The sequence below is a fragment of the Pleurodeles waltl genome, chromosome 6, assembly GCF_031143425.1.
Source record: "Pleurodeles waltl isolate 20211129_DDA chromosome 6, aPleWal1.hap1.20221129, whole genome shotgun sequence".
In the NCBI taxonomy this organism is placed as follows: domain Eukaryota; kingdom Metazoa; phylum Chordata; class Amphibia; order Caudata; family Salamandridae; genus Pleurodeles; species Pleurodeles waltl.
Window position 1 is genome coordinate 492,877,431 of NC_090445.1, and position 72,089 is coordinate 492,949,519.

At 44.6% G+C, this 72,089-nt stretch overlaps 1 protein-coding gene across 1 annotated transcript; it reads right to left on the reverse strand.

Annotated features, from left to right (window-relative positions):
• Nucleotides 1-14,728: 14,728 nt before the first annotated feature.
• On the reverse strand, nt 14,729-50,296 carry LOC138299931 (adenosine receptor A3-like). Its single transcript, XM_069238653.1, has 2 exons — nt 49,335-50,296; nt 14,729-15,555 (listed from the first exon to the last, which is right to left on the reverse strand). The coding sequence occupies exons 1-2, from the start codon at nt 49,682-49,684 to the stop codon at nt 14,934-14,936; spliced, it is 972 nt and encodes a 323-aa protein (XP_069094754.1). The 5' UTR covers nt 49,685-50,296; the 3' UTR covers nt 14,729-14,933.
• Between the last annotated feature and the right edge of the window lie 21,793 nt (nt 50,297-72,089).

Genomic DNA, 72,089 nt, shown 5'->3' on the forward strand with positions numbered 1-72,089 from the left:
CTCATGAGGCACATGCAGTTAATGTGTCCTCATTGAGGGTGGACATGTGCAGCCCCTTACCAACAGTTCAGTTCGTTAGTTATTAGGTTCACTTATTAAAATGTTTTTTTGATCCACTTCACAACTGGGCTCTTTGTGTGTGACATTCGTGTGTGTGGTGACAGTTACCACGAACCTTCCAAAGTATTGGTTTACAATGTGGTCCCGTCTCTGTCTGCCTTGATTTGCAATGCTTCTATCTCCAGGCTGGCGATGTGGTAGCTCCTGCTCGTCATCCTCCGAATCTGTGTCTTCAGGGGTGAGATGTAGCCCACGTCTGGTGACAATGTTGTGCAGTATAGCGCATGTGCCAACTATCTTGAAAGCTGTGATTGGGGCATACTGGAGCGCACCTCCACTTCTGTGGAGGCATCGGAATCTTGCCTTTAACAGTCCAAAGGTCCTCTCTATGACATTTCTGGTCCACCTATGTGCACTGTTATATCGCCTCTCATTCTCATTGCTGGGTGTTAGGTACAGGGTAAGTATCCATGGTCGTAGCGCATATGCACTGTCACCTGTTTGGCAAAAATTAACAATGTTAGCAGGGCATGGATGGTTTCTACAATGACCTGTGTATATGGCTTCAGGGTGTCTGCAGCAATACCTAATAGATATCCATCTCCAAACTCCCCACGTTCTAGGTGTTGGTGTATCCCACTGTGCCTGAAAATGTAAGAGTCATTTGTATTCCCTGGAAATTTGGCTACCATGTCAGTGATGACATAATGGGCGTCACATACCACCTGGATGTTCAGTGAGTGGGTACACTTCCTATTGCGGAACAGATATTCCAGATTTGCAGGAGGGCATATTTGTATATGTGTCCCGTCTACACACCCAATTACATGTGGGAAGTTGGCAATTCTGTAGAATTACAACTTGGTGCTGTTGATTTCTGCCTCATTCCTGGGTAGGTATATGTATCTGGATATGTGTGTGAGTATGGCATCTAGGAAACATCTCAAGAACCATGAGAGTGCGCTTTGGGATACCCCACCTGCCACTGCAATCACCCCCTGATAGCTACCCGAGGCCAAGAGGTGCAGTGAGCATAGCACTTGCACATGTGTGGGGATGGCGCTGCCGCGCACAGTCTGGCGTTGAAGCTGCGGATTGAGTAGATCAATTAATTCTAATATTGCTGCACTGCTGAGTCTGTATTTGTCATAAATCTCCTCCTCAGTTTGTTGGAAAAGTGTCTGCCTGGTTCTGTATATCCTCTCCTGTCTCTGGCTCCTCCTCCTCCTCTGCTGTGCGGCGTGGACTCTCCTCATCCTTGCTAGCACATATATTTCAGCCATTTTGAGCAACCCAGGTGCCTTCTGGGTCTCTTTTTATACTTTGGTTCTGGTTACACCTGCTCTGAGTTAGTGGTAATTTGGGTGTGGAAAATGGGCTTTTTGCGACTAGTCACAATTTGCGACTGGCTTTTTCATATGGTTTGCGACTCGCAAATTGCGTCTACCTATTTGCGGGTCGCACAATGGGGTCGCAATTTTTGCGAGTCGGTACTGGCTCGCATTGCAATTTGCACTACGGAAATGGAATTTCTGCATCCCATTTCTGATTTTGCGGGGTCGCAAATTGCGATTCGGGCTATTTGCGACTCGCAAATTTTTGCTACATCTGGCCCACAGTAACTTAATGAAAACACTACAAAATGACACAACACAGGTGTAGAAAAATATATAATATTTATCTAAACAAAACAAGACCAAAACGACAAAAATCCACCATCCACAAGTCAAAAATGCAAAGAGAGTCTTCATGTAATTTTAAACACAATGTACCTTGGGTGCATCATAAATAACCCCGCACAGGCGAGTATGCGTCAAAAAGGGCTTGGGATGTTTCAATTTCACTTACAAGCGAGACCTTGAATTGTTTCTCCTTTAGTCGGGTTGCCGTGCGTCATTTCTTCTCTCCGCAGGAGAGCGATGCGTCTATCCGGTCAGAACTCTCAGATCCGGTCAGGCCTTGCGTCATTTTTACACACCCAGCGGTGTTTGTGTCGGAAATCCAGCTGCACGATGATCCAAAAACCACACACCATGGGTTGCGATCTCACCAGCCTCCATCAGCGATGCTGTGCGTCGTTTCGCCAGCCCCGGGTGTCGATCTTCGGGTCGCTTTGCAGACGAGGGTCGGTTTTTAGCCGCAAAGCCGGCAGCGCGTCGATATTTCAGCCGCAGATCGGAGTCGCGTTGATCTTTTCCCCGCACTGCATTCTGCGAGGGAATTTCTCATTCTTGGGCTGCCAGCTTCTCCTTTCAGGGTCCCAGGAACTGGATGGGCACCACTTGGCAGAGTAGGAGCCTCTCCAGAGACTCCAGGTCCTGGCAGAGAGAAATCTTTGCTGTCCCTGAGACTTCAAACAACAGGAGACAAGCCCTTGGAGATCTTCACTGGAAGGAAGGCAACAAAAAGTCCAGTCTTTGTCCTCTAGCACAGGCAAAAGCAGCAACTGCAGGATAGCTCCCCAAAGCACAGTCACAGGCAGGACAGCTCTTCTTCCTCAGCTCTTCAGCTCTTCTCCAGGAAGAAGTTCCTCCTGATTTCTAGAAGTGTTCTAAAGTCTGTGGTTTTGGGTGCCCTTTTTATACCCATTTTCTCCTTTGAAGTAGACCTACTTCAAAGCAAAGTCTCTAATGATTGTGAAATCCTGCCTTGCCCAGGACAGGCCCCAGACACTCACCAGGGGGTTGGAGACTGCATTGAGTAAGGGCAGGCACAGCCCTTTCAGGTGTAAGTGACCACTCCTCCCCTCCCTCCTAGCACAGATGGCTCATCAGGAAAATGCAGACTACACCCTAGCTCCCTTTGTGTCACTGTCTAGTGAGAGGTGCAACCAGTCCAACTGTCAAACTGACCCAGACAGGAAATCCACAAACAGGCACAATCACAGAAATGGTTTAAGCAAGAAAATGCCCACTTTCTAAAAGTGCCATTTTCAAACACACAATCTTAAAATCAACTTTACTAAAAAATTGTGAGCCCAGAGATCCCAAACTCCACATGTCTATCTGCTCCCAAAGGGAAGCTACACTTTAATCATATTAAAAGGCAGCCGCTATGTTAACCTATGAGAGGGACAGGCCTTGCAGCAGTGAAAAACGAATGTAGCAATATTTCACTGTCAGGACATTTAAAACACATTGCTATATGTCCTACCCTAACCATGCACTGCACCCTGCCCTTGGGGCTACCTAGGGCCTACCTTAGGGGTATCTTACATGTAAGAAAAGGGAAGGTTTAGGCCTGGCAAGTGGGTACACTTGCCAAGTCGAATTGACAGTTAAAACTGCACCCACAGACACAGCAGTGGCAGGTCTGAGACATGATTACAGGGCTACTTAGGTGTGTGGCACAACCAGTGCTGCAGGCCCATTAGTAGCATTTGATTTATAGGCCCTGGGCACCTCCAGTGCACTTTACTAGGGACTTACTAGTAAATCAAAAATGCCAACCATGGATAAGCCAATTACATACACATTTTGTAAAGGAGCACTTGCACTTTAGCACTGGTTAGCAGTGGTAACGTGTCCAGAGTAACAAAACAGCAAAAACAGAGTCCAGCACACATCAACAAGCTGAGAAACAGAGGCAAAAATTTAAGGCAGACCACGCCAACGATGCAAAGTCTAACAATATTGGACAAAGAAAGGAAGTTCCTAGGTGGTGAAGAACGTTAGTTTACAAGTCCACTCATTTTAGTACTTGTATAAAAAGGATTTGTGTGGCACAGACTTTAATGTACCCTCCATAGTTTAACTTTAAAAAAAAAAAAAATTCTAGTATCCCAAATGTAATGTACAATGTTGCCCATGTCCTTCAAAAGAAGGGACATGCATGATTTTAAATCTAGGCATATGTCTACTAAAATCCACAGCAAGTGGTGACAAATTATACAGCATTGTAATCACTATGAGTTAAGGGCAATGATGTCATTGTAACGCTTAAGTAGGCAAGTCTTAGCTGTTTTGGGAAGTCAGGCATAGTGCTCCACCTATTATCACTAGGAAGGGCAATGACTCACTTGCATTGATATGAGCGATGTCTTGAACAAGCGCTGGCCTCCGATGCGGCTTTGGTACTATAGTGGGTACCTACTTTGGCCCCGGGGGATTGGTGAGTGTGGGTTCCCCCTGTGGGACTGGTGAGTGCCTTTGTGATGGGAGTATTGACTTCCCACAAAGCAGGCATAACTGTGATCACAAGGTCTCTACTGAGACCAGCACAGCTCGCTGAGCCCACGGCACTCTAACAGCAACGTTGCTTCAAAGGACGCAGATTTTGTATTGATAGCAGTGGTGCTGACAAGCCTAAAAGAAGTTTCACCAAAGCAGATGAAAACATACTTGGGCCTCATGACACAAATAGGAGCAAACATACAAGGAACAAGAATTGGTAAATACAGGAAATATGCTTCAGCTAATAGAAATGGAGGAAAAATATGTGGCAAGCACAGGAACCAATGAAAAGCAAGGGAGAGATGTAACCCCCTTTTAGGATTTATATTGAATGCGATAGATTTCACAAGCACTGGGCAAGCGCTGTGCAGGTGAAACGTAAAAAGATATGGGGAGATGCACACTTTACATGCCCCCTCTATAGTTGAAAAATATATTTGTAGTTGCGAGGCACCAGATGTACAGTGGTGGATCATCTCATGAATAGGATGGCTTGGCTTACTCTGTTTACCTCCTGCAGATTTTTTGGCGGTCATATGGGTCCACCAGTTGATACCATTACATTACACCGACAAGCCAGTACTGTGGTTTATAGAGCTGGTGCTTAACACATTTTCAGATTTGGATTTCCACAGACCTGTACAAGCCACATCCAACTATGTTCTATCTCTCTCAGATGGATGTAGAATGGTCTCCTTGACTAGACTTGCTGATGTACATCTGTCTACAAACATTTTGACTGTAATATTACAGCTCAGCAGTTTCCCACAGATGGTAGGAGTAGTACCATCTACGAGATAAGTGGTAATTTTTCTGTGGTAATTTCATCAAGTCCAGTTTACTTGGCAACAATCTTTCCGGGACTGCAGAAAAGATGGAACATTTTCAAAAGAGTCTTTCCTGCCTCCACAATATCAGGGTAACTTTTCAAATGACTTTAGAGACCTCTGCTGTAAAACACTCCCAGGCACTACAGACCTAAAACTCAACTGGACCTGGGATTCACGTTGTGAGCCTATATTATTAGCATGTCTTTAGGACTTAAGAGTCCTAGGTGAAATTCAGTATACTCTCCTTGATTTCCATCAGAAGGGGTAGAAGACTCTTCTTCTTTCCCCTTAAAGAATAGTGACTCTGGCATAGATTAATAAAGGTTCAAGCTAGGTTATCAATGGAGGTTACCCTACACCAGTGAATTCTTGCTGCCCCAATGTGTTCCCATGAGCCTATTTATTACATTATTAAGTAAGGAAAACCATGTGAGAGTTAACGAAAAGCCTACGATTTTGCACTGGCTCTATCCTATGTCAACAACCCCTATTGTTCGAGGCTCATTACGAACTGCTGCAGTGAACAACAGTGATTGATTACTTATTTTGTAAATCTTCTAACATTCATATCTATTTGTTCCAAATTATAGATTTTTGTTGTTTTTGGTGTCTACTTAAAGATCATATATAAGCTATTTTTAAAAATTGGGATGGGACTTTTATTGTGTTGTGTTTCTTACTTATTGACTGTTTAGGTTTTGTTAAACACTTTACAAGTGTTTTTCACCTATGTTAAGCCTGAATACCATGGGTTGAGGTAGGGTTTCATTTATTGGAACCTAACTGGACCTTATGGTGAATTGTGCCATTATTACTTGATGAGGTCTCAAAGCTCCATCAACTAATAACCCAGTTTCCTAAAGAAGAAAAATAACAAGCTAAGGTTTGTGCACTAAACAGGTATTTACAAAAAAAGAAAGACTGGTCATTTGAGACAAATAATGTTTTGTTCAGAAATGATCATCATAATCCAACCACTTTGGGATGGACTGTTTCTATAGGAGCAGGGTCAAGATTGATTTGCACATGGATGGGTCCAAATTGAGCTGGCATGGTGGGCAAAAGAACAATGGGTTGGAATGCTACCCCAAGTGATTGCCAATGAGCAAACAAATTCCAAGCATTGCTCCCAGCATTTTGTGAGTTTGAGGGACATGCTACATACATATATGTCCAGATGATTTTAACTGCGTGTAGTTTCTGCAGCTCTGCATTAATTGTTTAGGTAAGTTGTGCTAAGTAATCTACTATTTAGCCATAAATGTTTAAATGTTGTCTTGGGAATTGTAAACCCTCAATGTCCCAGAGAAATTAACACCATGAAAATATAGGCATGTGTAATTTGTGCCCTTTCAGAACCTCTGGATTTATAGTCATTTTAAAAAAATTGTGCTGTAGGATGTTGGCCTGTTTTCGTCTAAACTTTCCTAGGAAAAGGGAGTGTGGGAGGTAATACTTTCCAAAAGGCAGTTTGTGAGGGGGGCAGCTGAAAATTAAACTCACCAACTTTAACAATTTCCTCAGTTCCTATTCATTTTGCGACTTCAGGGAAAGTAGAAAAGCAAATGTGAAATGAATATAGTTGAATGTGACGGACTCATGTACAACAATTGTTTGAATGTGACCTAGTAGTAAGTTTTGTGTCAATTAAGACTTGAAAGTCACTCAGTGCTTTGACTTTACAATGCACTGGTGGGGGGCACGGGGAGTAGTAAAAAAGACTTGGAACCTCAATTCCGTGTCAATGTCTGTTTAAAAATATTGTGAGCCGAAGGTGGTGATTACTGCACCTGTGTTAGATGCCAGTGGAAGAATTTTCCAGATATCAAATATTCTTAAGAATTGTATCTATGTTGGGTGAAGGGATATTCTCTTTTTTCTGCCCTTTTTCAATAGAATGAGGAAAGTGTGTTGTAATCTCAGGTTGTGTGCGTGAGTCTGTGTGCGTCAGGCATGTGTGAGTACTAAAACTTACTGCATTGTGGTGTATGTTTGTGTGCCCATGCGCATGTTCGTCTGGATATCAGCATGTGTGGGATTGTCTGTGTGTATATATATTTATGTATATGAGAGAAAGGTGAAAGCAAGACATAGAGAGAAAGAGAGGGAGAGAGACAGAGAGAGAGAGAGAGAGAGAGAGAGAGAGAGAGAGAGAGAGAGAGCAAATGTGTGCTTTTTTTAGGTTGATGTCTACCAGACAGCTACAACGACTTATTGTGAAAATTCTGAAAGCTTAGCTGGAAATGCTTTTCACCTATTGCTGACCATTGGCTTTGCGGTTTGTAACTCATATTTGCTTGCTTTCTATTTGCCAACTTTATTTGTTTTAAGGCTGTCCAGCTTGAGTTTGTCTGTCCGGTGCAGCATTGCTAGTTTGCTATTGTATCCTTCCGAGATATCATTATCTGTAAACATGCCTTTAAATCATGTTCTTAGTTTTTTTGCAAATATTTTTGTTGCCATTTAAAATAGAACATACACAGTACAACTGCCACAACAATGTCAGGTGAAGAAGAAAGGAAAAAAGAGGAGTGGGGATGTGGGGCAAAAGATAAAACTGTGGGCGAAAAAGCACTGTATCACAATGATACTTGATTCATTGACATTGAACTATGGCATCCCATTCACATACTGCTAAAATCCCACACCACCGGCAGAGTGTACCCACCCTAACACAACAAATGAGCAAGTTACAGAGAAAAATTAGGAAGTAGTGGCGGAATAATTGGAAAGGTGTAACTGCATCAGATAGAGCACAGTACCTGGTGCCCTGTAAACAATCGGGGATAGGAGTCGTGTTTGATTCACAGGGCGAAGTGCGGTCCACGGTACCTTTTCCTCATGCAGAGGTTGAAGGGGAGTCCCTGTGGTGCAGATAAGGGAGAAGTGGTTCCCATATGTCCTTGACGTGGGATTGCAATGGCATCAGTTGCCAGTAGTTAGTCAGTTTCACTTGGCAATATGCAGCGTCTCACAGCCAGGCCACCACATTAGTAATGGGCTGCCGACCCCTATGTGTCTGGCCACTCTACAATTGGCTAGAAGGAGGAGCAGTGCTAGGAGTCTGAGGTGACAGGCTGGGGTATCGTTAACATTGCCTAGGAGTCCCACCAGGGGAGTACAATGTAAAAAGTGGCTGGTGATTGCGTGTATAGTGGTGAACACACCCTCCCAGAACTCCACCACCTGTGTACAGTCCCACGCTTAATTCCTAAAAGTGGCCTGTGGAAAGGCGCATCTCACCCTCAGTTTAAAGAGTTATGTCAGGGTGTGGTACAGTCGATGTAGTAACTTGAAATATATCAATCACAATCACTAGTTAGGTTATAGAGTAGTCACTTGGCCACAGCAGTAGGACCTTTGGGCATCTGTGAGAGGAGGTTCTAAGACTACTGTCCAGGTGGTGCGAGCCGCAGGTGTGGCAATCAGTGCAGTAGCCTGCATTATGGAGCATAGACAGCTGACTAGCTTACGTGGTGATGGAGTTGTTAGCATGTGCTCCAGAGCTGGAAGCATGGGGTCAGGGGCAGGAACGGTGTTGTGCAATGTGCGACAGGCAACCTGAAATCGGTGATATAGGAGAATCTCTAAAACTGTGGGTTGTAAGGTAGCTCCTAACGGTGGTATAAATTGATTATCCGGGGTCTGAGAAGTTCCTGAGGCCACATCCACGGGCCTGCATTCTATCGCCTGCATCCTGCAGGAGTAGCAGCTGGGGGTTATATCAGAGCAGGATACATGGGGCATACAGATGGGGAGTTTGGCACACCCCCTCATACAATCCCAGGCCCATCTTAAACACTCCATGTGTCTATTTCTGTCCTTGGTGCCTTGTAGGGTAAATAAAGGGCTGGGTGAGGGGCCACAGTGCTGCCTGATCTATTTCATTGGCCATCTGTGGCTGAAAAGGCATTGGGTAGAGCCAAAAATGCAGATACTGCATCTGAACACAGAGCACATATAACAACATTTCTGGCACACCATGGCCCTGCATAAGGGAGCAGTAAGGCTGGGATCTCCCATGAAATATGGATCTGTTTTCCAGCCCAAGCCAGTGCTATGAGGTTGGAGTCTAGATGGTGCAAAAAGTGAGCTGTGAGTGGGAGGGACAGATTTGGGGAAAAATATGAAGATAGGGACTACAACCATTTTTGCTATCGCTATCTGCCCAGAGACAGACATCGGTAGGCACAACCAAATTGGAATTCTGTCCTCGATCGATGGCATGACCCGGCAATAGTTGGCCTTCCAGAGTTCCTCTGGATTTCAATGGAGCTAGATCCCAGATACCGGACTGGGTCGGACACCCATTTGAATGGGTATTCCATAGGGAAGGGTGGGGTTTTATCAGTAAGAGTAAACAATACAGACTTGGACCAGTTGACCAGTATGCCCGAAAAACTGCCTAATCTGATGACCTTGTGGGTTGGTGGGGCAAGGATTTCCTCTGGGTCACTTACAGAAAGGGTGATGTCTGCATATAATGAGACAATTAGGATCCTGGTTGCAGAGCACAGGCCCCCATGGGCATGATGTTGCTCGAGTTGAGTCACCAATGGCTCCATTGCAATAGCAAAAAGAATGGATGAAAGGGGACAACCTTGCATTGTTCCATGGGTGATCAGGAGCAAATCTGATATCATACCATTAAGCCAAATGAGGGCAGTGGGAAAAGTGTTTTTTCTGGTGCTCAGACCTAAGCGTGTCAGCAGTGGGAAGAGATATGGCCACTCAAGAGAATCAAATGCCTTAGTAACGTTGAGTAAGGCAGCAACATCTGGAACTAAGGGATCCAAATGGTGCATGACCACAAACATAGTGTGCAAATTGTGAGATGTGGAGTGGCCGGGGATAAACCCAGATTGGTCCAGCTGTACGATCTTAGGTCAAAGAATGAAAAGACAGTTGGCCAGGATTGGCAAAAATCTTGTTATCAATGTTAATCATGAATAGTACTCAGTAAGGTTTGTAAAAAGGGGTGGTCAGACCATCTAGGCCGTACGCCTTATCCCCTAGGATGCTACGGATGGTCTGCATAAGTTCTTCCATTGTTATGGGTGAATCTACTGTAAGCCTGATTGGCCCGATCTAGCAAGATGAGCTGTATATCATCCAAGAATGTGAGTAAATCATTCTTTGAGTGGACCATGTTTGCGGTGTACTGTTGGGCATAGAATGTGTTTCTGGTTTCTAGAAGTTCCTTCTGGGCAGAGTGGAGAAACTGTTGGTTGTCCAAAAGCTCCACCACAGCGGTTAATGAAGTCCAAGTAGTGGGTTTCACGGATGACCTATTCAGAATGTCTGCATGTCTGGACCAAAGTATTCCTGCTCAAAGGTGTGGATGTGGTGGTCAAGCATGGCAAGTCTCCTCCTTTATGACCTCATATTGTTTGGCAATACACACACCACAGAAAACCACTTTATAGGTTTCCAAAGTGTGGATGGGGATTTCACTGAACCCTCATTATGGGTGAAGTACTCTGGAATCTCTGTATGAATCTCTTCACGGAATGCTGCGTTATGTAGTGCACCGGGGGGCAGGCACCATTTGAAGGGCTCTGGGTGAATGGGGGATTAACAGGACAGGAGCATGGTCAGAGATGGTGTGGGAGAGGTGTGCTACTATCATGACCCAGATCTGGACACCCAAGAGATCAGCCAGTAGTCTATTCTGGACCATGCAGTGACAAAGGTACCTTCCACATGTGTGACATGTGTATTGCCATATGTCTTGCAGGTTATTATCTTGTATGTTAGTGTTAAGTGTCGATGCTGCATGCAGTTGTGGGCGTCTAGATGCTCTTGACAAGTCCAGCAGGTTGTCCAGTAAAACATTGAAATCACCTTAATATGGCCCCAGGACCTTGGCTAGATATAAGCCTCCATAGCGCGAGAAGAAATCTGGGCCATGGTTGTTAGGGCTGTAGATAGAGGCTAAAATCACACATTGTCTGTTGAGGGGGCCAGCTAGCAGGCGATATCAGCCATTCTTATCACAGAGTACACATAGTGCAGTACTATAGCAACTCCCCTGGCATAGTTTGAAGAGGTGTATGTCTCTCCACACCAACATGAGTGCAGCCCAGGTTCAGAGGGTTAGGTAAGGTGTAACTCCTGGAGGAAGCAAATATCTACATGATGTCTAGTGAGGTATGCATGCGCTAAGAAAGCTTTCCTATGATCACTGAGCCCAGGGATTTTCCAGGTTGGGCATTTGATCAATGTCATGGTGTCAAGGAGGTGAAGTTCTGGGATCAGACAGGGTAGTGTCGGAAAGTAAACTGCGGCTGAATAGGTGTAAGTGGATTGACTGAAAAAATCAGAAAAAACAACAGCCCAAATCCACCTACTTCCCACTTCAACCCAGAAACATAGTTGAGTAAAAGATTCCCTCTGTGTAAAATCAGGATAGAAGGAGAATTTGTATCCGTGACAGTCAATCAACCTTTGGTCTTGTGCAAGTCTCAGAATGGTGTTGCAATCCCTGTAGTTTAAAAGTGTTGTGACAATAGGTGGGGCCGGTGCCCCTGGAGTGGGATGGGGCCCCCGTGAGCTGTGTGCTCACTCCACAATGAAAACCGAAGAGCGGGCCTCACCAAAGAGCTCACAGAGCAGGGACTCCACAAAGTCCTCCATTTTGCTAATGGCGGTGGATTCAGGGAGGCCAGTGATCCTAAGATTGTTCAGTCATGACCTAGCATCTAAATCCTCATTTTTGGCTTTTATAAAGTCAGAGACCTTATACATGGGCAAGAAGTGCTCCTTGGAGTAGGCATGAGCATGGCCTGCGTCTGAGACCCGGTTTTCTAAATGGTTTAGTCTGGTTTTGTGCTTATCATGTGCTCCAGACAGGTAGTGAGAATGTCTAATTTTGCATCAATGACTTTGAGACTGGTCTTCACGTCGACCAAAAGTTCCTTGTGGTCTATGTCTGTGTGGGCATCACCTCCCAAGCAGCTGGGAGAATCCTTTGTTAATGGTTCTTGCTCAGTCTGGCGTGTGTGATGCCTACTCTCAAAGGAGAGTTTCTGCTTTTGTACATCATGCTTGCCCATGATGGTTTTAAGGATGAACTGGATCCCAGGGCTGTGGTGCAGATAGAAGCTAGCTGGACATGATTGTGTGCCGTAAAGCTGGCCCATGAAGACACGAGGTCTACAATATAGAGCAATAGCCAAGTGAAGAGTGATGATGGACCGGTAGCCCCGCACACCCCAGACAACCTCCATTTCCAGGGGCACGAGCAGGCTCACAGCCCAGTGCTGCTGCCCAGGACAATGAGGTCAGCAAATGAGCAATGCTGTCACCAAGAGGCCCAGAAGTAAACAGCGGGCCAGATTAGCACAGGTACTGAGAGGGATCTCCAACTATTACAAATAAGCGAGTGGGGGAAAATGCGCTGTGGCTCAGTATGTAGTATTTTTCATGGCCCCTTGCACCTGGAAAGGTGTACAGTAAGTATTACGGACAGCTTGTGCCAAACATTTACTAAGGAGTAGGCTAGTTTAAAGAGAATGCATTCGGCACTCACCATTGACTCAAGAACATTAGGGCTGTGCATTTGAGAAACACATGTTTCCCCAGACGGGCCCGTAGCTGTCCCTCAGGCGACCTCGCATCAGGAAGTCCAAAGGGACCAGCGCACAGCAGTCTGCCTTACGGCCACCACCACATGCCTCTGCGGTGAAGCAAGGCCCAACCACGGCACCAGCGGCCGCAGAAGAGATCCGATCCTCCAGGCTGCGCAGCCATGCAGCAGGAGGCCATGAGCACTGGAGGGGCAGTGGCGTGCCGGTGGAAGCAAAGACTGGAGGCCATGCACTCCTCAAGCCCTATGCTCTAAACCAGGTGGGCCAAGCCACAGGATTCCGTCGGGCCAAACAGGGCAATCACTACACCCGGACTGGGACAGCAGCGTGGGCAGGCTGCATTCAGGATCTTCTCACCTCTGGGCCAGGAGGCCACTCAGAGTCACCCAAACCATGCCACAAGTTGCGTCATTCTTCCAGAGGGACCATCGCATTACGTCATGGCCTCAGTCAGTCTGCGGCTGAGCAGATCCATAACGGATATTGTTGTCAGTTAGCTAAGCTCTCTTAACGAATGGCCATCCTGCCGCCCAATCTGGTTATGCCCAAATCTTGTTGTTATCTTGTCACATCTGCTGTGCATACAAAGACAGAGATCAAATGTCAGGCTCCGTCTTCTAAGGGAGCTTGGTGTTTTTTTTTCTTTCTCTGAATTCGAAGTGAGAGAATTCAGATAACAATCTTGCTGGGAAATTACCATTTGTGCACAGTAAAAATACATCTCTGTGCAGATGTAAAGGTCATTTCAGTAATAATTTGATGTCTGTAATGACAGTGTGCTACCACACCATGAATACTCCACACTATGTTGCTCCACTCTACACCACTCCACCACACAACACCCTTCTCCACTTTATGCCCGAACTCTTCACCAATACCACTACATTCTATGACTCGATACTTCACTCTGTGACATGCCACTCCACTCTATGCCCCTTCACTCTAAAGACACTTTACGTGACTCTACTCCACCCCCCTTCACTATACTTCCTTCAGTCTACTCCACCCCACTCTACCCCAATGTACCTCACTCCACTCAAATCTACCCCACTCCACTTCACTCAAGTCTACCGTACTCCACTCTACTCAAATCTACCCCACTACACCCCATGCCACTACCTTTCAGCCGTGCTGAACAGCAGCAACACTGATGTACAACATGGCTAAAACAGATAGCCAAAGGCAATAGCTTTCACAATAGTGAGAACTGTCGCATTTGCCAATGCTTGTTTCTGTAACTGTTACAGTGATGCAAAAGAGCTGATGGCCTTTGGAAGATGATCCTAGCAGCTGCTTTTGTCCCAGTGAGGGGACCTCTAACTACCTGCTCTGCAATAATCGTCTAATCATTTCTTGAAGTTGTCTTGGTAATTTAATGACCATTTCTAATAAGAATAGGCAGTTGTTTTAGTAACTAAAGTGTTACTTATACTAAAAGATGGGAAATGTGTGAGCATTTGTCACAGTTGTTAACTATAGGCTCTAGCAAAGTAAAACTGGTAAGTGTGCAAGGTTGCCTGCACGTGTTTGTATGCATGAGTGTCTGCATCTCTGTTATCTGTATGATTGTGTTGATTGTGTGTTGTCTATGGGCATGGTTACCTCCATGTATGTTTATTAGATGTGCATGGACGTTTTCAACAGTCCTGTTTTGTCTCCGTGCGTGTGTCACTGTAGGTTGAATGCTCTTTTGTTCATACACAATGCATCAGCTACATCCATTGACTTTATCAATACTTGCTCACGAATGTGTCCAATGTTTTTGCCTGTCATTTGCAACAATTCCTTTAAAGACCGTGACATAGTAGCGGGCATCCAGCCAGTGTTTGCAATCTTGTACACATGTTTTTATCCTGTTCATGATGTTTCCTTGTAGGCAATCTCTTGCAGTATTTCTAACAGTACTCTGCACCTTGCACTACACCTTGAAACAAAACAAAAGTTTATTTTACTATTTCTGAAAAATATTGCTCACACGTTGCTTTATGATGGGTCAAATTCCACTGCCCTTTTATCCTGTAAGGTTTGAATGTAAGTGCCAATTTCTAAGGATAATATCTAAGCTGTGAACCGAAGTAGCTTTTTAAGGGTTTACTTTTATTTTTATTGAATTTGTTATTTATGTATGCTGCTCACACTGTCTTACGTTACAGCAGAGGCGATTGACAAAACTGCTGTCAATGGTAAGTTAATGGAGGAAGCAGCGCATAATACAGAGCCTCGTGCATCATCCACTGTCCATGTGACGTGGTCACCACCGAAAGTCCGTCGAAAGTTCACAACTAAGATATGGGGTCTAACGAGTTCTCTTCACTAAAACTCATGGGTTCGCCAACCCTCCTAAAGACTCTCTTGCAGACAATGTCCTTGTAGGTTTCTCGGAACTTCTGTATTCTGAAAGCATACACAACAGGGTTCATGGCCGAATGGGCGTGAGACAGGAGGATGCTGCAATAAAGCGCAGAAATGTAAGCATTACCCTGACAAATATGTGGCCAAAAGAACAATAAACTATTGGTAAACGACAATGGCAGCCAACACAGAGCAAAGAGGAACAGGACCAATGCTAGAGATTTCGCAGTTTTATATTCCCTGCCATAAAAAGTGCCACCGCTCCTTGATGTTCTGTTTTGCTTTAAGTGCTTTCGAAGCAGGTAGAATATTTGAAGGTACAGGCCAGAAATCAGAAGCAAAGGCAGGAGGACACAGCCAAAGAAATTGAAGAACACCATATAGTCCATGCGCATCACAGTGGTGAAGCTGCATTGAATGAAGGAGTTGTTTGCTTGTTCTGTTGCTTTTTTGTTCCAGCCGAACATCGGTACGAGTCCTAGGACGAACGATACTAGCCAACAGACCAAGAGGCAGAACCAAATATTTTTCTTAGTTGTCAACGTCTTGTACCTGTTGGAAAAAATAGTTACAATAAATACTACAAATTCAAAAATGTTGTTCAAGAGTAGTCAGCGTTAGTTAAAAATAAGAACCATACAGAATTAATAAAAGTACAATGAGGTAGTAAAAGGAAGACACTATTGGGATGGTGGTCCCTTCAGGCCCCTTTGTCTCACTGCGACTGCACCCGTTGGCGTGATGATGGCTATGCGCATGGAAAATTGACATGATATTATATCTGATTTTCTCTCCGTTTTTGACCGTGATAAAGGGTTACTTATGTTTGAACAATATCGGTGGGGCTTTTGTATGCTAACGAACAGGCAAGATTAATATACAAACGGTAAAACTGGACAGAAACCCGATTTACCGCTATGAAGCTCTCATTACGAATTGTGATATCCTACCTGGAGCGTTACCTTTGTGGGGGGTGGGAGGCTGAGGGCCATTATAGGTAACCTAACCCTACCTGACCCTGGCCAGACCTGTTTCCCCCACCAATCCCAGCATGACAACAACCTTCTCACTGATATCATCCATTTGCCCTTAACAGTTGGAAAATGTGGCTGTTTTTTTCCTGGAATTGTAGAAAACGACCGAAACAGGACCAGTTGTTCCCAGCTCTTCTTGACTATTCCCAATTTTGAGGACAACGCTCGTAATTATTGGATTTTGGTCAGCGGTGGCTTCATCCCTATGGCGGAGGAGCGTCACTCCCCCAGCAGCAGCTGCAACCCTTTTAGAATAAAACAATAATAAACTATGTTTATTATCTTTCTATTGTATAATAATTAAGGGGCCATGGGGCGTGACAGGGTTGGAGGGGGAGTACAGAGCACCCCCCTCAGTGTGCATGTGTGTTTGGCTGGCCATCTCGGGCTGGCCAAACACACATGCGCTCTGGGCTCTCTCCAACCTGGCACTGTGCTGCTGAGTTCGAGACAGCAGACAGAGGCTCCCACTCCTACTCGGAGGGCCAAGCCAGGGCCCTACAGCCAATCCTAATGCTGCTTTCAAGCTGCCAGCAGCATGAAAGCAGCATTAGGATTGGTCACAGGGCAGGCTGGGAGCCTGTGCCCTCTGTGAGGACCGAGGAGCGGTGCGTCAGAGGCAGCGAGGAAGGTAAGCTTTTTAAAATGATATATATATTTTTTTGTCCACCCCCCTCCGCCACATGCCACGTGGCACGAGGAAGACAAACAGAAAAATAATAATAATAAAAACTTACATTCCTCGCCACCTCTGCTACACCTCTTTTCCCCCTGTTAGCTGTGATAGATTTTGGTGTTATGATACTGGCCAGAATTGGACATTACATCCCACAGTATCCATGCACCGTAATCCATCAAACTTGTAATGAGTGCATTAGTTTTTGTACTGATTTCCCATGTGTGGAAGAAATGTCGGTTTAGGATCACACATACATGTTAAAGGTTTTTCTGTGTTACTGACCCATTGTACTGTATTGAACTGCAACATTTATACAGTGCTAAATCACCTGTGCTCAACCCTGTGGTAGCTTAGCACAGAGTAGCCAGCCGCAAACTTTCAAACAGTAATAAAGTGAAAGCACCACAAAAAACGATCCAAGTTAGAAAAAAATAGTAACTTTTAATAAAATACAAAAAGACTAAAACAACAAAAACTCAGTAAGTGGAACTGGAGATATGCAGTTTTGAGATTTCAGTGGAAATAGCTCCAAAAAGCACAAAGTGCCAACTGTGGATCTCTGACGATACCAGACTGGGATAAAGTCACGAGTTTCAGCCTACCGTGATAGATGCGGGCTGGGTACAGTGATCCACTTAGGCCCACTGAACAAAGTACCTTGAAACCTTGTTTGCATAGCATTACGAGGGTCTGCATCAAAGATGCGTCTAGCAGCTGAAGCGATGCGTCGAATCTGAGGTGCAGTGAGGCTGTGATGCAAGGCCCTGCCTCATCATCGAGGATCCCTTCAGCGAGGACTTGCAATGAGAAGTCCTGCGTCCGGGATGTGTCACACAGTCAAGGCAACACGTGGGATTCGAGGAGTTGCGAGGCTGCGATGCAGAGTCTGGCATCATCGTTGAGGCTATTGTTAACAAGGGAAGCAAGGGACTGTGCTGTGGATGCATCGCACAGTGATGATTCTGATGAGGTTGAGGACTGCAATACAATGCGAATCTTTGCTATGGGGAAGATCACACAGCGGTGATGATACATCGGTTCTGTTTGGGCTTCCTCTGCACAGCAGTTAGGATGTGTTGCTTCTGCGGGATCCAGGACAGGGTCAGTGCCGTGGGACAGCACCCCAGAACAAGGGATGACATCAGGAAGAGGTGGAACGACCTACGGGGGAAGGTACATTCCATAGCAGCAAGACACCAGCTCACTATCCAGCGGCCTGGCAGTGGACCCCGCCCACAACTCACAGCATGGGAGGAGCAAGTCTTGGCAATACTGCATCCTGAGGGCCTGGCTGGAGTCAAAGGAGGACTGTACTCTGGTCAACTCTCTACTATTATCACCCCCCCATACCTGCATGCCATTACATACTCTCACCCTCACTCCCATCACTCCACTCCATCTCACACACTCCCCCATCACATCTCACTAATCCCAATGCCAAGCCCTGCATGCTGTAACAATGCATGGACACCCCTCACAGCCCTGCATGGACACAGCCCTGCATATCACTAAAGCATGCATAGCATAGAGAACTAACAATCCCACCATACACTACCATACAAAAGTGAAAGCTGGCAGGGCAAAACCAATGATAGATGGGAAGCCAGGGATGTACAATATGTCATACACATCAATCCTAACACATCATTTACATCCCCACATGTACCCCAGACAATGTCACCGGAGAGGAGGTGCCAGCACTATCCAGTCCCCCAACTGAAGAAGCCCACATTGATGACAGTAACTCTAGTCTTCAGGATCTGGACGATAAACCTTGCCCATCAGGAACCACTGGACAGCTGGTTACCCCAGCCCAGTCACAGACCACCACAGAGCCTCCCCCTTCAGGAAACACCACCACAGCACCCACCCAGTGTACCCACACCTCTGTTCCCAGGACACATCAATCAGCAGTGTGTCCCCCTGTACGGGGACCCCAGGCCACACCTCTCACAAAGACAATCAGGGACCTGGGGTCAGTGGCAGTGGGCACACAGGGAAATTGGGAGGAGTGCTGTGCACCAGGGGTAGGATAGGCCCAGGGAACCGACTCTCCAGGAGGCACTCTACGAGATCCTGGGAGCCTACCAACATTCCCAGGACATGACATTCCAGATCCTGGACAACGTGCAGGAGAACAGGAGGCTGCAGGAGGCACAGGACCAGGAGATCAGGTAGGACTTGTAGGCCATCAATAACACCGTGATTCCTATAGCAGGGGTGCTGGCAGACATGGGCAACATTATGAGGGAGGCAGTCTCACACCAGCGTGCCCCTGCCACTAGCCAGTCATCGGTACAGCCATCCACTTCTGCTGCCGTTAGTGGCCAGGAGGCCCCGCCACAGGACTCACAGGCTACCAGCACCCCTCCCCCTGCAGAAGGTGAACTAACCCGCAAAAGTTCCCTGCCATCCAGACAGAAGCTAGAGACACTTGCCAAGACCCCCACCAGGAAATGAGACTCTCCTGATTGTCCCTCTTGTATCCCACTCAGTCACCCTGTCCACCTCGAACTGTCATTGCCCCTCTTCCTATGTCCCCTTGGACAATGCACCTGTGCTACAAACAGACTGGAACAATACCCTGGACTTTCCTCCATCATCACCCCATCCCATTGCACTTTCCCTCTATATGTTAGCACTTCAATAAACACCCTTTGACAAAAATCGATTTCCAGTATGTCATGTATAACAAATATGTATTGTTTGAAACAGGTACAACCATTGCAAATGAACTGTACATAGAATGAGCATAGATTTAATGACCTATAGCTGGCTGTAGTGATCATACCAGGAGTATTTGTCATATCACCAACATCTGCAAAATGAATATCCAGAGTGAGCAGTAAGTGGGCATTGAATTGGGAATTACCAGCATGCCAATGCCACACAGAATACAACTAAAGTCATTGAAATGTAAAGTTACACTGTCTTACCTGTGTGTCATTGGAAGTGCTGGTGGATCACAGATGTTCTGTTGTCCTCATCTTCATCCTCTTCCTCCTCATCCTCACTGTCCACAGGGTCCACTTCTGCCACATGGACATCTCCAGTATCCTCCTCCTGCAGAAAAAGGATATGGTGTTTGAGGGTCAGGTTGTGCAACATGAGGCATGCCACCACTATCTGGCAGACCTTCTTAGGTGAGTAGCACAGGGATCCACCTGTTAGTTGAAGGCACCGAAACCTAGCCTTCAGGAGGCCAAAGGTTCTCTCAATTATCATCCTGTTTGCCCATGTGCCTCATTATAACGTTCTTCTGCCCTTGTCCTGGAATTCCTTACAGGGGTCAGCAGGCATGATAGGTTTGGGTAACCAGAGTCACCTGCAATTATTAAGGGACAACATTTAACCACACACTATCCTCTATGGCCCACACCACACCCATACACCAACATACTGGGTGGGAACCAGGGTTCATCTATCCTATAAGCCACACCCTGTGCCTCTGTAGTTGGGCCATCACATTTGGGATGCTGCTATTCCTTAGGACAAAGGCATCATGTACTGACCCAGGATACTTAGCATTGACATGGGAGATGTACTGGTCCGCCAAGCACACCATCTGCACATTCATGGAGTGGAAACTCTTACGATTCCTGAACACCTGTTCATTCTGGCGGGGGTGGACAAATGGAATATGTGTTCCATCAATCCCCCCAATTATATTGGGGATATGTCCCATTGCATAAAACTCGGCTTCACAGTGACCAAATCCTCAACCTGGGGAAATGCATTGTAGCTGCACATGTGTTTTATCAGGCCAGACAACACTCTTGTTAGCACATTTGAGAACATTGGCTGTGACATTCCTGCTGCCAAGCACACTGCCACTTGGAAAGAACCAGTTGCCAAGAAATGGAGAACTGATAAAACTTGCACATGAGGTGGGATCCCTGTAGGGTGACGGATATCAGATATCAGGTCAGGCTCCAATTGTGCACACAGCTCTGTGATTGTGGCCCTGTCCAGTCTATTGGTGAGTATTATGTACCTGTCCTCCAGTGTAGCCAAGTCCACCAGAGGTCTGTACACGGGGGTATGTCTCCATCTCCTATTCATCAGCAGCGCTAGGAATCTATGGGACAAAAGAGTGAGGAGCCTGTCGCAAACTGAACAATGGAGCCCCAACAGAAGTTAATATTGGGCCCTATGGGTTACAGTGGCCAATATTGGGTCCTATGGGTTACAGTGGCCAATGGTGATCTACGCCGGCAGTGATGGTATGCACTGCTGGGGACGTGACCGCCATTTTCTATCATGTTCCTCACTTGTTATATGACCTTCCATAGGAGAGGACCTACACTGCATGTGCTGCTGTGACCTGCGTCTGGAACCTACCATGGCCCGTGTGACCGGGGAAAGGGCCCCAGCCTTCACTTCGGAGGAGTTGGAGCAACTAATGGATGGGGTCCTACCCCAGTATGGGCTGCTGTATGGGCCTCCAGACCAACAGGTGAGTACACTGTGGGAACGATGTATGTGGAATGGATGCATGGAGATGGGTGTGAAGGCATTGTGTAAAGGGGGGATTATCTGTTAGCGGTGTACATGTTGTGAGCTGGCGTATGTATGTGCCAATGGTGATGTAAAGGGGTATGGTGGGCCATGTGTATGACAGGCTGGACTGTTTGTCTAATGGTGTTCTCCTGTCTGTATCACCTCTGCAGGTCAGCGCTCATCAAAAGAAGGATATATGGCATGCCATCGCCAAGGAGATGCGGACCCTGGGGGTCCATGGCAGGCGGAGCACCCACTGTCGCAAACAGTGGAAGGACCTGAGACGCTGGGCACGGAAGACCGAGCTAGGGATGACCTCCCAACGAGGAAGGGGTGCTGTCAAACCCTGACCCCCCCGATGGCCCGCATACTGGCAGTGACGTATCCAGAGCTGGATGGGCGCTTGAGGGCAACACAGCAGCCTGAAGGGGGTAAGTACAGTGGTTATCATTACAGCTTAGGCCTTGTGGGGTGGTATCCGGGTGGTGGGTGGGTGACTTTGGGTGCCCCTAGGCCAGGCCAGACATAGCAGCGTAGGTCCTCTGATGGCTAGGGGTCTGAATGGAAAATGATGGCTACCTAGCTTGTTAACATCCACTATTGGTCAGGGCTGCGTGGGTCCCAGGTGTGCTGCAGTTGGTGATGTCTGCTCCTCCTCATGCCTTGGTGGCTAGCAATATCACTAGTAGTGCAATGCATTGTGTGCAGGCCTGTTCCCTGTGTGTGAGGGTGCTGTGTACGCCAACGGTGGTGTTGGTGCAGTCATTGAGCCAGTGAATTCTTTGTCTCTCTCCCCCCCTTTCTTGTTTTGTCATCCTGTCCTTATGTGCATTGGCATCCAATGGCGGAGGAGCAGAGGCACCAGTGACGGAGGGAGCTGCATCCCACAGGACCCAGGAGGCAGAGTCCACCGACGGTGAGGGCACCAGTGGGACGGAGGGTGAGGGGAGCACCACGGCGGAGACTGGAGGGGACAATACAGACACTGATACCTCCTTCGATGGGAGCTCCCTGGTGGTGGCGGACACCCCAGCTACAGGTACCAGCACCGCACTCCCAGCAGTCCCTCAGGGAGTTTCCCGTGCCCGCTCATCCAGGAGGGTGGGCATCTCCTTCGTCCCAGGCACCTCAGGCCCTGCCCCAGTGAGTTCTGCTGCCCTGAGTGAGGAGGCTATTGACCTCCTGAGATCCATCTCTGTAGGGTAGTCAACCATTGTGAATGCCATCCAGGGGCTGCAGCCCAGATGCAACAATCTAATGCATTCCTAGAGGGCGTTCATACTGGATTGGCAGCCCAACAGAGATCGATCCAGGCTCTGGCCTCCTCTCTGATGGCAGCCATTGTCCCTGTTTCTACCACCCCCCTCCAACTTCCACTTACCAGTCCCATTCTCCCTAACCCCAACCCATCCCAAGCACACAGTCAGATGAGCAGGCGCACAAGACAACACCCAAGAGTGTCACAGGCAAACACGAGCACCACACCATAACCCACAGGCACTAACACAAACACCATCCAGTTGCAGACACAACAACATCCACTATTTCCACTGTCTCCCCCTCTTCCTCCTCCCACCCAGTTACGTCCACACTCACACCTGCATGCACTACATCATCATCCACTTCCTGCATCATCACCACACCAAGCAGAAGACACACCTCACTGGCCGACACCTCCACAACAGCCATGCACACGTCCCCTGTGTTCTCTCCCACCGTGTCTGTCCCCCCTCTTCTAAGGTACACAAACGCAAGCACTCAGACACCCAACAGCCATCCACCTCACAACAGTATAAAGCCCATGCACCCGTACCCAAATCCAACAGACAAACACCTCCAACAACCACTCCCTCATCCTCCACTCCCTTTTTTTTCTCCCTCTTCCCAACCCAATGTCCCTAAAAAGCTTTTCCTTTCCACCATTGACCTCTTCCCTACCCCTCCCACCCCTGTCCTGCATGTATGGGCAGGGTATCAAGAACCCAGCCAAGCACCTCAGACACACAGTCCACTTCCATCTGCATGTACTCGTGGTGGAAAGGACCCCAGGCCACAAATCCTAGAGGGAAAGGAGCCTGCACCAGCCAGCGGAAAGGGGAAGGAGCCTGTACCAGTCAGCAGAAAGGGGAAGGAGCCTGCACCAGCCAGCAGAAAGGGGAAGCAGCCTGGACCAACCAGCAGAAAGAGGAAGTAGCCTTCACCAGCTAGCAGAAAGGGGAAGGAGCCTGCATCAGCAAGCAGGAAGGGGAAGAAGCCTCCAACAACAAGGAGAGGAGCCTGCACCAGCAGCTGTCACAGAGCCCCTACCACCAGCCATGGTTGTGCAGCCATCTGTGAGTGCAGGGGCTGAGCAGGAGCCTCCCACTACCTCCACCACCGCCACAGTGCAGGCATCGCAGGGTTTAGGGCTGAGCAGGAGCCTCCCACTACCTCCACCACCTCCAGCACCACAGTGCAGGCATCGCAGGGCCCAGGGGCTGAGCAGGAGCCTCCCAATACCATCACCACCACCCACCACCACCACCACAGTGCAGCCGTCACCACCGGCGGACGCAATGTGATCCATCCTACATAGGCTGGTGTGCGGTCTGCCCCTCCTGAACCAGTGGGCAAGTCACCCACTAGAGAGACAGTGGCCTTGCATGTCCCAGGACAAAGCAATGGGCATGTTGCCCCCTTCAGAACCAGTGGGCAAGTCACCCACTCAAGAGACTGTGGCCTTGCACTCCCCAGGACCAAGCACAGGGCATGCTGCCCCCTCCAGAACCAGTAAGCAAGTCACCCAACCGAGAGACTGTGGCCTTGCACTCCCCAGGACCAAGCCCAGGGCATGTTGCCCCCTCCAGAACCAGTGAGCAAGTCACCCACTCGAAAGACTGTGGCCTTGCACTCCCTAGGACAAAGCAATGGGCATGTTGCCCCCTCCAGAACCAGTAGTCTTGTTTCTGCATCCGGCTGAGGTGCCCTGAGGTCCCTGCCTATTTTCCAACTGATGCCCCTGCAGTGTTCTCTCAGTATTGATGCAGGTAACAAGTGGGGCATTGGACTTTGCCCTGTGGCCATGTGGCCCACGCGAACTGAGGACTGGGCAGTGTCCCTTTTTTGTACATTTGTATATATCTGTTGCATTGGCAAAATTTTTATTTATACTGTGTTAATCTTATTACAATCACTTTAGTCAATTCCTGTTGTCCGTGCATTATTCAGCCAATTTACGGTGATGAACTTGTTTTCTTGGGCAGCTGTTTGTGTGTATGGTGTGTGTGTCTGCGGTGTGTATGGTGCGTGTGTACGTCACTCTCGTTCCCCCTCCCGTTGTGTGCTAGGCGGCTGTACTCACCATCGTCGTCTTCGCTGGCGTTGGTGTTCGTCGTGGAGCAGGACGTAGAATATCACGCGAACACTTGCAGGTCTGGTTTCATGGCGCTGTGGTTCTTCCCTGTGTCTCCAATGGTGAGTCCTTTCACTTCTGTGCAGTGTTTCTGCCAGGCTTTTGATGTTGTTGGTACTGCCCCAGAAAAGGTGGCGGATTGTCTTGTCATAATATGGTGGGCGAAACTTTGACTTCCGCCTGGCTGTAGGCGCCTACTGCTGTGGTGCCTGTTGTTTCATTGAGGTACATTGGCTGTCCTTCGGAGATCTTTCCGCCATGGTCATAATTTGGCGATAATTACCTCCAGCCTGTTGGTGGTATTACCACCACTTTATCACCGGCCTCCAGGGTCGTAATGAGAGCCATAGTTTTTTAAGTTTTTTTATTTTAAAGTTTTTGCACATGGTCTGTACGTTTATATATTGCAGTCTCTAGGGAAATCATTGGTGTTTTGTGTCTATTAGATCTGTCTGTTTGTTTTGGAGGGGTCCCTCTCTCTTTTGTGTCTTACACTGAAAAGATGCCATTATTGCTAAAAACTAAAAATATAACATTTAAACAAGTACTGTGTTGTGCAATTTCTATTTGTACAGTCTAGTTTTCACTCAAGTAAACTCACACTTTCGCCCACCCTCACCGGAGCTTCATGTAACATAAACAGTACAACTTTATTTCTAAGCAATATGAGCACAATCATAATTTACCAGTATTTCACTAATTCACAAAGCTAACTGGTTTTTAAATATTTTACATGTGATAAATCATCCATGTAGTTTCACGGAGAAAATGACATTTGTCTCCAATGTGTTTTACTAAACCTAGAAGTGTGTGTACCCTAAGCACTTTGCCGGCTGCACATGATTAATGATCAAAAATAAACCTAATTTTGACAATCATTTGGTGTTCACAATAGCAGGTCCTTTGTAAATACTATTCTTCAACAATACCTAACTGTCCATAGGCTGTTTCACACTTGATTCTACCTAATTGGCGCTCTTTTTTCTCATGAGATAGTCTTACAAAGGCTGGAAATAGCTCAGGTTTCATCTGTAATTGAATATAAACATGAACAAAGACCTGGTTGCTTTTTACCTGCAGGGTGACTGTGTCAGATGGTCTGATGACCAGTAACAATCAAGGCTGTCCTGTTAGTACAAGAGAGCCCACCTAGGATACTCAAAATCCCATTTGTGTGTATAACCCATTTTTTTCAGCATTGGCTGCACCACTGATAGTTCATTTTGTATTGTTTATTGACGGTTCGAAACATTGTTTTCATCCTCAAAAATACTTAAAAGCCAGGAAATTTTTAAAATACTAAAACACAGAAATACACACAATTAAGACAGCATATACACAGAGATGAATAACAATAAAAAGATGTTTGTGCAAAATTCAGCAAGTGGTGATCAAATGGTCACTATGAGGCTCACGCTTACACAGTAACTAGTAATTTTTTGCCTCAATTTCCATGCTATATACAAGCATTTCGAAACCGCCTCCAACACAATTGAAGAAGTGTCACTTTTACATAGCCTAATAGCTTCTCCTCATTCTACCAAACTAAGGAATCTGCACGGGAGACTATCCATTTGCTTCTAGACATAAGAACAAAAAATACTTGTCAGTTTTTCCTTGTGGTTTTACAATGAAAACAATAGTCAGACCCCTGATTTGTATTCCTCCAGGGGGCAGTGAAAGCTGCTACTGGGAGTATCCCTTACCTGAACTGGAGGTACACTGAACATGCGTGTAGCAGCCGAATGAGAGCCAGGGACCCCTCAGCTTGCTTACAGAATTATGAAGTACAAAAGCACTTGTTAGGCTACCTGTGGAGCTTTGGTGCTCCCTGCGACTAATGGCTTTTTCTTGTACCAATTTTTTTGTGCCACCTGGGCAAATTGAACAAGGCTCTTTCCAGAATTTCTCCAGGCACAGCTTGATCCAGACACTTTTGACAAATCCTCACCATTTTATTTTGCTCACTGGATTGGCGTCTATAATATCCTGCAAGCCCTCTCTGAAGTGGGACAGTTTATGGGTGCTCCTGATGCAGATCCAACATCACAGGGGTCTCAGCACTACCCACATTGCTATAACGTGGATGCCAATGTCCAGGCACAGCGGAATAGGTGGCGTCCCTTCCCCAGTCCAACAAGGGCTATGAGAAAGTTATTTTCCACTGTGCTCAGGGATGTCACAGTGGCCCCATAGTTCCATGCCACAAAGTTCTGCCCTCCAGCTTGAGCCTTGTAGATTTCAACTGCTGGTAATATGGGGGTCCAATTAGCTTTTTTGGAAAATTCATATATGGCCCCAGCCCTATGCTTGACTAATACAGTGCTCGTCCAGTTTCAGCTAGTCTAATGCCCAGATAATAAAACTCCCTAACTCTTTCCAATATTTCAGTTCCTGCCTTGACGACCCCTCTCACCCTCCCTTTCGGAGTAAGTCATGTATTTGGTTTTAGAGGTGTCTATTTCGAGACTATACTCTCCACAAAACTGATTAAATCTACTAATCAAGTTTTGCAGGCGTCTCTAGTTTTAGACCGCAAAAATGTGCCATTCTAAAAAGGAGCGCCAGGTTTTTTTTCCTGGCCAAAGTGGGAGAATTGTTAACACAATTCTGTAGGTAGGAGATTCAGTTGTTAAAGTATAAAAGAAAGAGAGTTGGGGCACGAAAGCCACCTTGATGCACACCTTGGTCTACCCGGAATGCCTTGCTTAGTTCCAAATTCGTTCCACGTCTACTTTTGGTGTAATTCCCCTCATGGAGTAGTTGAATTAAGTGCAAGATGCTTAGGGGGATCCCCATCCCTTGAAATACGTCCCACAGTTTACCTCTGGGCACTAGGTCCAATGTGACACAAAGGTTGATGAATGCCACAAAAGGTTTTCCCTTGGCCATATTCACTGTCTTCCATTTAACAAAGAGAAAACAGAATGCCTGGTCAACAACACTAGTCTTGTGCCTGAACCCTCCTTGTAGGTTTGAGAGGATGTGATTTTCCTCTCACCAATCCAGCAACCCGCTCAAGAACCTGCTTGCCAAAAACCTTTTGAAAATTATCCATTAAGCTTATTGGCTGGTAATTGGAGGGGATGCTAGTATCCATCTTTTTTAAATTTGGTACAATCTCTGCGCCCCTCCAAGATGTTGGAATGGCTCCTTCCATCTAGATAGCGTTTGAGACAACATTGATGTAGGGTGCCCAAACCGCAATACCCAAAGTAAAGACATCTGTGGGAATTTTCCATGCTTGAGCGAAGCCACAGTACATTCAGTTTCCTCCAAGGAGAAGACTACTGGGGGGAGGTTAGGGTCCGACAGACAGGTATAATCCCCAGGCACGAAGGCCTTCTCTGTGACACTTGGTGTAAAATACAATCTCCCCCTAAATGGGCAACATATTTGCAGGGTAAGATTGATGTTTCTGATGGTTTACCTGATCTATCATCACCCTCAATGACCAAGGATCAAAATTTCGTTTGGTTAATGGCTGCAGCAGTGGCCAGGAGATCTGACCAGATGCCATCTTCTCAAGGTGCTTTAGCTTCCCTTAGAGTGGCCCGGAAAATAGCCTCACTTTCTCTGATGTCTTGTGTGATCCAATTTTTTTATAGTCTTTAGCAGGTTAACCTTTACATTGTTACAGGGGCTGTGAATCCACCTCCTTGGAGACATTGGTTTTGGGCGCCCCAGGGCTTACTTGGTAAAAAGGTCCCTTAATTTGGAGAATACCATTTTGTGCTCGGCTAAGATTAATTCTTTTTCCACCAGTTTGTAAACATATTATCCATAAGGGTAGAAATAATTGAATATAGAACCTTTACTCCCTCAGGTGAAGGGCTCACTGATTCTTCCTGTTGTGTATGGCTACTAGCTGATTCTGGGCACATTTTGCATTCGCCACATGAGGCAAGGTCATTCATTCTTTCAATTTAAGTATAAGAGGATTATGGTCACTTTCCTCACGTTCCAGATCTTCGACTTTGCTCCAAAATCTTACATCCAGGAGGATATAATCAACAGTACTATAGTACAGCCCTCTCCTGAATGTGGGAGCAAGTGTTTTATTGGATGGAGTTCACCCTTTGCAGGCCCATATCCCATGAGTCAAGGTAAGTTCCACAACCTGGAGTGCTGGAACGGTTCCTTTTTGTAGGGAGAACAAGGTCCAGAACACCCCAAGTTTAGTCCTCTACACCTGACAAAGCGCGAGTCAACCCACTTGGTTCAAAGGAAAGGTTGAAATCCACTGCAACAAGGACATGTTAGGTGCCTGAATGGGCAGTTAATACTCTGCCCAAGGGTAAGAGGGAAATGCTAAATCCTGGCAGTTTTCAGGGCATGCAGTTGTTAAGGAGGTTGTGGACAATAGCTGGATGCTTAAAGTTCAGAACAATACACTCATACGTAAAGAGCTTAGGCAGAGGCCCTAAACAGCCCACCCTCTTAACTTTCAATGTGTGGCGAGCATCAAAACAGGTCAACCCAGCGTGAGTACAGAGCCTTTGCAGAGTCTTGTTTTTATTTGGGAGAAAGACTCCTCAGTGCTGTTTGCTAAATGAGTCAGATTAGACAGCATAGTTACAGGCGGGCAAGTTCAGTTATGTAGGTTTGTGCCCCCTAAGCTTGGTCCTTGTTTAGGCAGGGTTGCTCCCCTCCCATCCCTCCACTAGCCCTCTCTACCCCTTCAACTGGCCCCAATAAACTGGGCTCCTCTCCCTCTGTTGTGCAAGTGGGCAGGCTTTTTTGGTGGGTAGGGCTCTGACTAGGCGCTGCAACTGTGGTCTCAATGGGACAAATCTAGGGGACAGTGGCTGAGGGCAAATAGCCTTGCTAGCATGGGGCGTGGTGCAAGGTCCAGCCACCTGGCGCTTGGTGGTTCTTGGGACATTAAGCTTCTGAATCTCAGATTTTATGACAAACAAGAGCTGATATATGGGCTACAACTTGTCCATCTTAGCAGAAATAAATTTATCATACAGGTCCTTTACCGCTTCATACATCTTGGCCTTTTGCCTAGCTTCAGGAACACCCACTGCCAAATTTGCTGGAACACACACCCTCTTAGATGTAGTGTTTAGTGCTTGTCTCTTCCTTTTGCCCACTGCTCCCTTAGGTGCCTTGCAGTAAGAATGGTAAGGTGAAGGTTGTGGCATCTCTGCTCAGACCCCTTCTGACCCTTTGATGGAGCTGAGGCCACACAATCAATTGAGCCCTCCTCCATACTCGATTTGGTGATGGTTTGTAGGGTAACAGGGAGTATCGTGTCCTGGGTATGCTATGGAGGGAAAAAAACAGGAGGGAGAGAGATCATCAGCATTCGGTCAGCTCTATTTCTTTGCTGATTACTCCCACTGCTCTCTGTAGAGAGCCACCAGGAGTGGAGCCGAGGAAAGGCCTTGTGACCCCTCTCCTGGGCTTTCTGTTTCCCCATTGTGACCCAGGTAGCAGATAAATATATTTGTGTGGAAGAGGTAAGGGGAAAGAAACACACAGTACCTGCTTTGTAGCATATTTATGGGGAGTGGCCAGGCCTAGCCTCTTCCAGGTGGACGAAGACAGGCTGCTCTTGGCCCGGTATTACCCCAGACATGCGTCCGGGTAGGTCCTGTGCTCATCTCTCACCACTGGTGATGGAGTGCACTTTATAGAGTGGCAGCAGTAGTGGTGGGAAGTGGGAGACAGCCCCTGCTCCTCCGGGGATCTCCTGGATTGTTGGGCAGTGAGTTCCTGGTGCTGCAACCAGAAGGAAACAACAACCAGTGTGACCCGCGCCATGGATGATGGAGTGGCGCATTTTAGCACTGCAGCAGTAGTGACAGAAAGTGGCAGGCAGCACCTCCTTCTTCAGGAAGTTCCTGGATTGTGGACAGTGAGTCTCTGTTGCTGCCACTAGAAGTAAACAACAACCAGCATGTCCTGCATCATGTGTGATGCAGTTTTACTTTATAGCCCTGCAGCAGTAGTGGTGGGAAGTGGCTGTTGGTCCTTCCTCTTCCAGGGGCTCTGGGACTGTGGGCCAGTGAGCCCCTGATGCTGCCATCAGAAGGAAACACCAACCAGTGAGACCCACACTGTGGGTGATGGAGTGGTGTTTTATAGTGGTGTAGCAGTAGTGGCAGAAAGCAGCAGGTGGTCCCACCTCCTCTTCCAGGAGGCTCCTGGATTGTGAGACAGCTAGTCCCTGATACTGCCACCAGAAGGAAACAACAGGCATGACCCGCACTGCAGGTGATGGAGTGCTGCTTTATAGCACTGTAGCAGTAGTGGCAGGAAGCGGCAGACAGCCCCTTCTCCTCATGGGGGCTCCTGGATTGTGGGACAGCATGTCCCTGATGCTGCCACCAGAAGGCCACAACTACCACTGACAGTTATTCCCAAAAGATGGTTGAATAATAAAAACTGGAGAACAGATGGAAAAGTTGCTGCATGGACCGGGTTGTGACAGGCCACAAAAGTTCCTCGCAAATTGTTTCAGAATGTTGTCCCAGGAAGATCAAACCTTTCAGGCTGCAGAATAAATTACACATGTCACTCATAGATATTAGGATATTGGAACCGATTCTCTCTCAACTGCCATAACTCCGCACACCATTCACCTTAATGAAACACAATGTTTTACTGTGAGTGCATATAAACAAGTAAGCAGCCCTGATGCTTCTGAGGTGTGGCCTGGAGAATGTATCACAGCTATTCAAGATTGGACCACTCCATTAATCAATTCCAGGAGACTCCTAGAGAAGCAGCAAATTATCTGGTTTCACTATACCTGTTTCACAAACTACTATTTGCTATTAAGCATATTTCTGCCATCAGTGAGTGGACCCATAGGTGTACCTAATCAGGCATGTTTACCAGTAAACAACGTCTCTTTATGGATAGCCATAACTATGATTATAGAGCCCGGTATTGCAATGTGGCTTATCCCAACAGAGCCCAGGGAACTACTGAGTTTTCCTTTGCATATCTTTCAACAACCTTTCCACTAGCATGAACTATTGTTACCATATGCTTGGCTCCAAACTTTTCCCACTGATCAATTATCTCTCCTCTAGGGACTCCAACACATGGGATCATCACCAATGTCCCAAACAATGGAGAGCAGTGTGTTCTCCAGAGGTTGGAACTAGGGGCCTGATTCACAAAGGTAAACTTAGACATTTGGTCTACAGTTTGACCAAACGTCTAAGTTTACGACTGTGGAATTCACAGAGAGCATTTAAGAGTACTATCTTCAGGTCTGCCTTTGGGGTGGATCTTTGCCCCAAGTGTGGACGTAAATATAGTACTCATAAATGCTCTTCATGAATTCACAAAATCAGAAACTTCACTTTTTGGTCTAAGTTTACCTTTGTGAATCGGGCCCTAGGTATTTTGGGCACTGTGTTGTGAATGCGTGTAACTGAACTGTTTTCTGTTCCACCAATGTGTACATTTTTATGCATGTTTCAAGCGAAGATAAAAAAATACAAATATTAGCTTTATGTTCAGTTGTGTTAGCTGCCTTTAACAGTATGTACTGTGTAAGGCCTGCATGGGTCTGCTGTTTGCTAACACTGGGGCCCCAGCTGCTCTTTCCTTCCTCCTTAAGTCTCATTAATAGGCTAATCTTGATTGATAAGCTTACATTAAGTGTAAGGGCTCAAAAACGTTTGAGGCGGTACATTTACATTACCTTATTGTGGCATCACCCTCACACATGGTGGAATTGGTGACTTATTGAGCTTGGTTAACAAAGGGAGATCATTATATGACTTTTCAACTGTTTCACTGTTTATCCTTTTTCACTTGTCATCGCCTTAGCAAGGGTTGTAACAGGATGCTATACATAAACCAACGTTATAGGCAACTAAGATTTTTTGAGCCTTGAAAAGGTCTTAACCAGATGAAACATGTGTTGGCTGCCAGATGCATAAGGACTTGTTGTTTCTCAATCATGATTAGCTGTAATACTTGATGTGTTAAAAATGAGGGGAGCAAAAGAATGCATTGATTGATTCTTTGTAACTATAAAAAAAATGGACAATACTTTTTGAAAAATGTGTGCTCCAGTGTTATAGAGTGCCTATTGGTTTGACTGTAGCTCTCCTCGAGTTACAATTAATTGTACACCTCATTGGTAGCGGGTGTTAAGAAACTTTTGAAAGCACCTTAACATGCTTTTGCATTTAACTTCTATAATGGTGCCAGTGTACAGAACTGTTACTATATGTTTCTAGGTGGATGTGTGATTCCTGAATGCCCTCAAATCTGGGGCATTTTCCACAGACATATTCCAGTAGATTTTATCTCGCAAAGTGTTCTGGGAAAGAAAACAGCAAGGCTGAAATATTACTAGTTTGAATACTGGTTCGGCTGGTAACTTTTGTTACTGGCCGAATCGTGAGATATATGATTCTCAATATGAGGAACTTTGAAGGGTTCCTGTGGTGATGAGGCACTTTTTTTTACTCATCCAGCATTAGGGCAGGGATACTTAGGGCTTTATATTTCCTATTTCCTCCTTTAAGTTCTCAGGACACGACTGTTCACCTGAGCACCCAAAACCTTAGGAAATCCCTGCTACACATTAACTAATGAACTTGACAGATTTGTATATGGAAAGCTGGTTGGGTTGCTCAATTTGTTGGTAAATGTGCTCTTTGATGACTTGATCTAACAGCCCCAGTATTCTACCTTCCTGGCCTTTTTCTAATTTCCATTGTGTTGGTCTTTCAAAGTGTCTGCCCAAATACCTGATTGTATTATTTTGTATTATGCTCATGCAGTTATTATCTACAAGGAAGTCAACATAATCAACCCATCATACGCACCATAGAACATTAAAAATATCTGTGGCATTGAGCAATATTGACAGGCTTGAGACCATGAAGTGCAGAAAGAAGAAGGCAGGATGTCTGCCTCATTGTTGCATACCTTCCAGATCTGGATCCCTTTCCTTGCCCAGATTACAGACCCCCTTCCTTTCTTTACTTTAGGAAAGAGCTAAAGACCCACCACTTCAACGTGTCACACTGTGAACCCAGCTCAAAAAACTCACTCCGAAAACTATACTCCCCATGCCCCATCTAAGGCAGCCGTACCTCAATACTTCTCTCTTACACTATCCAGCCCATACATTAACCCCACTCCCACTTCTCTGTCAGCTGCCTATTACTCCTCTCTTTCATAAACCTCTATGACTGTTTTTTTCTATAGTCATAGTCACTATATTGGAAACCACCTCCTCTTGTACAACACTCTGTTGCAATGTAGCTAGGTTCCAGCAGCATACACACATAGATTCAAGCATACAATCCACTATGTCAGACTTTTAAGTAGAGTAAGTAGCACACCTAAGTATCTCATCCATGGGTACAATAATCATGAAGAGCCAGTGTTAAATCTTAATTCAAAGAATCAGGATTTAGTAGAATTTTATAAACATATATTTTACATTGAATGACAGCAAATGTGAGAGTATCACGGATTTTCCTTCATCAAAGGTTTAGGGATTTATTCTCCTCTCTGTGTTCTAACTATGAAGGATTGCAAGATCGGCCAATACACATCAGCTTACTCAGCATATGGCCAAAACACTGCAACAAAAACAAAGATTCGTAAAGATGCAGCGCCTTGGCTTCTGACATGACGTTGATCCTGCCTTAGGAAGCCAAGGATATTACCTCCAATTCAGGGCAGACCTTAAAATCTTCCTTTTCAGAGACACTTATAAGGTTTTCTCTTTGCCACTGCAGATAGTTCAACGACTACATAAAGTACTTCTAGTTTTCCGATAGCTAAGCACAAATGCTGAATGGAATATGATCAAGTTTGTTTTCACTTAGTTGATTTTTAGCACTCCCAGTTATTGTTTTTAAGTTTAGCCTATGGGACAGCACCCCTGTCTGGTTGCAAAATAACTATTTTGGTCTTACTAATAACCTAGAGGGGCTTATGGCACACCCACCGCTTACCATTGGTTGGCTTTATTGTCACTCTTGTTTGCTTGCTTCTTATTCAATGGCATGTCTTTTAAAAGCTTGTCCATTCTCCGTTTGTCCCTCTCCTGAAGCATAGACATAAGTGCAAATAGACCCAATTCAGGTGGGTGATTCGTGATTTTTTTAAGCAAAAAATAGCTTTATTATAGTTGTCTCCCACCTGAAATTGCCTCTGCTTCATTAGACTTCAGTGGGGAAAATACACTATCCTGATTATTTTTTTACTCTCCCACTTTCCTCTTGTACGGTGTTGGCATGTATGCATAGGTTGACTAAACTTTTGTGCTCCTTACATTCACTCTGAAATTTTTAGTAGTTCTCCTTACATCTCTAATTAGCTACGGTAATACTAACCCTTTGTCCACTTAATTGACTTCCACAGGCTAGTTCCTAGCAAGTTAGCATCCTGCAACCATTTCAAGATGTCCGCATATGTTTACTCAACGTGATATGTGATTCATGTTGTTGAGGTTCTTTAATATACACCCTTCATAGGAAACTTCATTTTACTCCATATACAAACATCTATTTTTGTAAAACAGGCATTATTAGTTTAATACATATAGGCATCTTAAGTTGACTTAATGGTTGCACTATCATGTGATTTTTCCAACATGTCGAAGTTTGTTTACCCCACGTGACAAATGGCATGCACTTATCCGCAACTTTGATTAACCTCAAATGCGGTGGTCTATTTTTGCAATGCACACCTTATCAATTTGAGACATATAGGCTACTTTCCTGTAAACTGATCTATTGTTTGCATCAACATCAGCACTGGAGCATTCCAATATGTTTGTCTTTAAGACACGACTTATGCAGATAAGGATCACAATTGTGTACACATTTAAAAGCAAGGTGTTTTTGACTACAACGTTTCTAACCACCTTCACATGCCTTCACGCTAGGTAAAATTAAAAATTTTCAGGCAAATTAACACATATGTCCAACGTTGTTTTCATAGATTTGGTATGTTCGCTATTGATTTCTCATTAATTACATGCTGTTTTGCAATCCTTTTCATTCATATAAAATTAAAGGTAATGTTTAGCATGTTAATACAACAGTTTTGTGAAACTGCTTTTTGCCACTGTTTTTCAATGCAATTATTTACTGCTTAAATCAATGCATAGTGCATTTATTTTTATGTAGTTTCCTCATGTGATTTAGGGCCCGATTACAAGTTTGACGGTCTGAGGACTGCAAAACTCGCGGTGGCAGTCGGACTGCCGCACTCCTGTCGGTCTGACCGCCAGATTACAATCCTGGTGTTCGGACCACCAGGACACCGCTGCCACTGCCAGGATCATGGATCCCAAAGGGTTTGCGACCGTCGGACTCGCAGTCAGCCACGGCAGTGTTGAGTTCAGCACTTCCATGCTGATCACGACTCTCCTTTCCACCAGCTTAGGCTAGCGGAAAGGCAGTGCTGGGGCAACAGCGGCCCCCCTGCACTACCCACAACCATGTCGTAGACAGTGCAGGGGCCCACCTGCCAGCATCCTTGGAAAGCGCCTTGTCTGCTGTGCAGACAGTGCACATTTCAAAGGTGTTTGTTTGCGACGGCAACCTTAGGCTCCCTTAGGGAGCTGAGGCCAATGCAGTCACACTGTTTCCACCGGGTTGACCGGGGTAAACCTAATATGATATTAATCCTGGTCAGCCAGGTGGAAACATCATAATGCGACGGGGGTGAGGCTGCCACCTTGAAGACAGCCTCACCCCCGCCATATTGGCAATCTCTGCGGCAGTGCCGCCAGGATTATAATAAGGCCCTTAATCTCCAATTTTTGTTGATAGTGAGATTTTGATTATGTCAAGATTAAAAACTCCCCTAGATGAAGGACAATTCTTGTCTGAAGTGAATTGATGTTTGATACACAAAATTGGAGGTTAACTTTTCAAGGGATTTTAAATGAATACAGCCTAATAGGCACATTATGCAATTTTCAATGAACTCTTGCTTGAATTGCTTGAAGAAAAAAGCACATTCCGTAAATTCTACAAGATGTACTATTTATTGTGAAACAGTTTTTGCAATACATAGAAGTGTGGATTGAGACTTCTAAGAAATTGTTTTTTTGGTCAAGGCCAGTTCTAGGGCGGTGCAACCAGTGCAGCTGCACCAGGCGCTGACCTTAGGGGACCTAAGTGGGGCGCTGTATTCAGAAATAGTATGAGTTTTAAAATGCACCAGCTGCTGAATTCTTGGTGTGTCCAGCAACCTCAGGCAACAACAGAATTGTCAAGAACATTCTGGTTATTAATGTTCCTGCTGGAGAGAGCCTGAAGTTGTTAAGTGTCAGTTTCCACTCACCATAGAGTACCTCAGAGGGTTAATGTGCCTGCTGCAAAGAACGTGTACCACGCAAATCACAGAAGTGTGCTTAATGTGGATCACTCAGTGGCTTTCTGTGTTTTGTCACAGAGATCGTTTTTTCACTTGCAGTTTATAGGTTACAGTCCTAATATAACACAGTAAGCTATGAACTGTCATCAAAGAGCTGCAGGCAAACCACCTGGTATGTTCCCCCCCAGTCTTTCATTATCCTACTGGTGCTGAAAAGGCTTTGTTTGGGTAGAAAAACATTCCTAACAGTAAAACCAACCACTGTTGTATGTTTTAAATCCTGTCTGTGCTTCTCCCGACCAAAAACTTGAAATAGTCTGCCTACTAGAATCTGTGACATGTGTCTCCTACACTTTGCAATCTTCATTGTCTTATGTGACATTTCCTATAGACTGAATTACACATGTATCATTCATTCGCTCTTTATAATGTGTGTGCAATGTACACGGCTCTGCTACCCTACACTGTTATGAGTAGCCCTATAAAACAAATAAAATGCATGCAGGGAGCTATGGAGAGATGAAGGGCACTGGCAGAAGATGATATTGAGGGAATTTGTGGAGAAGTTTTATTTGGGGGGGCTTTGTTTCTGGACTAGTGGTGCAAACAGAAATTGTTGGCCCTGTTGTTGGTTGACTGGGGTGTGAGCTCTGATAAAGCAGCAACCACAATCATTTTCAGTGTGAGGCACAAGATAACCCTAAATTAACTTGTGCTCAGCCTTCTGGTAGCTTGGTAGAGAACCATCAGACTCAACTCAGGCAATGTATAAAGTATTTGTGAAACACTTCAGACAGTAATAAAGTAAAACATACCACAACAAAAAGTATCCCTCATCAATTTAGAAAACTTGAGTGATTTTTAATGAATAAAACAAGAGCAATATGATGAAACCCCAATCAGTAGAACCAGAAATATGCAACTTTAAAGATTTCAGTAGAAATAGTATGAAAATGCACAAAACGCCCACTGTGGATATCTGGTTGCGCTGGACCGGGAAGAAGTCACAAGTTCATTCTCTCTGTGATGGAAAGCAGGCCCACTACAGGCCCCAAGTTAGGCCCACTGAACAATGTACCAGAGTGCTCCATCAGTTCTGCGATTTGGTGAGGCTGCGATGCGAGGTCCTGCATTGTCGTCAAGGATATTGTCGATGAGAGCTTGCGATGCTAAGTCCGGTATTGAGGATGTGTTGTGCTGCCTGGCGATGCCTCAGTTCTGAGGCACTGTGGGGCTGCCATGTGGATTCTGGCATCGTCATCAAGGCTGCCATCGATGAAGGATGTGAGGGCCTGCATCGAGGATGCATTGCATAGCCGTGGTTCCAATGAGGTGATGGGCTGTGATGCAATGTGGGTCTTTGTGATGGAGGAGACCCATGCAGCAGCAATGATTCATTGGTTCTGCTCAGGATTGAGCACTGGAGCAGAGATGTGTCAGTTCTGCTGGATCCACAGAGGAAGGTAGATCATTTTAGACCCACTTCCAGGTCCAGGACTGGGATGACATCACTTGGAAGGGCAGACTTACAAATTGCAAGGTCCAGGTGCTGGGGTTGAGGGTGTTGGAGCTGTCTGTATGTGAGGCTCAAGTCAGGAGGACAGCTAACTAGCCCTTGAAATCACTCTGGGGTCCTAGGTTCAACTGATGCAGATCCAGTCCTTCTCATCCAAGCATAAAGGCAGCAGTCCTTTAGAGAAGAAGATCCTCAGAATGGCAGTCCTTTCTGCAGCACAGTAGTCCTTTCAGCAGCACAGCAGTCCTTCTTCCTGGCAGAGTATCCACAGGTCTAGAAGCCTGAGGTCTAGTATTCATACCCAATTGTACCTTTGAGAGAGAAGAGGCATGTCTTTGAAGTGCACAGGTGCCCTGTCTTCCTTGCCCTGGCTCCAGACTAACTACAGGTGGGATGCAAACTTTTGTGTGTAGCCAGGGCCCAGCCTATTCAGGTATAAGTGTCAGCTTCTCCCTCCCATCTTGCCAGTGGTGACCCATCTAGGCACACCTAAGCTCTCTGTTATGTGTGTGTGTGTATCTAGGAGGAATACAAATGGCCCAGCTGTCAACTACACCCGGTGATGTCACCTAGAGACAGGCTGCAGGCATCAAATGGCTAATGCATGAAAAAATACAACTTTCTAAAAGAGAGATTGTAGAAATTGTAATTTAAAATCCGACTTCACCATAAACTAGGAGTTTTCAATATAATTCCAAAGACACCAAACAATTTGGAAGTTTCAGCTTATTACATGTAATAAGGTAACCCTAATATTATCCTATGGGAGAGGCAGGCCTTGCAGTAGTGAAAAACTAATTTACGAGTTTTTCACAACCAGGATATGTAAAAATTAAAGGTACATATCCAACTTTTTAAACACAGTGCACCATGCACCATGGGCAGTCCAGGGCCAACGACAGGGGTGACTTGTATGTATTAATAAGGAAGGTATGAGGCTGGCTTCAGGTGTATTTTCTCAGGTTGAAATGGCAGTCTACAACTACACACACAGGCTGCAGTGGAAGACCTGAGACATGTTTAAAAGTGCTACTGAAGGGGGTGGCACAATTGGTGCTGCAGACCCACTGTGGGTCACTTTAAGGTTTCTTACCCAGAATGCCTTGCAAATGTAAATCTTTGGCTACAATCACAGTTTTTCCTCATATTTTGTGAGGGAATGCTCCATAATTTGTGGGAGTTCACATTTTTCCTACTACTCAGCATTCTCATTCTTTTGCTGATCGAAATGGTGCCTCACTTGTGTGGCTGGATCTATTGCCTCTGACAGGAAAGACCACAGAAAGGCATAAGGAAATATCAAGATTTTCCTTGTAAATTGATCGTTCTGGTGATGTGAGCATCTGTGGTATTGAGTCTGGTCTTGGCTGGCACCCTTGGACATCCATCAAACCCAGATATTTCCATGAACAAGATACCCAGGGGAGAACCCAGATGGTGTGACTTCCATGAATACCGTATGCTTTCACACACAGAATGCCTTGCAAACCTCATACTTTGGGTAAAATTACAGATTTGTATTTCAATTCTGTGAGGGAACGTCTAGGTGCTGTGAGGCTTTACAAAATCCTACCACCCACCATAACCCCACTTCTCCCAATAAAAATGTTGCCCCACTTGTACGACTGGGCTTATCACCCATGACAGGGACTTTTCTGAACCATACTTTGACCTTTGACATTTGCAGGGCATTCTGTGTAAAAAAAAGTACTAGGATCCACGCAAGCCACATCACACTGGATTCCATCAGGTCTTTAGGTTTCACGGCTGGGTCTTTGGTAGTAAGGTAGATATACTCTCCTAGTTGCCTGATCGTCCAGTGCCAACATAATGCAGCTATTCACCATGGCATGTGACAGGAAGCCTGTATTTGGTTCAGCATAGTTTTAACATATTGGGTAGCGGGCGGACAAACCCCATTCTCTATACCTCTGGGGCAGAAATACTGCCTGGTGTTGCGAAGTGAGGACCAATGCCTAGAATTTTCAGAACTCCATCCCAATCCTTTTCTTACTTTTTTCACTGTTAGTCTAATGGGAATTTGGGGGGGTGGATTGATTGGGGTGTTTACCACCAATATGCCCATCTAATTGAAGTCAGAAAGCCTACTAGCCCATCAGGGAAAAAAGTTAGAAACAGAATGGGGAGCAGGATTGCTCATCCTGGCACTGCATATCCCACACCGGGAATCAGGAAGTGTTCCTGCCACCCAGATGAGAGTCAGGATATGGGGGTTGGCCCCCTCTCTGTCAGCCCATATGTTAAAATTACACCACAAAGAACAAAAATATACTCTCTCTTTCCATGAGGATGGAATCGCTCTAGGTCCCCAGGAGTAGATAGACTGAATCTGTAGGACTGTTAGGGGTAGTGGTGTGCGGCCTCATGTCAGGACAGGCCAGCCCCAACCACCTTCTTTTTTAAAAGACACCTATCCCTAACATGAATGTGGCTGTCCCTCTAACCCCCTTCACACCCCACACCCCTACCGTCCTGGGATAAATCTCCCAGTCTGCCCCCTGGAGGGTGGACAGAGTGTGGGGTCTTTATTTGTAGGGTTATGGACACATCAGGATGGCTGATCCCAAAACTTTTTGTCTAACATCTATCTCTAGAGCTAGTGGACTTTCATACCCCAGTCGTAAACCTCCAAATTTGCCACCTCCACCTCATTATTTTTTTCAAAAATTATAATCCCTGATTTCTAGTGGGCTTTCTGTCCCTCCCCCCAAGATTAGATTTGAGAGGTAGTTTAAGGATAAGCCTACCAATATGCTCCCCAGGGGGGTGCAGAATGACTATGAGGTCCATAATGGATGGGAGTTGTTAGAAATAGGGTCTCTAGTTGGCAGTGGTTTGCATCCTCTCCAAGTAGGTACCCTCACTCTAGTCAGGGTAGAGGAGCCACACAGCTAAGATACCCACTGCTTAATCCAGGGGTAGCTTGGCAGTAAAGCTTATCCCAGAGGCAGTGTAACATATTTGTACACACACACACACACACATATATACACACATACACACACACACAGTAACACAGTGAAAGCTCCACAAAAGTACTCCATACCCGTTTAGATTAATAGCCAATATTTAACTGATTAAAACAATACCAAAACAACAAAGATCTAACACACATAAGTAAATATACGAATTTTCAAAGACTGAATCTTTGTAAAGCCCTTAGAAACATAATAGCTCCAACTGGGGCTATCATAACAGCTTGACAGAGTCCAATGTCACCCGCAAGGGAGTGCGGGCCGATCACGGGTACAGTACCTTAGAAAGCGATGAGAAAATAAAGGCATTGCATGAAGTAGGGGAAGTGAGGCGTCACTGGAACCGGTGCGGCATTGGTTTCCTATTACTACCGCAAAGGTGAGGCATTGGTTCCTTACAGCTAGGCAAGTGAGGGAAGGCGTTGGATCCCTACGGTTGCAGGGCAGGTGATGTGGCGTCGTTGGTGAGGCATCAGCTCTTTGTGGCCCGGCAGGGTCAATGAATCCAGCAGATCAAGGTGCGAGGCTTCGACTTTGCAGTGCCATGATCACACCATAGGTGCTGTGGTGGAATCAGGTACCACGGACGTCGGTGACACAGGGCTCTGGACTCGCACTTTGAAGGTGCTGCAGTGGTGTCAGGCCTGCGGCATCAGTCACTGTTGTTGCACTCAGCAGGGACCACGGCTCTGATGCAGGCAGCTTCACGGGGTCAGAAAGTGCCACCGGTTCCAAAGTCGTTCAGTCGGTTGATGCACTTGTTTCTTCCTTGATACACCAGAACTTATTCCCAAGTGGTATCACTTGGCAAGTCAAAACTCTCAGCAAGAGAGCCCAGGCACTCGCAGGTGAAGGCGTTGATGTCCCTGAGACTTCTTAACAGGAGCTACACTCTGTCCAAGCCCTCAGAGAACCATTTGGAAGCAGGATGTAGAACACCAAATCCAGTCCTTTCACTCCCAGGACAGAGGCAGCAAGCAGCAGGTCAGTACAGCAAAGCAACAGGCAGAGTGGCAATCCCTTCTACAGTAATCCGTATCTTACCCTATGGGAGAGATAGGCCTTGCAATAATGAAACCAGATTTTAGTAGTATTTCACTATCAGGACATGTAAAACACACCAGTACATGTCCTTCCTTTACAATACACTGCACCCTGCCCATGGGGCTGCCTTGGGCCTAACTTAGGGGTGATTTACATGTAGTAAAAAGGAAGGCTTGGGCCTGGCAATTCGGTGCACTTGCCAGGTCGAAATGGCAGTTTAAAACTGCCCACACAAACACTGCAGTGGCAGGTCTGAGATGTTTACAGGACTACTTATGTGGGTGGTACAATCAATGTTGCAGGCCCACTAGTAGCATTTGATTTACAGGCCCTTGGCACACATGGTGCGCTATACTAGGGACTATACTAGGGACTTACTAGTAAATCAAATAAGCCAATCACGGATAAACCAATCACCAAAACAACTTATACAGAGAGCACTTGCAATTTAACACTGGTCAGCAGTGTTAAAGTGCTCAGAGTCCTAAAGCCAGCAGAAATGAAATTCAGCACAGGATCAAAAACAGGAGATCAGAAGAAGTAAAACAACAAGAGACAGGTGAAACCACGCCAAAACCTGACAGGTCTAACAGGGGTCAAACCCAATGAGAGAGGAGGCTACTCCCCCCCCCCTTGTTAAAAAAAAAAAAACCTTGTTTTCAGTAGGCTTTCTGTTTCTTTAGGTGCAGATTGGACATAACCCCCAATCATCCTCCCATGAGGGAGAGAAACATTGCTGGGGCCGTTAATTATTGGATTAAGGCCCAATGGCTAGGCAAGCCACCTCCACATTCTTTTGTTTAAAGAAAAAAACATAATACTTGGTTTTTATCCAGCTTTCTGTCTCCCACTGCCCCTGGGGAGGACAAATGTGGAATAGACCCCCCAATCTGTATCCCAATTGGGGCAGAAAGAATGTTGAGCCCTTCAGGGATGAGAGTCAGAGAGTCGGGCCTTAAGCACAAACTGGCTGTCAAACATCCTTTCTTTTTTTTAAAAGGGGAAAAGCCTGGTTTCTAGTGAGTTTTCTTCCCCCTGTGATGGCAGATTGGTGGTAAACCACTCCCAAGCCCTAGAAAGAGCTGGTGAATAAATACTAGGAAAGCTAGTATCGGTGGCAAATAATATGGGCAAACAAAATAAGAATTTTGAGATAATATTGGGCTTTTTTTACTGATGTTTTTTGCACTTTACGTATGTTTTAGATACTGCACAGGGGTTGTTCTTTTAAACAAGGAGTGAGTTTCACTGGATACATTTGCTGATGAACAAGAATAAATATTTTGTGAGTAAGCGATGTATGAAGGCATTTTACAATTATTTCTGCATTTATCAGAGCATGAATTGGGTCTGCATGCATCAGGCATCCGGATTCAATGTTGGTTCCTGTAGTGACGGAATGTAACGTAAGTGGCACAATAAATAGAAGCAATGTGATATTTTTAGTGTAATTCTAGGAATAGTGTGAGATAATGGCAAACAATATGAACCAGGGAATCAAGTGATGAACGTACTGCACACGAGTAATATATGAGACTGGGTGCATGATGAGAATTATTTATGAATACATGCTATATCTTTTGAGACAGAGACTCAAATAAGGCCTGTTACGATCAGAGCAGGCAATTCTTTGTTCTACCAGTCTGATATCAGTGAAAATTTGTTACTCAAATGAGGTAACGTTTGTTTGGATCCCTTCAAGTCTTAAATTGAGAATACATTGGTTTGAGGGGGTTGAGCCTACAATGATAGATTAACACCAAATATCTATATCTTTCTCCCTCACAGTCTCTCTCTCTCTCTCTCTATATATATATATATATATATATATATATATATATATATATATATATATATATGCACTGCACACAGGCTCCCAGCCAATCATGACGCTGCTGCCACCAGCATCTCAACCGCTCAGATTGGAAGTGGGAACCTGTCCATGTTCTCCACTCGGATGTGCAATACAGCCGGGTAGAGAACATGCAAAGTGTGCATGTCTGTTTGGCCGGCCCAACACAGCCAGCCAAACAGACATGCGCACTTTGTGGTGCACATACCCCTCCTCCAGCCCTCCTCTGGCCCCCTCCCTCCAGTTCAGCCTAACCCCACCCATTCTCCCAGGAAAAATAAGATGATAATAATGTAGTGTTATTATCATATTCTTTTTTCTTTTTCTAAAATCCAGTGGAGCGACACTCCTCTGCCTTAGCGGAGGAGCCACTCCTGGGACTACCTGAATATTATTCATCAATTCTGTGAGGAAATATCTAGTAGGATTTGCAGTTCTTCACCACCTCACATTAGTGGGTAAAGTCTCCGTGTGCAAAAATTGGAATTCTAAAGTTAAATTGGATTTTTACCATACACCATTTAGGGGTGTTTTCCACTGTGGTAGAACAAGTGGCCATGTGGCAGGAGATAACAGATCATGTCAATGCATTAGTGATGGACACATGCATCATGGGGGATGTCAGGAAAAAAATGTAGGATTAAAGGAATCAGGTGAAGGAGACGTTATCCAGGCTACTGACATTAAATGCTCTTCTAGAGGCTTGACAAGATTTATTTTCCATTTTGTTCCTCTCTAGAAGTGTATCATCACCACCATTAACCTTGACTTGCTTCATGGCCTGCCTTATCCAGTGAACCTCAGCAAAGGGCCAGAGTAAAATTCTACACATTTCCCATGCAACTAGTTCTTGCATTACCATTCATGCCATTCTCTCCTAAACTCCTTCACATATTAGTAGACTTCACATGTGTCCCTCATACACAGACTCTAACATCCCCTTTCCAGAGAATAAACTGTTAAAGCTGCTCTCAACTCCCTATACCCTTCTGACATACTATCCCATATCTAGTGCTTGGAGCAGGAATACTTCCAACTGCTCTCAGCTGGTGATGATTCTCAGTACTTGCCAGAAGCATGATTACTGTGTTGCCTATGAAATGGTTATGATGTTACCCTGGACACTTAAAAAAAGACCAGTAGCCAGGCAGTGGATTTAAACCATTATTTTGAAATATAAAGATATAGCCTGGGAGAGGGATGCCTCCCTGCTCCCAGTCTGTAACCTGGTCAAGAAAAACATCAGGTGAGAACCAGTCTCTAGAAATAACTTCTTCCCTGTACACATCAAAGTTGGGAATCCTGTAGAATAAAATGGGAGTTATATTTCAGTGGACGGGATATCCGTCACTGTTGTGACGGAGTAACCCATCCAACGAGATCTAAATCAGACCCGTAGCCTTTTTTCTGTAAGTCAAAATCCTTCAGCAGTGCATGGCAGCAGATTGTACCTGAGAAGGGCTCCATGATCTTGGACAGGCATTGGGTGGGGTCCCACTGAAGCTGCTGGTTTTGGCGAGAAGATCTTTAAGTAAGAGAATTTCAAATTTAGCACCCAGAAAAATCTACTAGCCTGTGGATACTTTTGACTCCTTGGTGTGGTCAAAGTTGTAATCTTCAGACTAGTCTCTTATTGACTCTTGAGTCCACTTCTTTTACTAGATACAAGAGAAAGCTGGTTCAGTGCTTCAGGGTTCCTCCTAGGTCATAGAGTGTAAGTCTAGTCCTCTTCCATTGTTCTACAGGTCCAGAAAGTGTTCTGAGGATGGTCCCTGAAGATGCCACATTTGTGTTCGGAACTAGCTAGCTGGTGGAGGGGTCTCCTGGTCCCTTGCTAATCAATGGGGTAAATGCTTCCAGGTATTACCCTACCCATTTTTGCAGCAGTTCCTGTTTCCCTACTGCAAACACTCCCAAAGTGCACCTCACTCCTAAGATACAAGATGGAGAAACCTGTGTCTCCTTATGTAAGCCTGTGTGCCCACCCAGAGGTGTGGCCAGGATGATGAGCAGTCATCTCTCCTGTGGTCACTTTATACCAGATCTGATCACAGCTCTCCTACCCACTGAGTTAGATGTCTGTTGACTGGGAGGACAAATGTTGGATTCTTTCCAGATGCCAATTAACATTTTCTTGTAGTGGGAGGTTCCCTTTCAGGGTAAATATGGTCCTAGGTACACTGCAACAGGTCTTCCTGCCAGGGAAAGAGAAAACACCTACCCACATCCAAGATATTGTCTTTGCTCTGGTAAAAGATTTCAAACCTGATCCAGAGGGCTGCTCAGCCAGTGATCTACTGCTGGATATCTCATGCAGATTGGGCTCATAACCTTCAAAAGCGGAAAGGGTAACTTTTCAAAAGCTCACTTTTCCTTATTATTTATTAGAAGTCAAAGTCCAACATTATGTTGGGCTTTTAATAGCTATAAGAAATGGTGAAGTCATATTTATAGTTGGTCCCAGTCCAGAGATAGCAGCATTAAAATGTAATTTTTCTTCCCACTATTTCCTATGGGCTGGCCAAAGTATTACAACAATGAAAATAGATATTGGGTGCTAGTCACTGTAAGGGCATGGTAACTTTAAACATGTCCTCTTTACCATGCACTCTGCCATGTGGGCTGCAAGGAATACATAGGTGTGGTTTATGAATATTTAAAAATAAAGTTTTATCCTAGTCAAAAAATGTATTTTGACAGGCCAGATGCATGTTTTACACTGCAGTAGCAAAGCTAACCAGAGTAGACAGGTAACCGTGTTTGCCTTACCACTGTAGAGAATGGCACAATATTTGTTGCAGTCCACCAGTGCATTTCGTTTCCTGAGCCCTATTTGCACTTTCTACACCATATGCTAGTGACTGATAGGCAAGTTAAGTGTGACAATTAGGAATGAGCAGATTCAAACATGTTTTAAGGGGGAGTACAGGCACTTTACTATTGGTTTGTAGGGGTAAAGTGCACATAGTTCTAAATCTATCCAAGCAGACAGGGCAAAAATCCATGGGGGTATAACACAAAAGATGGCCAAGTCTTGGCTGTGGATAATTTAACCTATTTTGTCAGTATTATTACTGTAGTAGATTTTGGATGTACCTTTTGTGAATAACATTTTCCTTACTCTTTTGTGGGTGGGTTTTGGTATTTGCATTTGCCTCCCCAAACCACCCCTTGTATTTCCCCTAACCCCACCCATTAATGGTAGACATTCCCCATTTTCCAACCACTTGTCCCTCCACTTTTACTACTAATAAATACAATATAGTAATCTATATATTCACCAAACTTATGTGCATTTTCTGTAGTTTTATTTTCTTTTACATTCAACTAATTTAATGCTTTTCTTGGTTTTAGATTGCGTTGTAAATATTGTTACAGTTTTAATTCACTAGAACAATACCTTTCTACTACTACTACTACTACTAGTAGTAGTCATCTATAGCAGGACGGTGCCGACCTCTTGTATAATAATGTCCATTCTGTGCATATTATGGGCAAGCCAAGCATTATGGATCCATAACTGTAATTGTGTCACTGGCATAATAGTGGCACTCTAAGGCAAATCCTTGGTAATTTTGAAATATTTGTTGCGACCTTTTGTTTAATGCTGGCAGAAATCCGTGATCAAGAAACAATGGACTTAAATGTGATCCAGAGTGATTAGCACTGCATGAAATTAATTAAAGCATTTCATCCATCATATCGTTGCCTTGCTCATTGAGAGATCCTAAATGCAATGATCATGCCCAGATGCTGGTCTTGTGCTCCTCTGAAAGGGCTCACACTGCTGCAATCTCTGTTTTGCCATGTTTGTGTCTTTTACCTGTTAGTCAACCTTACATACGTCTTTCCATGCTGCACGTGTTTGATATTCTAAGCAAGATTGGATGATTAAACCAAATTGCAAAAAATAATGTCACTGTACAGTGCTAGATACTGTATGTAGTGCCTAATGAGGGACAGCCTGTTCCTACCAACGTTGGGCAGATTAAAGGGCCATATAATGTAAAAGTGTTCTATAGGCGCAGTCCTGCTTCTGTAACAGTCAGAAACAATAGCATTCTAGAATGTTTATTTGATGATGTCAGCTGGGCTTTTGAAATTGGGATGACATAATTTAGCAAATGGCCCAGGCAAGTTTAATGAAGCACTAGGAGGGAAAGCAATTGGCAGACTCGCAGACCAGTAATGACGTTGGAGACTATTGGTTTACAAATAACAAAGTTTTCACTACCCTTTGTTCGCTTAATTTAGACCCCGTCTGCCACTCGTATCTTCCCACTCCTCTAGGGATGGGGCCATATTATGCAATACTTCTTAGCACAGAGTATGTAAAATGAAAGAAAAATATTTGGCCGCGTAAAAGTTGTATCCTAACCTAGTAACACTGTTAAAGCTCGTGTAGTAAGGCAGTGAGCAAATACAAATTTGCTCTACAGCCTTAATGTGAAAAAATAGTCAGTATGAAAATCATTAATTTTACGCCTCTATTTATTCAGAAACAGTAAAATATCATACATTCAGCGTGTTCCATTGTTTTGATAATGAGGCTAGATTACATTAATGTGCACCAGTGCATAGCAACTTTACACAGCGAAATTCACTGCCCAAAAGGCGCACAAATGAAATTTACACAAACTAATTGGTGCACAAACAGAATGTGCACCATCAACCACTGCAAAATGTGCCTTTTTGCACCTCTACGTTGTGTTACACTAGTTGGCCATTGCATATTTCGATGCACCATTTAAGCTGCCTGGCTCTTTCGCCAACATAAGCGGAACAATTAAACAAGGAAGAATGCTTTATCAATACATTAAAGCAAAAAACATGTTATCGACATCCGTCCCTTACCGATTGTGTACAATAAACGGAGAAGTTTTTATATTCGACCACCTGAAAGCGCTTTGCGCTTTGAGGACTCCGTGGGAAGCAGGGAATCGCTATGAGCATTCTGCTTTACAATATACACAATAAATGTGATAAAGTTACCTGGTCGGGATCTTTATCCTCAAATACCTGTCGATGGCTATCGCCAGCAGAGAGAGAATCGAGGCGTTGGTGAATATGATCAAGTTGCAGCACATGAAAAGACAGGAGTAGAAGTTGGTCTGGAGTCCGCTGTCCACCAGGATGGAGAGCGGGATGACGACGAGACCCACGGCCATATCGGCGATCGCCAAGGACACGAGGCAGCAGAAGGTGACGTTCCTCAGGCCCCGGTTGCGCTTCACCGCCCCGATGACCAGAGCGTTGCCCAGCACAGCTAGAGCGGCAATGATCGTTTCCACCGCAATGTAGACCCCTTTGTACGGTCTGTCAGTGGTCGTGTTGTTGGCCATTGTTGGCGATTACAGAGCAGCGGGCAGAGGATACAACACAGCGCGTTTGATGGATAAAAGAGAAGAAAACACGAGCCTCTAGGGAAACTACAATATGTTATCCCTTCTCCCATTGAAAGGCATAGAGAAACAACCAGAATGGAACATTTAGGGTACGCTCTTCCTTCTGAGCAGCGATGCAAGTTCAACGGCGTCAGCTCGAAATCGCACTTGCCCAGTTGCAAATGGTTTCTAACATGTACAGTTGCAGACTATGAGTTTGAGTTTATGTGACCCGCAGGATCAAAAAGGCGTGGCCTCAACTTCTTGAAGGATGAAAAGCTTCAATCTTCGGATTAATCCCAAATAAAAACAACTGATAGCTGAGTCCGAGATGCAACTATATCAAATAAAGGTTTCTCCATGGCAGTTGAGCAGATGTCAAGAACCCCAAACGTATTTGTAAACTATAATTTTCACCAACAATTCCAATATGAGTATGAAATTCAGTAGTTCGTTGCTGTCGCAAACTAATGGCCAAAGCTGGATATTAAAATAGTTTAAAAAAATTGCCTGGAAGCGCGGGTTCTGAAATCCCGGGAGCCGCAGCTTTAGTGTGCTAGAACTGCTTCTGATGATAGCTGTACCGCACCCAGAGCTATACAGTAATTGTCTGCTATGATGCCTTTTAGCAGCTTCCACACCCTCTACACGATCCGAAACCACAGCTTCCTCTGTATGTGGTCAAAGAAGGGGGAGGGGATTTTAGGCCACTTCAAAGATATATTGTGCTAAAATCAGTTAAAGCTTTAAAGAGTCCACTTTTTAAACACTCTCAATGTGAACGGAATCACCGGATAGTGATTCTAAGGGTGAGTAGCTTAGGTCCAATATTGCTGTGCAGCTCATGGGCAACTCCCAGTTCACTTGGTAAACACTGTCAGGTAGAAAAATATAATATGATAGTAGGTCTATGCAAAATTTAAACTAAGGCCCTCATTCTGACCTTGGCGGTCGGCGGAGAGGCGGCGGTCGGACCGCGAACAGACCGGCGGTCCAAAAAATGGCATTCTGACCGCGGCGGTCACCGCCGCGATCGACCGCCACTTTCCCACTCCGACCGCCACGGCGGTCATGACCGACGGGCTGGAGTTTGCGCACTCCGGCCCGGCGGTCGACCCAAGACCGCCAACCGTATCATGACCCTGCTTACCGCCGCGGTTTTTGGCGGTCGGGAACCGCCATGCGAACCATGGCGGTAGGCACTATCGGGGCCAGGGAATTCCATCCCTGGCACTGATAGGGGTCTCCCCCACCCCCCACTACCCCCCACGAGTCCTCCCCCCACACCCTCCACCCCCCTGCCACGCCCCAGAGATGTTACTAACCCCCTGCCCCCCCACCCCGACATGCACATACACGCACCCCGACATGCACGCACCCCCAACATGCACATATGCACACCCCCTACACACACACATACACAACGGGGGCACATACCCGCACCCCTACATGCCAACATGCGCACCCGCCGAACTACACACATTGCCCATAGGCACAGCAGCACCCCCCGCCCGCATGCACGCACTCACACACCCCCTCTACACACCCCCATGCACGCACACATCACACAACACCCCCCACCCCCTCCCCTCACGGACGATCAACTTACCTTGTGCGTTGGTCCTCCGGGAGGCGACGGGAGCCATAGGGACGTGACCGCCAACAGAAGACCGCCAACAGAAGACCGCCACACAGAAATGTGGGTCGTAATTCTGTGGGCGGTGTTCTGCTGGCGTGGCGGTGGAGGTTGACCAGTCTCCACTTTCCCGCCGACCGCCAGTGTGGCTGCTGGCGGTTTTCCGGCGGAACGCTCCCAGCGGTCGGAATACGCGCAGCGGCATACCGCCGCGGTCGGTGGTCTTTACCGCGGCGGTAACTCTGCGGTCTTGCGAAATGACCGCCAAGGTCAGAATGACCCCCTAAGACTGCTTGGCAGGTGACGTGATGTCTGGTTGGAACTCTGAGTTGGCACACCCATACTTGTCCATTGGTCGGATTGGCCTCCAGAATGAAATGTCACTGGTGACGTTTAAGCCAGTATGTGATTCCAAAGCTGACAAGCCAACATTTTGGATGTCTTGAAACTTAGCATTTTTTTTTTAGTAGGGTGCCACCCTATCTTCGACAGACTAGTTGACTCTAACCGGTGGCTGGAGTCCTAGCCTCAGGGGATTGGGCCACCTAGGTGAAAGCCATAGCTTCACCCTCCTTTCACTGGGGATTGCAGGAATGGTTCAGCCAGGAGGAGCCTCAGACTTCTCCTTGGTTTGATGCCACTCTGAATCAAAGGATGGCTAGGTGGTCCTGCTCAGTAGCTGACCTGGGAAACTGGACCTCCCAGATGAAACCATGGCTTCTTCTGCCTCTCACCTGAGGTTTTTGTAACTGGCTAGCCTGGAGGAGCCACAGACTTCTCCTCTGTCTAATGTCAGCCTGCCCCAGGTGCATGGAGCCCTGGTCTGAGGGGATTGGGCCTCAGGTGAAAGCCATGGCTTCACTGGCTTCTTACTGTTCCATTCCTGGAGCTGGTCAACCTAGAGAAGCCCCAGACTCCTCCCTGTCCGACGCCACCCTGCTCCAACTTGGCTTGTTTCCTCTGCCTGGTGGTTTGAGCACTGGTCTGCAGAGATCGGGAGGATCAATTGGCTGATCTCCTGGAACCAGATTCAGGGACAGAAGAGCTAAAAGAGCCTAACCGGACAAGAAGGTAGCAACCGCAGAAGTTTTGTGGCTACCAGTCCCTGGGCACCCAAAAGGACAAATCCGAGATAGCCAAAACACGCACCTGTGTCTGCCTGACCTGGGAGTGCTATCAGTGTCTGGATTTGTCATACCCAAGAGACGCTAACCACCACCAAAGGATTTTGTAGAACCATGGTGCACGCTGCCCAGTAGCCATCATCGGGTGGCCTGCTACTGTAATGTAGAAGACTTCAAGGGACCCCTATCTTGGTGACCAAGTTCACCCCACTTCACCCGTGAGCCGACTAGCTCCCACATAGACACCCTCATCTACCGCAACACAATCAGAGCATCCTTTGAGTATCTTTTTGCCTGCATCCCTTAGCATCTGGACCACTCTGTTGACATCTATAGCAGTGTTCCTGTGTAGTTTGGATCTTGCTTTAATAATGCTCTGGTAGCCAGCTAACTGTCCAAAGTATCCATTCTGGCACCTTAGCCCTCTCTCCTGCTGGACTTGGTCGCCCAACTCCGACCGGAGTTGTCAAACTAACTGTTTCTAATGTTTCCAACATTTCCAAACTTTTCATTGGTTAACACTTGTTTGTGATTGATGTAAACTTTATTTATTTCTTCTGAAATTCGTACGTTCGGAACCCTCTGGTGGATTTTGATGATCAAGATATCTAAAAATTCATAAAAACATAATCTATTTTTATAAATTGGTGTCTCATTTTTGTGTGTCATATGACTTTCTTTTTTCTGGGTTTGGTGATGTTGAATACTTTACACATACTTCCTTTGTTAAACCTTATTGCTCATAGCCACAGCTACCCATGGTTGAGCTTAAGGTTAAGTAAACATACCTGATTGGACCCACAATGGTATTTGAGAGTGTACTGCACGATAAGGCCTCCCAGCATATCATATAGTACACCCCAATCCTCACAATTGGCTTACATAAAACGTTTATAATGCAATCAAATGAGTCAGAGGGAACATATACAGCCTAAACAAAAATGGAGACTGGATAGACACTTTCAGTATGCAGCTTGATCTGAGATGGGGCTCATATAAGCTCAAGGTTGTCATTTGGGTTCTTCCATTGCGGAAGTCTCTAAGCCTTGTAAAGACAGTGCTCTGCACACCTAACTCCCTTAGTCTCGTCAGTAGTACATGGTTGTAGGAAAGTGAGTTATTGGTAAGGGCAGGTAAACTTAGCAATAGGCCACAAACTCCCACTAAGGCCAGTCAAGGTCTCAGTAATTTTATCCTTGCTCAACCCTTGGTAGCTTGGCCCATGAGCAGTTAGGCTTAATTTAGGAAAAGGTGTGTAAAGCATTTCATATCATCAAAACAGTAAATAAGTAAAACACATTACACAATACAAATCGGATACCAGTTTATAAACATAGGAAACATTGTTATCTTTAAAATGACACTGAAAAGACAACAATCTAATGTAGGGAACCAGAAATATTAATTTTTAAATATTAAAAGTAAATCTAGTGCTTAGAAGCAAATAGCACTCAGAGGGTTTAAAAAGGTACAACATCCAGAGTTCAGGCCACCCACGATGTAACACTGATACACTTAATTTCAGAAGTGTTTCTTGATTCAGGAAAGTGTCCACAGCACAAGGCAAGTGTTCAGAGTTTCTGTTTTCCCTCTTGGGGGTTGGGACTACAACTCCCACAATGCACCTCTTCAACCTATGGAGCAATTTTACAACAGTTGATCCATACTGATGAATCTTCCTCCAGCAGTCCTTTTTGGGTCCTTGAAGTGTTCACAAACTTGATCCAAGGTTCCAGAAGCTCTGAGTTACTCCTTGGAAGTTGGGACTACAATTCCCAAAATGCACCTGGTCAGAATCCTCAAACGGCCACTGGTCGCTGGTCAGCTGGGCTCTTCTTGAAGGACTTGATGCAGGAGACTCAGGTCAGCTCCTTTGTACTTGCAGTTTACAGGGAGTCCACTCCTGGAGTTGCAGAAGAAAGGCAAAGTCCTTCTCTTGGTGAAGCCCAACGTGTGCAGCTAGTACAGTCTTTGTAGGTGCAGTCGCAAGGTGCGGGCCAGGGGTCCAGCAGGGCAGTCCTTCTTCTCCAGTATCTTCTTCCAGCAGGGACCTGAATTTTAGGGCAGCTGTCTGTCTAGAGATATACAGCAATTTCTGCATCAACTTTGGTGAAATACTACAGTTAATTCTGAAGTAAGCACTACTTGTGTACTGCATTTACCAGGATGCAAGTAGGCAAACTGCGCTGGAATATGAGGAAGTGTGCGCCCAAACCCCCTTCTTTTTAAGAGGCTCCCTTGAGCCTGCAAACTGACATGCTTTGGAGATGCACCTGTGTGCCTGTAAGTGGTACTGTGACCTGAGAGGAAATTGGCAGCATTTCCAGCGATCCCAGAATATTTTTCTTTGCCCTCTACTGCTTCTTCTCCCTACTGATGTAGGACTAAACCCAGAAACACATGCCTAGTGATATACACCGATGTCTGTACCAACGTTGGTGAAAAACTACTGCTAATTATGAAGTAAGCACTAATTGTGTACTTCATTTACCAGGATGCAAAGTGGCGATCTGTGCTAGAGTGTAAGGCAGTGTGCTACCAACCCCACTTTCTGTTTAAGAGGCTCCCTTGAGCCAGCAAACTGGCGAGCTTTGGAGATGCACCTGTGTGCCTGTGAGTGGTATTCTGACATTAGGATTTTGGGAGCATTTCAAGCTACCCCAGATTATTTTTCTTTGCTTTCTATTGCCTCTGCTCTCCACTGATTATCTGCTAAACCCAGAAACACAAATCTAGAGATATACAGCAATGTCTGCACCAACTTTGGATAAAAACTACAGCTAATCTGTAAGTAAGCACTAATTGTGTACTGTATTTGTCAGGACAGAAAAGGGGTGAACTGTGCTGGGATGTGAGCCACTATGCTCCCAGCACACCTTCTGCAACCAATAATGTAACTGTGTAAAGCTTGGATCTAGGACTGCAGCAGCAGCCTCACAAGGCAGTTTCTAACCTGCCTTTCAACCTGTGAAAGTCACCCTGAGGCTTATATCTTCCTTTTTAATGATTATTGGTAACCCTTAATCGAGAACCTACATGCCCACAAGGCTGGGTGCATGCTATATAAAATGCAGAACATGTGTTCCCAACTTTTACATATCCTGCAGTGAACAATCTTTAAAGATTATTTTCACTGCAGCAGGGCTGGCACTCTCATAAAACACTGTGTTACATTATAATACTTCAGTTTAGGAATAGCTGAACCAAGGCTCAATGCCTCAATGTAATAGGATTTTAAAATCCAATCAGTCGGTCAATTCATATTTTAATTCCTATTTTTAAAATGCCACATTTAGAAAGTTGGTATTTTCCTGCATAAAACCTCTAGGAGCCTTCTCAGAATTAATCCCAACTCTCACCTGGCAGCTTGTTGTGGGGTATGAATGGCTCCCAGCAAAGGGTCTTCACTGGGATAAGGTGTGACATTCTCTGGACATGATGGCCCAGGGCATGTGTCCATCAACTGTAGTAGTTTCAAAGGGGCACCAGATGTCACAGGCAGATGTAACTTACACCTAGGTGTGCCACTGCCATTGGTCAAGTAGCCGTAGTTGGTCTCATCCCAGTTTGGGGGGAAATGTTCCAGAACTGGTTTGCAGGGTAAGTTCCTCATTTCCCCAGGCACACCTCAGGGGTATGCCCAGAGCTCTGACCAAGATATAAAAGAGTCTTCATTGCGGGATTTTCAAAAAGGGCACTGTGGCATTGTGTAGAGCCTAACCCACAGGAAATTGTGTCATAATGGGTAGGGTTGCCTTTAAGAACCTTTTCCCTATTGGACAAGAAGTTTCCCCCACACACAAGCTAGTGCCAGGAATGAAAGTGACACCCCAGATACCTTCTTCAGAACACCTCTGGAACTGTCGAAGACAGAAGAAGGGCTATGTAGGAAATCAGATTGCTAGTTGGGGGGGGTGAAACACTACTCAAGCAGCAACCGCAATTCTTATCAGGGTAAAACACAAAAAAATCCCAAACTAACCTGTGCTTAACTCAGTGGCAATGTGGCAACACTTCAAACAGTAATAAAGTCAAAACACAACGCAAATTCCACAGCAATTTATGAAATAGAGTACAATTTAATTAATGATTTGAGATGAAAACAACAAAAATCAAATCTGTAGAACAAGAGATATGCAATTTTAAAGAGTTCAGGTACGTTTGGACCCTAAAGGCACAAAGCACCACACATGGTTCTCTCGTCAGATGAGACCCGGTGAAAGTCACAAGTTCAGGCTGACCACAATAAAGCAGAGACAAGATACAGAGACCAGGTGAGTCCAGCTGAAAAAGTTACTTCCAACAGCCCAGCACAAACAATTCAGTTTGCTGTGGAAGGGGCCATGAGGAGCCAGTGAGAGCATTGCGGATGGTCACCTCTGTAGCATGAAGAGCAGACTGGGCATTGCAGACAGTCGATGCTGTGAAGCGAAGAGCAGGCTGGGCATCACGGACAGTTATCTCTGTAGTGCAAAGATCCTGTCAGGCGTCATGGACCGTCATTACTGGAGGTTAACATTTGCAGTCACAGCAGACTGTCGATACTGTAGTGCAAAGTGCTGCTTTCATGTTGCAGGTTGTTGCTAGTGATTGCTATAGTACAAAGAGTCGGGTCCACCGAAGCTTTGTGTTGACAGTCGGCACAGGCAGCAAGATCGTGGCATCAATAGGCCTGTTGGTGTTTGCTAAGAATACAAAACTTGAGCATTTCTCCTGTTCTTGAAGGGAGAGCTCATTGATGCCACACCAAGGGTTGAAGACTCAAGGAGTAACTTTTTGGTGATCAGGACCTCACTCCAACCAGAGCCAGCAGGGATCAGGCAGGGCCAGTTGCAGGTCCAGTTGCAAGTATAGGCAACAGGTCATCTGGGCAATACAGGAGGCCTCTGCAACTTTGTCCCTGTAGCTCCGAACAGGAGACAAGTCAGCTGAATAGTTGGAGTGACTTCAGCCTGGATGAAAAGTGCAGGTCCAGTCTTCCTTCTCAGCCAGCATGGCAGCAGAGTAGCAGTTCTTCTTGCAGCAGAGCAGTACAGCAGTCCTTCTGAGTCTTCCCCATGTCAAAATGTGTACTTTAGAGTTGGGTCTGAGGGTCAACCATTTATCCTTAGTGCCAGCCTTGAAGTAGGACAAGGTTCCTGAGAGTTCCACCCCCAAGTTGCTTGGAATTTACTGCTTCCCTGCCCTGGCCAAAGCTTGTACGACTAGTGTGAAGTCCTTTGGAAGTGTGCTGAGGTAGAACCTTTGTTATGTGCAGTAGGTGACAGCTCAACCCCCCTATAAGTCAGAGATGGCCCATCCTGCCAACACCTATTACCCCTTTGTCTCACTGTCTGGGAGCAATACACATAAACCAGATACATTTAGTCATTTACACAGGATGGAGACACCAAATATTAGGGACAAGATATTGCCAACTTTCTAAATGTAGCATTTTCAAAATTGTGACTTACAACCCGACTTTAGAATTAAATATTGTTTTAAATTGCCATTCTGTAGACACCAAACTCACATTCCTACTTGCTCTGAATTGAAAGTTATCACTTATTAAATGTAATAAGATAATCCAATGGTATCCTAAGAGAGAGGTAGACCTTGCAGTAGTGAGAAATTAATTGAGGAGTTTTTCACTACCAGTACATCTTAAATGTAAATGTCCAACTTTTTAATATACCCTGTCCTACAAGCCCGTTTAGGGCCTACACTAGGGGTGGTTTATATGTATGAAAAAGGAAGGTTTAGGCCTGGCAAAATGTTTATTTTGGCAGGTCTAAATGGCAGTTTTACAACTGCACACATAGGCCTGACATATTTTAAAAGGCTATTTAAGTGGGTGGCACAATAAATGAAAAAAGGTATACCAGTAGCATTTCATTTACATTCCTTGGGTACATGTAATGCCACTTTGCTAGGGACTTATAATCAAAATAAATGTGCCAGCTGGGTGTAAGTCAATGTTACCTTGTTTTAGGGAGAGATCACAATCACTTTTGCTCTGGTTAGCAGTGGTAATGTATGCAGAGTCCTAAGGTCAGCAAAACAAAGTCAGGAATAACAAGAAGATTGAAGGCAAAAAGTCGGGGAAATCCATGCTAAGGATGTTGAATTCAATAGATTGCACCTGTACCTGTTGTTGAAGCTGCGGTGAGAGACCACAAAGGCTGGACCTGGTACCACTTGTACCCAGGACGTAGACTCCAAGGGGATGTTGGCTAACCTCATCTTAAGTTACAGGGACACAAAAGCTGCAAGAAGTCTAACTTTATAAGGAGCCCAGCTGACTAGTTCCAACTAGACTTTCCCTTGACCCTTCCAGTGGCTTCCCCTTGAGTGAGTTCTGGCCCCTAAGCGGTGTTACTAAGGCTCTTAGGCCCTTGGACAAGTGTCAGAGTGTACTCCTCATGCCTAATCCTCAAAGCTGAGACCTACAAACCGTTTCAAGGATTTTGCCAGAAGAACCAGAGGATACCACTGGACCGCCACCAAAGCAAAGCCACCTGTGTCAAACTGCTGGTATGGCTAAACTTGGTGCTTTGCCCCACTGGAAGGATCCTGACTTCTAAAAAAGTCCAAACATAGAGAACTTCACTGGGACCAACGACTGGGAAGCACCACACCACTGTGGACAACTTCCTGAGTCGGATCTTTGCACTTCCCCTGCTCAGAGTTCTCCAGTTTTGGACAATGAGAACCTCAAACTTCCTGTCTATGCCAAGGCTTCCACCAAGGACTTGTGCCAGCTAATGTCAATGAGCGCTCATTTGATTCCAGCTCCCATGTCAAGTTCCTGATGGGCTTGTGAATAAGGATTTTCTCCAAGAGAAAGACTCAATCAGATTGTAAACTATCCGCCGGACTGAACCTAATCCCTTATCTGACCCACACTCTATTGGGGTCGGCCTTAACACTCGACTTTGACCCAGTCTGGTGCAACCAGATGCCATGGTTGGTACCTTGCACTTTTTGACTTTAGAAACACCTAAAACTTTGAAAAATCCTATTTCTGTTTCCCTGCATCTGTTTTTTTTGTTCTGGTGCTTAGTTAATCATCAACATTTTCTCTATTTTTATAAATAGTAGTGAGATTTTTATTGTGTTGTGTTTCTACTTTTTTACTGTTTTGGTACTGATATATGCTTTACACATTTTTCCTAAGTTAAGCCCATCTGCACTGTGCTATAGCTACTGAGGTTTCAGCTCAGGTTTAAATTATTGAGACCTAACTGGACCTGGTCAGGAATAATGCCGTTATAACTTGAAAAGAACTATCATCAACTTTTACTAATAATCCACTTTCTCACACCAACACACTGTGATTCTTGGAAGAGTCGGTACAACCATTAGCCTACTGAGTTCTGACAAGCTTTCAAGGATGACAGTAATTTTCCTTGTGTAGTGTGCTGCTTTAGCTAATTTTATCCTGCATCTAAAAACTCTGTTCTGAGTGGGCCAATTCAGTTTGTGTAATTGCCACTGTGTAACTACCATTTGAGTTCTAAAACTCACAATTGCTTTCTAGCTGTTTTAATTCAAGCATGAATCACTGATTGGTAATATTTTTTTTGTGTTTGCTCGTTTATCTTGTAAAGGTGCAAGTACATTTTTTTTACAACTTCTAACCTCTTCATGCTTGTTAACAGTATCTGGGGAAGAGACTGGCCTATTTCAATGTTGTTATTTTCATATTTGTGCTAGTTAGTCATTTTCCACCAACTCCTAGAAGTTTGCTTCTGTACATCAATATCTTGAATTATTGATAACATAGGACATGACTAGAAGACCGGAATACCACAATGGTCACTCCATGGGCACGGTGGCTCAAGCAGGCATACATTTGTAGTGGAACAATGTAGGCCCAGGAAATGCCTTTTATAGTGGTGTTAGTACAATTGTCAAAGTGGGACTGCTGCTTCCAATGTTATGTGAGTGAATTCATAAGGGTTGTGTAAATATGAAGTTTTACAAAAAAGTGTAGTAAATTAGCCTCACCCACTCATCTGAAGAATGGTGGGCCAATAGTGGGTGTCCAGTAGTGCATTTTGGAAAACATTGACCTAAATAAATAAAGCATAGTGTGTGAAGGTAATTACTGCCTTTAAAGTAGATCACATTTCTATTGAAATGACCACTAAATCATATCAAATCAAAAGCATTTGCAGAGTGCGTAGCTACTCATTTGAGTGTCCCAGCGCTAACAGGTTGGTGAGATGAAAATTTACAGTGGGAAGATAAGAGCACTTAATTAAAAAGCCACATTTTCAAATAGCGTTTAAAAGACCCCAGATCCTTAAGGGCTTTCAGATACAGGAGCAAAGAATTTGAAGCACTGGTAGCCATAACAGAAAAGGATGAGTCACCTCATCTTTTCTTCTTTGTCTTAAGCACAACTGTCAATAAAGCCTCAGTAGAGCACAAAGTTCTGGTGAGATGGTAACGTGAGAGCCTCTTAAGAAAATAACTTTGTAACAGTCCACAGAAAGCTTTGTGGGCTAAGGTCAGTCCCTTGGATTTCACTCTTGCCTTATCAGGCAGCCAGTGAAATTCTTTAAGATGAGCATGCACTGAGCTACTCCTGGGAGTCTTAAGAAGAAGCCGAGCAGCCACATTCTGCACCACCTGTAAACTTTTTAATAAGTAATCTGGGAGGCCCCCAGTAAAGTACATTTGCATAGTCCAGCCGGGAAGTTATCAAAGAATGAATCACTGTCCTCTGACAAGAAGCCAGGAGCATAAACAAGAACTTCGTTATCATCCTGAGGAGGCCAATGCGCGTCCAGCCATGCTCCTGACATGTAACATGAAGGTGGGGTTATTATCAAATTGTACTCATAAAATTTGCATTACAGGGGAAAGAGTTGGAGGAGAGGGGGATGAGTTGGGCCAGATGTCACCCTCCCACAATGGAGGGGGGTAACCAAAAGCCAGCACCTCCATCTTGCTAGTGTTACATACAGTTGAAACATCTCCATCCCATGTTAGCATTAACTGTATGTTGTCAGCATAGGAAATAATCTTCACCCCAGGGCTGCCATTGGAGAGAGATAGATATTGAACAGTATCAGACTCAGCGCTGAGCCAGGGGAACTCCAATCTTCAGTAACTTGGAATCCAGATGGAAACAATAGAATCCACACAGATTGCGATCTATCCAATAAGGCAGAGCGGTGCCACCTATCCCAATGTACTACAAACTTTGGAGCAGGATAGGATGGGAAACTGTATCAAATTCTGCTGAAAGATCCAGCAACAATAAGACAACCTTGTTTCCACTAGCCACAGCAACTTTGATAAAATCAGAGACTTCAACTAAGGCAGGTTCTTTGCTGAAACCCGGGAGGAAATCCGATGGTGAAGGATGGTGAAGGATGAAGCAGCTGACTGACGATAGAAAACTGGAAAGCCGAGAATTATTCAGTTTTTCAAGAATTTTTTAAAAAGCCGACAGCAAGGAAATCGCCCCATAATTGGCTAAGATAGACTTGTCCGCCAACGGTTTCTTCAACAGCGGGATCAGTTTACCTCCGTACTAGCACTTCAGAACAGCAGCCTCTTGTAAGGACTCATTTAATAACGAATTTAAAGCAGAATTGATGACCTCTTGTCAGTAGCCAGAATCTGAGGAGGGCATGCGTCCTCAGGGAAACCCGATTTACAGGCTCTAAAGGCTTGCATTGAGTCTCCTGCCCCACTAGATGTTTTCTTATTGCTGTCTGAGCAACAAAATGCTTTATTTGTGCAAGTAACAATGAGGAGTGCGAGGAGTAGGTTATGTCCTTTGAACCTGTACCACTTAGTGACACCACAATATTACGGATCTTGTTTTTGAAAAAGTCAGATAATTTAGAACAAAGATGAAGCAAAGCTTCTAAGGTCTGAGAGAGCAGACACATTCGGAAATAATTTTGTAAGTTTGAAAACCTCTCTAGGTTTATTATTAGACCTAAAGAATTCACTGGCCAAGTAATTTGCTTGTGCTTTTTCTATTCCTCTATGATAATGGGAGAGCTCTTTTTGATAGTGCTCTTTATCCACTGTTTGATATTCTTTACGCCAGGTTCTTTCAAGTTTTTTTTGCACTCTTGTCTCATGGCTCTAAGTACATTGTCAAACCGGGGGATGACGGTCTGCTCCAACCGCTGGAGCCTGCACCATATATGCTTCCGGGTCAGCCATGTTGATAAACCAGGCACTGAGTGCGAGTGCATCATCTTAAACACTAACTGAAAACACTGGGTTACTATTATTAAGGATCACAGGTATTCCCTCTGTCTTAGCCGTAGCCCAATTGTGATGTGGAGAGAGGAATTAAGCCCTCCATCACTATGTATTACTATGATCAAATATGCATCATTGTGCTGCTTTACTGCGAAAACTGTGTAAGCACACAACATTAAGGTTCTGAATTCCGATTTCTGTGCATTTTATCTGTTGTACATTACACAAGAAAAATGCCTCGGTTTATTTTGATCATATTAAATATTTTGTTTTCACCCCATTACAGAAGTACAAGAAAGGAAGTGCCTCAGATGAAGGTTTCTTGCTGCTAATATATTTCGTGATATGTTACGTGATTCACATTACAAAGTTCCCTCACTTTTTAGACTAGGAAAAGGAAAAACAAACACCAGGGTTCATGTTAAATAAGCAACAGTTTGTCAGAAGACGTTGCCTCTATGTTTGAACTGACAAAATACGGGACAGAATAAAAACTAAACTTAAATACCTCTTTATACTCATTCCTCTTCTGGACTTCTGCTGGGTTATCTAGGGGTGCTGCAGATCCTCCAACAACCTTATGTCATGTGCTCCTATGTAAGAAGGTTGTATATCACACACAGGTGGTATTGACTGCAAAATCACAATAAAACATGTAGCACAGTATGTGCAATCAGCTTCTATGGTTGCATGGTGGGGCAGCATACAGGTATCAGGTTTTACGATGTATTGTGAGAATTTGAAATCTATGTTGACATACTCTTGTGAGAAATGCTCATTGTGAAACTTCATTAGGTGGAGTTTCATACTGTATTGATGTCAATAATGGCAAGAACTCTACCCCTGTAATTGGTATGGTTCCAGCTCTATACTATGATAATTTTATCCTTTTTGCCCTGAGCACCCCCATTTCTTGGTTGATATTGGTGATTACTGACTCTTACTGTGCCCTGAGCTCTGCTAACCAGGCCCAGAGCCAGTGCTCTGTTTAAAGGGTATATGGTAATTAGGCATAATTATAATTTACTCTGACAACCTACCTATAGGTCCGTTATATACGGTAGGGCATGTAAGTTTAGAGGCTCAGTAGATTTAATACACTTAAGTGTGCACTGCTGTGGCACCTGCTATCAATTTAAAAGGCAGCCTCGCTGTGTAGGCTGCTTTTGAAATAAAAAGATGCCCACATTTGACTTTGGAATACAAAAGTACTTCCAAAGGCTTAAAGTACCTTACTTTTACATATAACTCACCCCAAAAGAGTCTAACCTAGGACCCTCATGTGTAGGGGGCAGTGTAACAATAAGCAGGGACATTATAAAATATGTTTTATAAGCCCTGGTGAGTGAAACACTGGCAATTGTGTTTTCCCTAAAGCAGGCTTTATTTAACATTAATACATTTCATTTGATTTTTTAATAGGAGTGAGCTAAACATTCCATTCAAGGTATCAAATTAATAGTTACAATAAACTCACCAAGGTTAGATTTATTATAACTATTACAGGGAAGTAGTTTTAGAACTGTTTTCCTAAAGGCACCTGAAATCAGATCTGTAGTAGTTCCTCCAGATTGGTCAGCCTTTGATATGCTGGCCAGGCTGCTTCGATGAGGTGTGAAGTGGCCTGGGATGAGACAAAGAAGGCATAAGGTGGTAGGAGATCTGCAGCAGCAGATGCAAAGACAGGAAGGGGGCTGGGTACCCAAACTGGTCTTCAAAATGGGAAAGACAGTTGGGACATAAGCCAAGCCCACCCATTCTTCCAGCACCCCCAGCCAGGTGGGAGACTCTCTAGATTAGGAGAGGGGCTTGAAAAGGAGAGTAGGGAAAAGGTAGCCACATCTGTCGGTGGGTTAGCCTGATTTTCTCAATTTTGTATTGTGAAACAGTGCTTTCTGGGACAAAAATATGCCAGACTTCCCGAGAAGTGGTCATTTCAGAGGGTACACCATGTACCCCATTGGTCAAGGTGCCTCCCAGCTTGTTAGCCCAGACCCGTGGATAAATATGGGAGACGTGCTGAGCATCTCAGATCCCTCATGAAAGAAACCAGAAGAATAAGGCCTGCCCTGCTGAACCCCTGGTCTCCACCAAGAAGGACGGCACTCACAAGGACTGCACCTGCTGCATGCTCTGAGCTTCACAAAGGAAGACTTTGCCATGCTTCCAAGATTCAGGATTGGACTCCATGTAAGCAACAGGTAAAAAGGAGCTACCAAGACTCCACTGTATCAACGCCTGCAAAAAGAGCCCAGCTGACCAGCGTTCAGTGGACCTTTAAGGATTTGACCAGGTGTGTTGTGGGAATTGTAGTCCCAACTCTCCAAACAGCAACTCAGCATTTCTGAAACCTTGGCTGGTGCTGCGGACAGAAGAAGAAGAAGATCCAGAAATGTGTGTGTGCATGAGTGTATATGTATATATATACTTGGGAATCTGTGGCTGTGCCACTACTTTAAATGACAAAGTCAAGTTAGCAGTTTAAAACAGCCAGGATTGGCAGGGTGGGAGACTTGTTTTCACATTTTCACATTCTCACCTCCAGGCTGGCACAGTACCTGCTGCAGCCTTAGAGTGACACTTAAATTTACAGTCTCTGGGTACCCATGGTACCATATACTAGGGACTTATAAGTAAGTTAATCTATGCCAATTGGGTGTAGCTAATCAAACATATACTTTTGAGGGTCAAATAGCTCTGGACCTGATGTCTGGTTGGCAGGCCTCAGTGCTCTCTCAGATTCGAAAACCTAGCGGCATCAGTCAAATACTCTAGGGGTGGTCATGTCAAATTAGGTATTTCCTTACAACTCTTTTAACTGCTGAATTTAATTGTTCATTAGCATGCATTGTATACAGTCTTGTGACAGGCAGAAAGTACACTGCCCATTACTACCTAGATCGAAGCACCGTTTTAAAAAACACATTCTTTAAAATCTAACTAGGAGAAAACAAAGTCACACATAACATTGAACTTAGGTAAGTAAGAGCACTTAAGGACAATGACAGAAACACTTTAAAATTCCACATTTTAGGGATAAAATTCAAAACATTTCCTTTTCTCAAAGGAAGAAATCTAAATAGCGTAGAGGACCCAGAGAGAAGGGGATAATTACAACACCTTTGTTGAGGGTTTGTATGAGCTCCAAAGCAAACTATGCCATAACATCAAATGCAGTCTCCAACTCCCACCAAAGTCCAATAGATGGTTCCACCCCTCTGACAGAACTAACTGTATGCCTGGAGGGTCAAAAATGTATCACTAAGGATTGTTTTTTTAAATACTTTAGAATGCAGTCTCTCACGTCAAGCCAATTGACCTGATTGTCACCATTAATTTTCTGCATGGCACAGAGCTGCAAAACCTTTCTGCATCACAATCCTAGTTGGGGGACATCTGTGGCCATCCTTTTCTGAGCTATTGACAATTTAGCTGGCAATTGAAGATGTGAGATTAATTTATCAGCCATCCATTTTATATTGATAGGGCCTCTTCATCCACTTCCCCCAAGAAGATGATGGGAGTGTCTGTTGGTAGTTGTGCAATGGCATTGTTCATATCCACCATTAAGAATCTCTCATAACTCTACTGTATTCAATTCTTGAGTAAAAAGTAAATGAAGTAAGCACAGAATGTAGTGACTTGTTACTATATTACTATATTTAGTATTTTCTCATCAAATAACTCATGCAGACCATATGTATAAGCATAAAACTTACATACCAGAGCATCAAGTGATTTGTGTGCACTACACATAAAATCACAATACTTACATAAAAAAGTATAATTACTTAAATCATAAAAAAGTAGAATTATGTAAATAATAAAAGAGATTTGCATCACGGCATACATGCAAAAGTGTCAATTGTATGCCTCATTAAATCAGTCTATTACACATAAAAAACGTAAACAAGTTTCCAACACATATTATTCCTTTATTTAAAAAAGCATTGACTACAGCCGAGTTATAGGGGGTCTTTAATAGTGGATGTGGATGTGAAGTTATAAGTTAATTGAGCCAAGTACCTTGATACATATACTAAGAATAAATACATGGTATATAAAAGAGTCCGGTAAATCCATGGTTGTTGGGGACATTTTGATCTTTCATAGTATTTGGTATCCCAGCCCCCTATTCCAGAACTGAAACTAAAATCAAGTGGTCTCTGTCCACATCTCCTCTAAGGACCTCAGCTCCAACCCTATCTGACATCACTGCCACAAACTTTCTCACCTCCCTTCTGTGTTGGCTCCAGATATCTGGGCTTCGTCATTTTTTCAGGAGGCCTGGGCTGTCCCAACCCTGGTACATTGTGTCAGCTAATTACAAGATGCAGCCCTTTCTCCCCACCCCTTTACCTCCTCAGAATCTGAATGAAGTACTGTTAATTGGCCCTTTCGTGTGGAGATGCCTTTGTTCCCTTTGCTTGGGAGAATAGTAATTAACTTGGCTCAGCAGGGTGACAAAAAGCCTGGAATCTGATCCTGAACTAAACCAGAGAAATATGGCAATTCTGGACGACCTATAAGGTGTATATTTAGGTTCTTGGGACCTGCATATTCAAACTTGGCATACATGTTTCACCCGAGTTTGAAAACTCACTGGACTTTGTAGGCCACAGGGAAGTGAAAATGCAATCTTAGGCACATTTCCCCCTCTGTGTATAATACAATGACACTGCAGATACATCAGTAAACCCAATTGGCCATACCTATGATTGCCTAATAATATTTCAAGGCTTAACACAGGCCACATCTAACCTTGCAGGGTCCCCCCCTTGCACCAGGTGACCTGTGCGCAATTGCAGACTGCGCAAGGTGGTGGTCTGGCATGCTGAGCCCACACGTATATGCTCATGTGTGTGCATACATGTTTGCATTTAAGCAGCCAAGTACCCCTTGACCTAATACTGAGACTCAACCACAGTAAAGATAAAAAACCGTGTGATAAAAAATGCAAAATGGCCGGGTGGATTAAATGGGGAGAACCGATTTCGCTGCAACATTAACAAAGATCAGTTTTGAGATCAAATTTTGCTACTTCACAAAGGAGAACATTGGTAAGAACAGTGCAAACAAGAACGGGGGGCTTGTAGCATACCACTAACATTTTACTTTGAGACTAGGTGGGTTGAGTTCAAAATGTGTGGTCGTTGGTTGGGCTCTTGTCACATAGAGACGTAGACAGTTGCAGAGGGACTTGCCATTGGCATGCTAAACGTGCAGCGATGCATCACCTCTTTTTATGTAGGCAACTGTGGGTCTACAAATGCTTGATGAGCTAACAGCAATAAAAGCATCAACCACTCAGCAAAAAAAAAAAAAACTCTTAGGATTACTACTGCTGAGGAAGTCAGCTGGTAAAGTGAATGAAATAAGGTAAAATTATTATTATTATTACTAACAGAATTTATGTAATTCATGGCTACCCAATCAAGGGATTTCCAGTACTTTGTTGTGTCATGGCATAGATACCCAGAAAATATCCCAATAACTGATCCTGATCTACATGCTCTCAGATCTGGGGAAGGGGAGTTCCAAATCTTTGGTCCTAAGAAATAAAAAGCTTAGCCTCTTTGCCTGGATCACCTAGCTCTATGAACTATAGCTAGGTCCAGGTTACTTGAAAGCAGAGATCGGTTAGGTGTATAGGATAACACCAGATCAGAATTTGAAAGGCATTTGTGTACATAACAAAGTCCTTCCGCTTGTGAAGATGTACTTGAGGGTGGAATGCTTAGTGGCATTGATGATGCATATTAGAATGGGATGGCATGAATGTTCTGTGAAAAACTGTTGGTATTGGGATTAGCTGGAGGCTACCGCTGAAAGAAGACATGACCTATAACTAAAGAAAAGGAAGAAATAACCCTGTGAGTATGATATTACTACAGAATTTGGTGACGAGTGGCTCTGCGCAGGGGTCAGAGAGATCAAAGAACTATCCACGCCTCTGGAAAAGCCTGTTTATGTTAGGTGAAACAGCTAACAAACAGTGTTCATCAACTACCAAAACTGGAAGTTACAGTATTTTCATGTGTATGCTTTCTGGCCTGCATCAGGAGCCTGGTAGTTTCTCTATTCAAAGAGTGAGCCAGAGTGGATCTGAACCAGCTACTGATGATGCTATTGATGTGACTAAATTTGTGTGATCTGTTGGGCAATTTATATCAGTAGTGTGTATCCCGGGGGAAGTACTGTGGCAAAATTAACATTTATTTTGAGGTGGTGAAATTGAGGAATTTCTGTGGCTCATGACTCACATTACATTACATTACTGTGCAGTGAATTGTGTGGTGGCAGTTGAAGCATTGAGCACTGCTTGCCCCGTAGAACCCTACATGCATGATAAAGAAGCTCAGCCATATCTTGCTTTTCAGCCTGCACATGGCCTAAGTACTAAGGACCGCATTCTCTGATTGTTAGCATGGCACACCTTGCCTGAATTTCTACTTGCCCGCTGAGTTAACTTACACGAAATTCTGCCATCCGATCAACCGCAACAAGCTTTGCAGTCATTCTCCCTGCATTTCCATATGCGATGCTGCTGAAGCTGTTGAAAGTAGAAGCAATTGCTGTCTGGCTGATGAGAAACTAGCATGCTACAGGAAGTTAGGAAGTGTGGCTGTTAAAGGCAGTGTGGTGAAAATTAGGGCTTTGTGGTCTATGTTATTATTTTAAATAATCGTTTTAGATAATTACTTTAATTTGGTATTCCAATTTATTATATTAATTAGTTGTTTTAGTATTTTTTGTATCTTGTATTTTATTTCCTTGCAGGTATGGCAGAAGAGAGCATGGCAGCACCACCAAGTATTTAACTAGTGCCTGGGGAACCCACTATTTCACATATATATTGGCCATAGGTGGAGACAAATATGGCCCACGCCAGAAAAAAATACATTTTATTACATCTAATAGGGACTGATGGAAGAAGAATTTATTTTATCTTCCAGAAAGTTCGCTGGGCATGGAAAATGGGCAGCCCATAAATCTGTATGAAATGTCACTGCAAATGTTGGAGAACCATCTCTCGCCCAAAGTAAGCATAGTTTTGGAGAGATACAAATTCATTTGCCGTGTGCAAGGGAATGATGAGGACATAATGACTAATGTTGCTGCATTAAGAGGGCTTGGCAGTGACCTGTAATTTCCAGGTTCTAATTGATTCCTTAATTTGTGATCAAATTGTTAGATGCATGAATGATAGAAAGATAAAAGAAAAATGACTATGTATGGATCCCTCTTCGGACGAATCTATACAAACTGCAAGGAGTATTGAACACACTGCAGTGCAGATGAAGGAAATAGAAGTAGATAAACACTAATTATAGAGTTCAGAAAAGGAAACTGCAGAAGTAAAAGAGGTCAAAGTAAAGAAACCTATAAAGCCTGTCAGACTTTATGGTGTTAAGTCTGAAGAAAAAAGAAACATAACATGCTAAAGATGTGGGTCAGAACGCACTGCTTCCAGTTCTGCATGTGGAGTGTGAACAGTGACATGTAGGTCTTGTGGAAATAAAGAACATCTGGCAAAGGTTTGTAGGTCAAGAAGAAAAATGCAGAATACTAGTGTAAAACTGTGGATGACGAGCAAAGTTTAGGAGGAAATAAAATGTAACTGTAAGTGAGATAGATAATTCTATTCAACAAAAATGTAACAACATTAGCAACAGGAGTTAAAGTTAAGAGAGTTCGGGAAAGTAAGAGAAACCTCATTATCACATTGGGAACTGTGATTCTGGAAGCCTATTTACTTTGATATCCAAGGAGACGTATGAAAATGTTCTTAAAACACCGATCGGAAGATTACAACAACCTGATATAAAAGTAGTGGGCTGTGGTGGTAAAGGGATCAATATCATAGAAATACAACGGATGGATATTTTCTTTAAACAGAATGGTGAGTATGTGAAAGTTTATGAGACTGATGAAGGGTCAAATCTTTTAGGGTGGTGTCACCAGAAAGATTAAAACAGTGTACTTGATCCTAATGCCAAAGAACAAGTCTTGACAGTTGGGACAGCAAATGAAAGTAATATGATCAAACAAGATATGGATACAGAATGGGGTAAGAAGTTAATGGGAAAAATTCCCATAGGTGTTTACTGACAAGTTAGGAGTGTTGAAGAAATGTACTCATCAAATGATTCTGAAGGAGAATTCTACGCCCAGTGTACAAAATGAGACCTATACCATTCTTGATAAGGGAGCCACTTCAGAAATAACTTACGAAATTGATGGAAGAAAAGATTATAGAACCAATTGAGTCTTCTGAATCGCTTGCACCCATTGTTGTGGCCCCAAAAAAGGGAAACAAAATCCTCCTTTGTATGGACTTAACAGATCTCAAAAGAAATATATGGGTGGACGGACAACCTTTGCCAAACATTACTACTGAGATGTTGAGTATGATGGGGGTGACAAAGTGCTTAGCATGTTGGATATGTCGCCGGCATAACACCAGGTTAACTTACATCCAATGTCCCGATATTTGACTTAATTCGTCACACATCTGGGGGTGTATTGTTACTGCAGGATGCCGTTTGGGTTGGCATCGGCCTCTTCAGTTTTTTAAATAGATCATGCAAAATGCTTTCTAGGGAATGCATAACCTACTATGCTTCCAAGATGACATTAAGGTGATAGTAGAGTCTTTGGCAGAACATGATGAGCTTTTGGAAGAAGTACTGCGAAGGATGAGAGATCATGGTTTGACCATAAAGACAGAAAAAAGATAGTTGAGGAGAGCTAGTGAGTTATTCTGCACATGAAATATCTGCAGGAGGAATGCAACCAAAGAAGAGCAGTGTAAAGGCAGTGGAAGATGCTCACACGATCCAATAACAAAGAACAAATTAAGCCAATCCTGGCTCTCTAAATTTCTATCTAATTTTTGCTGATGTTGAACGGATGATAGTGCTACTAAAAAAAGGTGCAGTGTTTGAATGGGGAACAGAATGCAGGACTGCATATGACAAGTACAATGGTCTCTTGCTTGTGCTCCAACGTTAGGTCACTTCGACGTTAGTAGAAAAACCATTGTGATAACTGATGCCAGTAGCATTTGTCTTGGTACAGTGTTGATACAGAAGTTGGATAATTGCCTTTGCATCTCGATGGCTACAGGGGGAAGAACAATCATACTCTACTATTGAGAAACAGGCATTGGCTTATTGTTGGGGAATGAACCATTTTAGTTACCATTTGTGGGGATTTAGTTTTGTGCTTAAGACTGACCATAAACCTTTGCTACACATCCTCAAATGTGGTAGGGGCTTGGAAGGTAGCGTGACACTTCTAATTTCTAAGTGATTGATGAGTATAATGGATTTTAACTTTTTGATAGAATATATGAGAGGAAAGAAGAATCTAGTAGCCAACTGTT

What these genes read in the sequence shown, in the direction of transcription:
- LOC138299931 (XM_069238653.1), bottom strand. Translation starts at nt 49,684, where the DNA reads ATGGCCAACAACACGACCACTGACAGACCGTACAAAGGGGTCTACATT. An exon ending in AGGATAAAGATCCCGACCAG is followed by an intron (nt 15,556 to 49,334) that starts GTAACTTTATCA and finishes TTTTTCCAACAG; the next exon opens with GTACAAGACGTTGACAACTA.